The sequence below is a fragment of the Cibotium barometz genome, chromosome 39, assembly GCF_041138505.1.
Source record: "Cibotium barometz isolate CiBa-2024 chromosome 39, ASM4113850v1, whole genome shotgun sequence".
Lineage (NCBI taxonomy): Eukaryota > Viridiplantae > Streptophyta > Polypodiopsida > Cyatheales > Cibotiaceae > Cibotium > Cibotium barometz.
Genome location: NC_141084.1, coordinates 12,293,531 through 12,365,619, shown reverse-complemented (window position 1 = coordinate 12,365,619; position 72,089 = coordinate 12,293,531). Strand labels below are relative to the sequence as shown.

Genomic DNA, 72,089 nt, shown 5'->3' with positions numbered 1-72,089 from the left:
GTTCTGAGTCTCTTGGAGCTGTTGATTGAGTAGCGTCACTGTTTCTTGGTGTGCTAGCTCTTTTGTGTGTGCTTTCGCCTGGCTTGCGCTTATGGTTTCATTGAGGGCTCGGATTTTCTTTGCATGAGCCTTATTGGTTAGTACCCATTTTCTTTCTGTAGTCGATATGCTTTTTCCTCTTCTGCTTTGAGCTGTGTTGTTAGCTGCATGATTTGGTTTTGCAGCACTTCTTCCTTGGCCCTGGCGTTTTCTTGGAAGACTTGTGTTTGTTGAGCATGTAGTGCTGTGATTTCGTTTGTGTGGTTCACTTCTTTCTGGAGTTGTTTCGCTACATGGTTGAGAACTTGAGTGCGGAGGTATGGGTTACTTAGCTTTGACTGGTGGGCTTTTCAATAGTTCTCCATCTCTTTTTGTGTAGGTAATATGCCCAATCATCCTCTTTCTCCTCATGTACCTTGGTAATTCTGTTGAGGCTTACCTTGTTGTATTTGTCTACTGGCTTTATTTGCAGCATCAAAGATATTTCTCTACAAGCTTTTGCTGTTGCCTCATCTCTAATATTCTCATAAACAGCACCATTCAAATTATATGATGGCTTCTTGAGCATGGCTTCTAATGGCATATTGTTAATGCTGTGTGGATGATGTCTAGTTGCAGCTGGAAGGTGCAGGGCTTCTCTTATCAAGTCCTCAATGATGAGGAGCTCTTCACTAGTGCCATCTGCCTTTGTGATTCTCCCTCTCTTGGTCCCCTTGTTGTAGGTCTTCAGGTACTCTGCACATAATTCTGTGTCGATTGTTCGGGGGAGTACTTGTGCCATTGCACTTAGGCTGACTTTTTCGAATTTTGTTGAACTTCAGCTTCCTCCAGTATCTTCAGACACTCGGGGCTATGGTAGTGGAGAGCTACCTTTCCATGGGGCGTATGTGTTTCGCTTGGTGATGATAGTCCCCCGGTAGGCTTGGGAATAGGGACCCAAGAAATTCAGCTTTGGTTTATATATTGTCCTTTTTCTTCGGCTGATCGGGGATCCCATAGCACCTGTAGCTTGTGATGTGGCGGCCAAGGTTTCGGGTGCTTCGGACTCCGAGGCTGACATCTGTACAGTCACATAAGGGATCAGTCTCATGAGACTGGTGGGGCTTGATACCATCTTTTTTTTTTTGTATATACATATGTTTATATATATATATATATATATATATATATATATAGATGGGGAATAGGGTAGAGAGTTCGTTAGTGTAAAAGTAATTGTATGTTAGTATCAGCATAACAACAAGGTGCGAAGAGGGTTGACCCGTGAAAGTGCAGACCCGTGAAGTGCAAACCCGTGAAATGGTTGGGCCGTGAAATGTAGAATCGTGAAATGGGTAGGGTCGTCGTCGTGAAAATGCAGACCTGTGAAATGGGACGACTCGTGAAAATGCATACTCATTATGTTGACATGTATCAGTCTTTTGTGCGTTGATTGTTTGGCCTTGGCCTCCCTAGCCTTAGTATCTTCTTGCACTTGCTGGATTTTTTCTTTTGTAAGCTGTTTCTGTTGTTTTAAGAGATGTTCTTGTTGCAAGAGCATCTCTTGGGTCAGTGGTCCAAAATATATATTTTTTAGTTTACTTCCATTAACATAACCCTCCATTTGGATGCCGTCAATTGTTTCAATTTAGACAGATCCCTGAGGTGTGATTTTCGACACTCAGAACGGTCTTAGACCTCGGTATTTAAGTTTCTTTTTCCTGGTGCTACCGACACCATACAACATGAGGACAAGATCCCCCGTTTCCAGTTCTTTTTGCTTGAGGTTTCTGTCAAACCAACGTTTCCTATGTAGTTTTTCAACCATGAGTCCATGTGATGCCATCAACTTGGTCTCATCCAGGCTTTCCAAGTCAATTAGTCTTTCGGCTAATACATTCTTTGTTAGACGCTCTTGTACGAAAATCCTTAAGCTTGGGACTAGGTATTCCATGGGCATAACTGCTTCAACCCCATAAGCAAGACGAAAGGGAGTATATCCCGTCGCTACCTTATATGATGTGCGATAGGCCTAGAGGGTTGCTATCAGTTTATGCTCCCAGTCTGTTTAGTTTGCTTCCAATGTTTTTGTCAAGATAGTACACAAAATCTTGTTTGTACTGCCTATTGGGTAATAAGGTGATGATTTTTGATGGATTACTAGGAACCCCGCAAGTAAATGATCAATCACCTCATTGATAAAATGTGAGCCACGATCATCACTGACTAATTCTAATGGACGTCCGAACCTCGAGATGATTTGCTCGTATATAAATCTTACTGTTGTCGCTCGTACATTAGCTCTCTTTGAGGCTCTGGCTTCTGCCCATTTTGTGATATAGTCAGTGGCTACGATCACATATCGGGGCGTGCCGCTTGACTACTAGGTCCCACAAAATCTATCCCCCATTTCTCAAATGGTTGTCTTACAATGATGGGGGTTAGCAGCATCTTGTCCCTTTGTTGTGGGATAGCGAAACGTTGACATTCTTCGCATCTTTTGACAAATTCTATGGCATCTTCGAATAACGTAGGCCACCATAGTCCTGCTTGAAGAACTTTTCGAGCTGTAATTTCTCCAGCAAAATGCCCCGCCAGCTATCCCTGAATGAGCTTCCTCCAATATGGTGACGAACTCATCCTCTCTAATGCATCTTCTGAGTACGTTATCTTTTCCTAGCTTATATAGTTCACCTGCAATCAGTTGATAAGGTGTAGCAAGCTTGATAAGCAGCCGCATTTTGTCTTTGTTCAAATGTATTTCTTGTGGAAACCCATAAGCTATATACTTCGAGATTTCTTCACTCCATTTGGGTACCATGTCTAACTTAAATAAACAGGCATCAGGAAGATCATCATCAACACCAGTTGCTGGTTCCCCATTTGGAATTCTTAACATGTGATCGGCTAACACATGTTGTGTTCCCTTTCTCACTGCTGTGACTGTAAAGTCAAATCCTAACAACAATAGCAACCATCGTGTGATTCTCTCTATGGTGCGTGCAAGGTTTATTTACTAGGTATAGTAAGGCTTGATGGTCCACAAAAAATATAAACTTGTTGGCCAAGAGGGAATGTCGGTATTTCTTGACGGCGTAAACCATGGCCAATCCTTCTCTCTCTGTGGTGGTGTAATTCATCTCTGCATCATTTAACTGACGACTAGCGAAGCAAACTGGATAGTCCAATTTAAACTCACCAAGCTGGGTTAACACGCAACCAATTGCAAAATTTGATGCATGAATATGCACGTGAAATACGAGATCCCAATTGGGGGGTCGTAGAATTGGTGCGCTAGCCAATGCTTGCTTTAGATTATCATAAGCTTCTTGACACTCCTAAGTCCACTCAAAGACAATGAGAAGCTTGTATAAAGGTCTAGCTATTTCAACATAAAAAATTATGAAGCGTCGATAATACCCCACATAACCCATAAACCTTTGCACTCCTTTGTAATTGGTAGGTGGTGGTAGCTCCAATATTAGTTTGACCTTACTATCGTCAGTGGATATACCATTCTTTGAGACAATGTGTCCCAATATCACACCATGCTTGACCCAAAACTGACATTTCAAGGGGTTCAACGATATACAATATAATCGACATCGCTCGAACACTTTCCTTAAGCAAGTCAGATGGTCTACCCATCGAGAGTGTGCACATAGATCGTCAATGAATGCTTCCAACCACTTTTGTAAGTAGTCCTTGAAAGCTATGCACATCAACCGTTGAAAGGTTGCTGAGGCATTTGTGAGGCCGAACGGCATAACCTTGTATGCATACGTCCCCCACATTGTGTTGAAAGCTGTCTTGTGTTGATCCTCTAGTGTTATGGACACCTGATTGTAGCTGGAGAAACCATCCAAGAAGCTATACGCTTCTCTCCCATCCACTCTTTCCAAAACGTGTTCTGTATAAGGAGGTAATGGGTAATGGTCCTTCCTAGTGTGGCTGCATTAACCTTTTTAAGATCAACACACACCCTAAGTTTTCCATTCTTTTTAGGCACTATCACGATGGGTGACAACCAATCCGTATGTTCGATTTCATAGATGAAATCTGTAGCAATAAGCTTATCAAGTTCCTCCTTTACAATTGCCACATACTTAGGATTCATTTGGGATGGTTTCTGCCTAGTTGGTCTCGAACCTTCCATAATTGGAAGGTTTCTGCCTAGTTGGTCTCGAACCTTCCATAATTGGAATCGTATGTTGTACCACCTCAGGTGGTACCCCTTTCATCTCCTTGTAATTCCAAGCGAAAAAATCTTTAAAATCCTTAAGGAGAGCAATGAGCTCTTCCTCTTTAGCCGAAGTAAAATCTTTAGCAATGTATACGGGCCGAGCTTCTTCCCCCACCAGTCTCGCAATATCCACCTCCTTGACTTTTGTTGCGGGCCATTGTATGATGCAGACATCCCATCCTCTTTCACCCTAGTAGCTATTAGTCGGACCACCCTCCGTTCATCAACACTGTAGTTCTTGAAATGGTCGGGCACTTTTGGCTTTAGCCATGATCTTTTTTGCCTCACGTTCTGCCTCTGCTAGGGCTTTATTGCATTTTCGGCGTCCTGCTTTTATAAACTTGCATGCGCCTGGCACTTGAAAGTCGACTTTCTCTTTATGCCTCCCCTCCAACAATATCTTACTCAACTCCTCGCCCCAATCCTTTAAGAATTCATCGTGTACCTTCGTAGCCTCAAGGTATCTCAGCACTGGGCGTCCGTGGGTCTGCTTAACAGGGCATTTCGTCGGACTATATATTGTTTCTGTCTCGGCCATTGTGCACTCTTGTCGCACGTGTTAGAGCTAGGGACTTGCCAAGCACCGTGTGCGACCCACGAATGGCTGCAAGCACACAACCAGAAAACCAGCAAGCTCAAAACAGGGAGCGATGGTGTGTCACTCATCGCTCAGACCGCTGTCGTGAAGGATTCTCGCACCACGATGAAGAAGGAGCCACCGCCGCCGCTCCACCGCCTCGCCACCATGCTGCCATGCAATGCTCGATTGCTACACTCTCTCTCTCTCTCTCTCTCTCACACACACACACACACACACACACACACACACACACACACACACGCTGGAGAAGGAGATGGAGAAGATGAAGCAAGAGCACTCCTTGTATTCAACACTCAGAGAATGAGAGGTTTTAGGTTACATTTGACTTTTATATGTGACCTGGCCGTTCACACATGGGCGCCCATACATGGCCGGCCGATCCTAACCCTTATCCTGATGAAATTGGAGGCGGTGATCACCCAATCCCCTTACCCTTTACATGTGGTGCCGACAAGCCCGGCCCATGACTCAAAATACGTAAAATAATTATATGACGTAAAAAGTAATACGTCTCAATGTCCGCCTAGGTTAACATGCCCTCCTTCTTGATGTAGATTCTGTCCTCGGAAGCTATGGTATGGTAAGCTCGACAGGGTTTGTTGTGGTAGACTGTATTTGCAAAACAGGAAAAAGTAGAGTGAAAGCATGCTTGGTTTTCAAAAGATATAGAGCGTATCAAAAATAAAATCAAGCATGTTAGACCACAATGGAAGTATGCCATGAGAACCTAGTTTAAGAGGTCACATTGAGGAGCTAGCGTAGCAAATTAACAGGAGTTTAAAACTATTGAAAGTAATTCAAGAGTTAGCAAGGTGTCGAAGGTTAATCAAGGTCTACAACTGGCCTAAGTCAATGAAAATTACCAAGCTTAATAAATAAACAGATGGCCACAATGTTTATATTCTAAAAATAAGCTAATCCCAAGAGCCTAAGGACACAAGAAATATCAGAGTCATAGGAGTCTTTTGCCTTTATTTCTTTTATGCATGTGACAATTTTTACAAACAATGGCGACCTCCCTAAAGCAAAACTAGCATTGACCCTGGTGCCATGTTTACCACAAGGCCTTCTCCAGGAATCTACTAGTTCACCTTAGGCAAGGCTACCCCCTACCAACCCCCAGGGCATCGGTCTGGAGTGGAATACTCCTCGCCTACCAACAAGTGTCAATAGGGCGATAGGCCGACATGAAAGCACATAACAGACATACATTGCCATTTTTTGTAGGCCTTTCTTTTTATTTTTTATTTATCTCTTTGGATTTTTGCTCCCAAATTATCATGCGTTCGTATATCCTTTCAACAAAGGGGTAGAAGCTTTGTCTTAGAGGTCAACACACAGGGCCAGGTTGTTCAAGCTTTAAGATGGTTTTAACCCTAGACCTAAGACAACCATATTCCAAGGTTAACTAAAGACATCATACATTCCCAAGAATATCTAAAATAAGGTTAATCTCAATTAATGATTTACACTAACACCTTATGTAACTTCAAAAACTAAGTAGTGCTTGACAAATTCCATGTGGTCATGTATTATAGTTCATGCAATTAATTGAATAGTAAAAATGAAAGAGAGTGGTCATGGAAGAATTACACCTGTATTTTGGAGATCACATCAGTGGGAAAAAATAAGGACTCGTTTAAGGACACAAAACTAGAAACAACTTGAAAACACTAACCTACCTACCAGTCACACCACACTAATACTTACCTGAGGATCAAGGTAAGAGGATGTTGTAGAGTTCTAGCTGTAGCCCTAAGGCTGTAGCCCTAAGGCTAAGCCTCTATCCGAATAAATAAAATCAGCCTCGGTAGTGCCATGAGTCTCATCCGTCCATTCATCCTTAGATATATCTTCTTCGTCCTCCCATCCACATAGACTTGTCACAAGAATGTAACAATGCGAGGATAGTCATCCTGTGGAAAAGTAAAGACTTGGGCTATCGGGGATACGTCCTCTCTACGGAGTAGGGGTCAGTCGTGGTCAATAGGCTAGTACATCTATATGACCCAATTCGGTTTTAATTACAAGATAGCACATGTGAAATATCTAAGAAAGGTACAGATGATACCTCTCACCAAAGGTGGGAATGGATGAAGTGTGTGATGCTCGTGCATCTGCCATATCTGCAAACACAGATATAGCATCAGTAGGTTGAAGACAGGTCAATCTTGTTTTTAATTGTGTGTGCGGATAACTCTCCTCTTAATGTGCTCTTGCTCTTTTTACATTTTCTTTTCTTTTCTTTTTTGTGTATGAAGCTATATATATACATTCCCTCGAATTTGGGAGTTACATGGTCAGGGGAGAAGGTTAGGGAGGAAGCAATAGAATGTCGAATGTGAGTACAGGCTCCCCCCTTCCTTGGGTAGATCATTTTTTTTGCAATGATATTGTAGCCCCTTGGAACCAATTTGTCTAGTGGATTATAGGAGATGATGTGGGCAGATAGCTTTTTATGTCCCTTATGTGGCCACATCAAGTTGCAGAGATGGTAGATTTACTGTACTACTTGAGCTTTATTGAATGGGCACTATGAATAGTGATCAATGCTCTATAAATGCTCCGTCAAGGCCACCGAGATAATAGATGCAGTTCTTATGGAATCCCCACCCCACAAGATATGTGCATCCTTGTGCCATCCATGTGCCAATAAATGCTCACACTCCATGTGCCACCTTGTGCTTTCCATGTGCGTTGACCAATTGACTTCACCTCTTACAAGTGATCATACAAATCAACCTTTGATCTAGGACCCTTAGTCTTTCTATTTCCTTTCTAATGTGCATGCTCTCCCCCTTGCTCTACTTATGTTTCACCCTTAGACATTGCTATTTCAATCCCCCAGGGACATGCAGTATGAAGACCAACATGCCAGCACAATTGCAAGAAACCCACTCGTGCAGTGACCTTGACATTGGCAACAAGGCAACACGATCACTGGCAAAAAGCAACTAGCACAAAGTAATCAACAAAAAACACCCTCATCTAGCCACTTACTAGCAATCCAACAAGCGAAAAACAAGACAATCCCAACGTTGGCAACAAAAGGCAACATCGTCGCTGGCAAAGAAGCCACCAGGACGCAGTAACCAGTAAAAAGATGCCCTCCTCTAGGCACTACTGGCAATCCAACAAGCAAAAAACAAGGCAATGCCGATATCCAAGTTCTTCCCACAAACTCGTAAGTGTACGTAAAAAACTTCACCCTCCTTTTCTTGCAAATTTTATCTCCCTGCCACTGAGTAGGTAGAGCACTCCCACAGAGGGTAGAGCTGGTACATCTAGGATTGTTTGTAGAAATCCTTGGCCTCTTTTATTTATTTATTTTCACTCTTCTCTTTCTTTTCAATGGTGCTCGATCCCCCTTTCTCTCTGTTCGCTGTTATACTTACTAGTTGTTTTCTTTTGTTTACTTTACTTGGCTCTAATAGCCTTAGCTAAGCTTAGATAGCATAGTATACTTTGTTATTAAAGTTTCAAAAGCTTTATATTTTAAACTTTTATACTCAAAAGCTTTAAAACCTTTAAAGCTTTTTTCTTTAAAAGCCTTCCATTTTCTAGCTTTTCAAATCTAAAGCTTTATTTATTAAAGCTCTAAATCCGTACAAGATTTAGGGCTAAAAGCTCTAAAATTTTTATAAGGCTTAAAAAAAATCTTCTCTCTAGCCAAAGCGCATAAACTTCATAAGTTTTAACTCAAAGCTTACACAAGATCTATGATATTTGCAAAAAGGGGGTTTTAGAAAGGGTCAAAGGTTCCACTAAAAGGCTTTTAAAACTCTTTTACACCTTAACTAGAATGTGCCTCCATGGTATGGGACACTAAGACTTTTTTCACATATGTTCATTTGATTGGATTGTTACATATCTGCATTATGTGTTGATTGAGTTTTCTACACTAATCATCATCTCATGGATTTACATAACTGAGTACAGTTACAACCCAAGCAAAAGGGAATGTTATGAGAATCACTCTTGAGTTATGGGAATTATATTTCTTATTTTATATTGGGGATGCCCGTGTGGGTGCCATGCCAGTGGGTACATGTGATTTGATATTTTGGTTGCCTATTTCTCATGACAGCCTTGGGTTTGATTGATGTATTCAATTAATTGTTTAATTGATATGGAGTATGTCTATGAGTATAGGTAGTGAGATGTGCAAGGGTATCGATTAAGGTTTCGCACTGTACGAGGGTATTGATCAAGGTGGCATATGGATGTAGACTAGTCGGTGGTGTGAAGACGAAGATCATATGTTAATCGTGTATTACAATTTTATTGATAATTTATAGCCTACCATGTAGCTAGATTTTATATGCATATGTACACAAGGTTATTTTATGTGTATATATGCATAATATTATTTTATGTACGTATGTGGCTAGATTTTATGTACGTATGTGCACAAGATTATTTTATGTACATATGTGCACAATATTATTTTAATGTGTGTGTGTGTGCACAAGTAGTTATGTGTATAGGCCCATTGTATTGATTATTGGGAAAAGGTTTTGTCATGTGTGAAACCTTGGAAACTTTGGACAAGGTTATTTATATGTAAAGGAAAAGCCCAAAAGTGGAAAAGGTGCTATTTTTGGCTCCAAGGTCTCAAAATATGAATATGAATATGAATATGACATACAATAGGGGTGAGATTGCACCCAATGCTTTTGTTTTGTGTGGTGAAGTATTTCTGTTCATGTCTTTTCCATTCCAGTGTTTACGTTCACCTCTTCTATGCCATCTTATTTTTCCATTCAATTTAATCAAGTAATTGAGAGTATATGGTTTAAGTTTGTACGTAGAGAAAGGTCTTATAACAATCGCTAGGACCTTCCTACAATTAGCAGGAACCTTTCATGCCTCGTTTTCAACCCCACCACACTCATCAATCCACCTTGGCTCTAGCCCCAATTCTCATCGATGCTACGTCCATTGCACCACATAGATCACTCAGTTCCCTTGGTAGTTATGGGCACAACCATGTACAAATCCACTACGCATGCCTCTAACAAGCTATTGATGTTGGCTCCCAAAGAAAAGGGATGTCAAGTAAATGTTGAAGAAAGTAGTAGAGAGAGTCAAATAAAGCAATTGTGTTAGAGAAGTTTTTGTTGGGAGAAGTGTATCCACACAGGCACACCTTTTGTGGCCCATGCACGTCACCTACATATCTCACTATAAGCATCATAATTTTCACTTCTCGGATCTTAGAGCACACACAAACACTTGCACCTGCAACTCACCTCATCAGTTCTAATCCTCCAAGTATTTCTCTGGATGGGGAACCATAGCAAGGTGCAAGCCTTACCCATGGTACGACCCATCAGCTAGAGAACCCTTGACCTTGCAAGCACCTCCCTTGAAGTTCCATGCCTATTTCCTCCACTTCGACTCCAACTCCACACCAACAATAGCTCACCCTAACCAATTTATTAATCAAAGAAAAGCCATATGTGGGCATAGTACCTTGTCATGCGAAGATGCCTCCGACCTCCATCTATTCATGCCAATCATTCCATGGGGTCCTAGCACTCATTCTATAAAACACAAGGTGCACACTGCTTCTACCAACTATCTCATTTTAAATGGTCAACATCACTTGCATGAAGAACCTCTACATTGCCTATCACTTTCCATGCCATCTCGATAAGCTGCTTGCCACCATAACCTTTCCCCCTATCATTTGTCTACAGTTGCTCCCGAACTAACCACTTAATCTCGGAGGCCAACTCCATGGCATATTCTCGACCATCCACTTCTCGTTCGGTAGTAGCTTCACCCATCGACTTGGTGATGCGAGGAGGCGGTCAATATTAGGAAGGGGGTATGTCATAATCGGTTTCACCCACCCAACCTATTGTAAGGTGCTTTGCCACCTCACCCACACGAGCTGGCACTTACCTGTTGTAAGATGTCGCTAAAACATTAAAGCGGCTTTACCATGCACTTAATGTCAAATAGAGAAAGTCTACCAACTTAGTGTACATAGGTGCTTAGTAATAGAGGCCATACCATTTTTAAGTTTAACCGGCCTAGTGTGAAAACTAGTCACTTGTGTATAAGTCATTTTTGACAATAAGCAAAACAAATTTTTCCCTTGCAATAGTTTACTTGTGAGACCTCCTTCTTCACTCTTCTTGCTTGCTTGTATGCTTTTGTGTTCTTACTTACTTGATGAATGCTTGTTTTTGGATAGGTGTGATTATAGGTCTCCCTCTAGCATTAGCTTCTTGTTTTCCAGTCTTTTGTGAGAGAGAAACATCGTGAAGAACCATCTCTTCTTGCCTCCATCTAGGCATTAAAATCTCTCCCTTCACTCCTTTGGCAAAGGAGCATTCCAATGTGACAACAAAGTGAGGATGCAATGGACAAGCTAGTACACCCACATGGAAGTTGCATTTACGACTTGAAGGCAAGACCCAATGACACATGCTTCGTTGGTAAGGCTAAGGTAAGCACTTGAACACATGCTCACTCTATAAAGGTGTGCATCATGCCTCAGGATGGAAGAAACAAAATAGTATGCGCGCTTATTTCATAGATACATGCAACTATTAACTGCACCCTTAGGGACCAATCCACAATACTACCACTCTTGTCCACAAAATCCTACTTATCAAGAAAAAAATACATCTATACCATAATATATGCCACTTAGCATCAATTTTATGTTGCATCTAGCAAATCTTTTATTCCTTCTTCACTAGGGGAATGAAGTGTACTTTAATAAAATGTACGTACTTGGTAATCTTATTGTAGAAACTCTAGTACATCTAACCAAGATAATTTGATGTTGCCAATTTTCATCTTAAATGAATATTAGTCACCCCTTCTCCACAAGAGGAATGAAGTGTGAGTTTGATCCCTATCAAGGAAAGTCCTATTGGAGGTATCCTTCCATGTATACACATGTTGCTATTCACACCCTATGATGGCATACTCTTAGACAATCCACTACTCTAATAAAGGAATAAAGTAATATCCTTCTTTGCCTAGCAATATTGTTTTTACCAAGTACAAGCTTGCAAACTCTCCAAGTCCTTCTTTCAATACATCGTCTCTAGGCTTTAGAGCTTCAAAGATTACACAGGGATGCTTGACCCTTTCAAAGTTTTTTAAAAAGTCTTTTTGACCAATCAAAGCCTTCTAGATTTACAAGTATACACTCTTACCCTTTTTAATCCTCAATGGTCCCAACACAAGGATTGTCCAAATAAAACTCAAAAACCTAGCTCACTTGAGCTCTAGAAACATGCCATGTGTGGTCTAAGATGATAAATCAAAACAAAGCTATTACTCACCCTTTTAATCTATACAAAATTGTGCTAGCACTTACATGATAATCAAAACAAAGCTATTACTCACCCTTTTAATCTATACAAAACTGTGCTAGCGTTTACCCACTCACAAGAGTTTCCTTAGTTCCTCTGGTTCTCTTGCCCTTTGAGCTATTACATGGGTTCCTTGGACATCTTGCAAGTGCCTTGGTTGTGAATACATGAATCCATATACTTATCTCTCAACCACCCAACAACCCAACCTTCCTTTGGATGCTTGCCTCAACCAACAAACCCAACCTTCCTTTGGATGCTTTCCTCAGACAACTTTTCCTACTATACTAGCCAATCCTTGCCAATTTGGCATTCCATAAAGTGTGCCATGTGTTCAATCAAGTTAGCTGACTATCACACTAATGTGTTATGTACTTGGATAGCCAACAATATCGCCTAGTCTTGTAAAATCAGTTTATTAATGGATCATGTGAGCAATGGATTTGACATTAGATTATAAAATTTATCATGTGAGATTGATACGATTAGAAATTGGATTAAAGATCATTGGTTATGCTTGGTCCTTGGCAATTCCAATATAGTGAGAGGATTGATATGGCAGGGATCGTTTTAGGAGCTTGAAAGCTGTGAGTCAGTGTGGTTGCAGACGTTGTAGCTATGGTCATGTGAAAATGGATTGTCATAGATGTAAAAGCCTATAAAAGGACATGCTACTTATGTATTGGCTATTGAAACCTAGTGGATCATGGTGCGAGTGTTTTCATCTTGTAGTCCAAGCATGTTCATCAAAGTTTAAACTTTACAATGCCTACTTTTGTTAGTCGATATAGTGTTTTAAGCTTGATTAAGTAATCATCACTACTACTAATAATCTTGATTAGCAAATTAATCATCACTACTATTAATAATCACCACTACTATTAATAATCTTGATTAGCAAAGTATGATCTCTATAAGTAATCATCAATACTATTAATAATTTTCATTAGCAAAGTATGATCTCCTACAAGTATATTCAAATAAATAAATAAGCATTACTATTATTAATCTTGATTGGAAAAGTTATAAGCTCTACAAGTTTATACACATAATCAAATTTATACACTTATACATATACATGCATAAATGTGTGTGTGTGTGTGTGTGTGTGTGTGTGGCCCTTTACAATCTAGGTTTACATCATAGACAGATATGGCGAATCATAGCTTCTTTATTGCATGTACCTCCACTACAATTGAGTCATACCTTGGATGACTGGATTTTGGTGAGTCAAAATGCAAGATGTCGTGCGGTGCCCCTTCGCAATCTAACTTCAGCCAATGTATACAAATTGTTTCTTCCTCCTCCTTGAATATAGGCTCACGGAAACTCATTATGGAACATTGACAAGTCTTCTAGGTAGTGGAGGGTGGCTCTCTTGAATATCTGGAAGTGTAGATTATCCCTCAAATAGAAAGTCTTCTTTTGGAGATGCCTCGGTGGTGCCTTACCAGTTGGCAGTTTTTTGGCTCAAAGATGTACGGTGTTCACATCCACGTGAGACAGTCTATCATCTTCTATGGTCTTGCCCCCATTCTCGTGCACTATTGGATAGATTGTCAATACAAGAACTTTTGGAAAATTCTTTTTGATATTTGGCACCATTTCCCCTAGTCTACCAGAATTTGATGCTTTCATTGCATGGACTAGATTTTGGGCCCTTTGGTCCATCTATCATGCAAGAAATTAGGAGATTTTTGCTACACAAGATATTCCCTATTTTGTTTTCTTCAGGAGATCTCTTCTTTTGTCGCTCAGAGACTCTTTTGACCTTAGAGATCTTCCTTTGCATCAGCTAGAAGTGTTCTTTGACTGCTTTTGAACCTTAGCTGTCCTGCTCTTGGATAGCTGGGTTTGTAACTTCCCTTGTGTTTCTTGTATTCTGATTGTAGGTTTTCCCCTCCACTTGGAGGTTTCCCACTTGTATATACTATGTGTGTGTGTGTTGTCATGTTCTTTTGCAGTAGGCTAATCAAATTGTTACACCTCAAAAAGAATTGAAAATGAAAGTGTCTTTTACAGAGAGGAAGAGTAACATAATGACCTACATGGTTTAGGGAAATGGAAATCTCCTGGATAGGATGACTTGACAATAGAGTTTTTTTTCAGTACTGGGATTCACTTAAAAGTGAAGTTCTTTATATTATTAATATTTGTTGTTGGCACTTTGGTGTGCTACCATCTTCTTGGAAGCAAGGGCTTGTGCGTCTGCTCCCCAAAACACAACTATGCTTGTTATTTACAAGCTAGTTGCCAAAATGTTGGTCAACAGATTGAAAGATGTCCTTCATGATGGATTGCACCCTTCTCAATATGGTTTTGTGCCTAGGCGACAAATCATGGATAACATTACAAATGCCTACATAGGCATTGAAAATACTAAATAAACAAATCAGGATGTTCTCATCATGCAAATAGATATTGAAAAGACTTTTGACAGTGTCCAATGGCAATTCATAGCTCAGTGATGGACAAAATGGGTTTTGGTCCTAAAATGAGGAATATCATATATTGGCCAAATAGGAAGGGACATCCCAATGTATTATTAGAAATGAACTCTCTACTCCATGGAAGCTTGGACGATCCATGAGACAGGGATGCCCACTGAGTGCCGTACTTTATGTGATAGCTACTCACCCATTACTCTTGTACATGGATAATTTGATTGTGGAAGGGAGGCTACATGGTATTGACATTATAGGAGCCAATCAATTTGTTAGTCAAGCATATGGAGATGATTCCTTCTTTTTTCCTAGAAACGCATAACATGATATCAATGTAATCATGGATGGGTTGAAGCTATACGGATTAGTTGCTAGATTGACATTTTTACTAAGTCCAAGATGTTGCATCTTAAAGAAAGTGACTCGCATTCTATTATTGCCTCTAGATCATATTGTACGACAGCTTGGATATCCTATCGGATGGAAAGGGTCTCTCAAGCAAGAAAGGCAATGGGTTATAAATAAGTTGAATCATAAGATTGAGTATTGGAAATTGTCGACCATTACATGTACGGCTGCATATCATCCAATCCATCATCATGGCCTATGTTCAGTTCCACTAGCCTCTATGCCTTGGTCAAATAAGGATATTGACAATTTCATGTCCAAAGCTTTAGAATGTTTATGGGCGAACAAAATTAGATAGAAAGACTACCAGATTGCTCAAAAAAGAATATATGCACTCCCAAAATACATGGAGGACTGAATATATTCAATATTTACTACCATGTCATTGCAAGAAGAGCAACTTTGCTTCTTGAATTCCTTCACCAAAAGCAACCTTGGACTTTGATGCTGGCACATTTGATTGTGACAATGAAAACAAAAGCTTTTGGGAATTGGATAGTTTCGCACCAAGACGTCATATTTGAAAGATTTGAAGGTTGGATTGCCCGTATTCCACTTAACTTATACATGACTCGCAAAAGCTTCTTTGTCATCTTTCTCGGTCAAGAAGACCCCCAAATTGCGAAAAGAAAATATTCATTGGAGTAGGGCTTTTCGGCATTCATTGGCTGCACTACAACCAAGAAAAGCATACTTCCTCTCCAACTTTGGTGTACACTTGGTCGTGATGTTGATGATCAAGGCAATATATTCTCCTTTCCACATGTTATCCCAAGATATGATGTGGGTATGCATCACAAGGATGTATGGAATGAACTGAGTTCTATATTTGCAAGATTTTCAATCGGTGCCTCCAGTTGAGGATGAGGAAAGATTAAGAGACTGGACATTTTATAAGTAACTTCCAAGCTACTCTCCTTTCTCTTTCCATCACCTCATGACAATTGGAGCTTATAAAATTTTTCTTCCTCCACCTTGGATACAAACACATGCAGATCAGGCATGTAAACAAACCTCTTCGCTTGTGGAAGACCTCTCTGATTACAGTTCGGAAAAGAAATTACCTCTTGAACAATGACTTTTCTTGTGGAGATGCATTGTGGGTGCATTCCCGGTTGCACCTTCTTAGCTAAGAGAAACATTGCACTTGCCTCTTGCAAGAGGTGTTCTCATTGCCGAGAGACAATTGTACATTTTTTATGGAGATGCCCCTCTTCTCTCGTGCTCTCTTGGACAGACTGTCAGGTCACTTGAGATTACGATCTCCCAACTTCGAGAAATTCTTCTAGATGTTCAGCCGCCTTTCTTCACCCTTGCCAAATTACACACTTTTCCTTTCCTGGCTCTTTCTTCTCAAGAGCTAGAAGTGTTTTTCAACTATTTCTAATATCTGAATAGGAGTTGTCCCTCCTTGGGAGAGCTATGAATGTACCATATAATCCTTAATGAAGCAATGGTTTCACCCCCCCCCCCCCCCAAAAAAAAGAAAAGAAAAGAAAGTGTGTGTGTGTGTGTGTGTGTGTGTGTGTGTGTGTGTGTGTATATGCATACATATACATATAAGTCCAAGTATACGTACGTAAATGTAAATGTACACACACGCGCACACACACACACACACACACACACATCTCTCTCCCCACACAAATACAAATAAGTCCAAGTATACGTATGTAACTATAAATGTACACACAAGCGCACGCACGTGTGCACGCACATCCCCACACATATATAGCATGAAGGCAAGCTAGAGTCAACATAGACACACAAAACACCAATTGAAGTTCGTGCCTACCATGACAACACCACAGCTCCTTACAGGAGTTAGTAATGGTGTGTAAATGAAAGACCTGGGTATGTGATAATAATGGGTTTGAGTTAAAAATCCATACTCTTTAGGAATGAATATTGCACTTTATTTAGGGATCCCTCCATCTCAATAAAATTTGTTATCCAACAATCTCCAGTGTGGAGGCAAAGACTATGCTTGAAATTGTGATGTGAGCCCTTGGTGGGAACAGTGTATTAGCACATACAATCATAAAAGGTGCATATACCATGCAAAAATAAAAAGAAAAGGGGCACCTGCCAGCCTCTTCTCCTCTCTTCTAGTGCCTCAAGTAGTAGCTGCAATGCCTGCTATTTGGCTTTAAAATCTTGAGAAGATTGCCTTGACTGATCAGAGCCTTGAAGATCTAACTGTTTAATGCATAATCTTGCATTTGATACAGACTATATGGAAAGCAAGATGGTCTTTATATTAAGCGTGGTCATTTCGTTGACACTAACACATGCATGCTTGCAAGTATATCATTATATAAGAAAACAATTCTTCAAGGGGAAAAGCATAAAGACTGGTCCATCCACAAGAAAAAAGTGAGTGACATATTCCATGCACATGTACAGGATTAAAGCAGCTAACCCTTCATTCGTACTGCTTAAAGACGACCTTTACACTATTTTGGTTGGGTTAAAATAAGGTCCCACCTCTACTCATATAGATCATATCTGGCAAGGATTGTGGATAGTTAAGACTGTCTAATGGAATGGCTTTTTTGTGTAGGATGGTGGCAAGTGCCAAGCTTACAGACCTTACAAATCACCCTATGCCCAAAAAGATTGCATTTAATGATTTTTTCTAGTTAGATTTTACATCTTGTTGAGCCAAACCTCTGATTTCCTCTCTCATGTCTCAGCATACATTTTTGCAACTGCAAAAGGTGGGGTGCAACTCCCAACTATCCCCACCATTGCAATTTTCAAAGATCTCGCGACAAATTCTTCTCTACGTGTGGCCGGAGATACCCCTTGAAATGCAGCAATGCCAGTCTCTGCAAGACCATGTCTATGTTTCTAAAATGAGCCTTCCTCAGCCAAGTGTGCAATGGTCACATACTCCTTCCCAAGATGCTCTTCAGACTACTACTACAAAGGACTAGGTGATTCTTCAAAAGTGTACACGGGGATCACCCACGTCCGTAGCTTTTTCTTTGTATCATCAGTCAAGCTTAGATCCGACGGAACCTCTTTAAAGGTTTTCACAAAGGTCTTGGCCCCAAAAAGAATCAGGCGTTCCACAATAAACAACTGGTAGTTGTTTTGCACAACGGGGTCTAAAATGCTTTTGAAATGAGAGCTGAACACCAGTTTGTACCTGAAAATTAATATTCACAAAAAAGAAGGTACGAAATTAAAGCTGCTGGACATGCACCCAGACCTTGCCACACCTTTCAAAGCAGCAGCATAGTATACTGGAATACTTACTTGGAACCAAGAGCATCAAAAAAACCCTGTCTTCTCTCATTGGATGCAATGAATAGGGTGCGTCCCTCTGGTATCCAATTTGCCACCCGTTGCATTATGGCATGCGCCTGTGTATCCCTGTCCAGATGTGGGAACACTGTTCGGTTGACACCAAATCGATCCTTTCTGATCTTTAACTTGTCTCCTCTCCTTACATGAATAGCATCATAGTCCCCTAGCTGCCTTATGATCTGTCACCAGTAATAAAACCCGCTGTGATGATCATATAATGCACCATACTTCACCTAACTGCACATTCATATCATACATTCTCAAGCTCGTATCTATTAAACTCCCAGACATATGAGCATAATATTTCCTCACATTAGAAGGTCATATGATACATTCTTAAGCTCATATGTGTTAGCATCATATCATACAAAGCTCCTTACGCGCACACTTCCATATGACAGCAATGAGGAGATAGAAATTGACAGTCCAAGAACTTAACATCAAATACAGGCGTTACCTTAAAAGGTTTACTATGTGCAGGAAAAAGTATCAAAATAAACCAAAAACAATGAAGAAAGCAACAAGATTTCCCCAGCAGGTTTAATAACAGTCAATGTAGCTTCCATATGTAAAAGCAGCCCTTGCATACGATTCCATGCTGCTACAAGTCAACACTTGTGATTCAAGTCTCTTACACTTGTCTGATTTTGATGTATGCACTCACATAGATAGACGTTGTAAGAGACCCAACCAAAGGTGTAAGGCTCCCGATCACCCCAGAAAAGTATAGTGTGATGCTACATTTAGGTATCAGATGTGTGCACTACAATTTGCCTAGTAGCATGTAGCAGACATTCATTAACTGGATCCCATATCAGCCACCAACTGGTTCTACAGCCTTGAATAAGCCTTGATCGAACGCATAATCAAGATTGATACCCAAAATGAACAACCCATCACATCATTGTGCATGTATCCTTGAGTTATATGGATCCACTCATTTACAAATGGCTAACTGAAGCTCCTTTAGCCCTAACTCGCTGTAGCAGCAAGTTCCCTGAACTCTCCTTTAGTCAACTACTTCATCCTAGTCTGCCAATAATAAGTCTAGACTCTATCATACAGTGAGTCTAAGCTAGGGATTCAACATACTTCCACATCTCAAAAGTTGAAGTCAAGGAATCACTCTCCTATATAACAAGGTTGACCCATTAAATCTTGATATTTCACTTAATTAAAAACAACAACGTACAATGCAAAAAGAGCATGGATGCAGACAACCCCTCCCCCGGCGCCCCTCTTCCCCCTTCCTCCTCCCTCTTAAAAGGGAAAATTAATTACAAAGCACTGAGGGTACTCAGTGAAACTTAACACTGAAAATCCTAGATTTCTAATAGTCGGGATAAAGTTAACTCTTGCAAATCAGCTTCATGTCCATGTCGAACTCCATGCAGCTCTTGTATACAATCTTGTAGCCTCAACTCAGGAGATGCTACACGAGATGCCCTAGTGTGACTCCCCGCTAACACAGCTAAGGCCCCAAAGCACACCATCTTCATGGCACTGCCTTTCCCCAACTACTACATGCAGTGCAACTCTTGCAAATCAACTCTGTCAATGCCAAACTCCACGCATCTCTCGTGGACTCAACTCAAGAGCAACTACACAAGATGCCCTAGCGTCAATCCCTACTAACCCAACTTAGGACCCAAAAGCACACTGTCTTCGTAACTCTACTTCTCCCCAACTACTGCATGCAGTGCCTCCTGCATGCATCCCAAGTGCTATACAAAGATCTTCAAGTTGATGACAAACTTTGCCCCAGTCGCACTAGGTTATGATTAGCAAGCCTGTTGTTGTAAGCCCAGCGGGACGTGCAGTGACAGACTCAACCACGTATCCAAGAGATAAAGATATAAAGAGAGAGAGGGGAAAGAGAAAATGGAATGGGGATCTTGCACAATACACCACACTGAGCCGGGAACAGGCCTCGCCCCATTTCAGGAATTTATTCAGGAACAATCCACAGGCACACTGGCCAGGATCAATACAATCAATGAATACAAAACAAATGGATATGTCGATGTAGGATATCCAAGTCGATGCCGATGTCTAGGCATGAGATCTCTGATGCCGAGCACACCACGGGGATGACCCACAAGTATCTCTTAGGGCTAGTACCAAAAATCACATCATAGTCCGGTGAAAGCTTAGTGAGGATAAGTGCCGCCAGCTGAGCAAAGAACAAAGCAACACCCATAGCCAGTAATTGGTCATGGATAACCTTGGTCTTCATGAGAAACGACTACATGGAACTGCCTTCAGGGAATAACAAACCGTAGAGCTACCCTTGCAAGGTAACTACCCTCATCGACGAATCTCGAGCAAAGAGATCCTCCAATTTAGACCATACTTGATGAGCATTGGTGAGAGTTTGCACGGCCGGTGAGACCTCCTCTGTGATTGCCCGCACAAGCACAGAATGCGCCTTCAAGTCCCGATTCTCCCACTCTTGTAATTCCACAACAAATTCATCCTCCTCATCCGAAGTCCACCTAGAGTTTTGAGGATGCTCGGGCTTCCTTTCAGTGCCCTGAACAATATCCCACAAACCCTTGTGGATGAGCCAGATCCGCATTTGAAGCTTCCAATGGGCAGAGTTGGGTCCTTTCAACTTGTCATCCTTGTTCGTACAGGGGGGAGCCATATCCACAGCAACAAGAAACACAGATCTCAGCTCTCAAGTGCTTTCCAACGAAGCGATGCTCCGGAACCAATCAGCCCCCTCTCAAACCTGAGAGAGGAGGGTGGACAGCAGCAAAACAGTCCAAGAAACCACCGGGAACCTCCTAAGCGGAAGGGTAGGGACTCGTGGAGGAAGAAGGAGATGTACAGCCCCTTGTCCGGCAACTCCACATGCAAGAAACTGACCAACAACGGATGCCAGAGCAGAATTTGCAGCCCAAACTCCAATGCTTGCCTCTGTAGAAGAAAATGCAGCCAAGTACCTGGCCGGCTTGCCTCTGTAGGAGAAAACACAGCCACCAAACTAGAAGGCAGCAAGGGAAGGGCTGGCTGGACCAGAAAACGCAGCAGTGTATGAAAACGCAGCCACTATTCAGGACTGATCTGCAGCCAGGAGGAGCTAGGGCAGAAAATGCAAGGTACATATGAGAAGGCGGTAGATTTGCAGAAGATGGAGCAGCCTGAACCTAAGCGAGTGATACCATGTTGGAGAATGCACATGCGGAAGCATAAACAAGACAAGAGAGAGAGTAGAGAGAGCTTGTGGACAAGATCACCTTTTATATTAGATTGAAGCTTTACAATGGCATTAGGCCAGCAAGAGATGTTGAACTTGTGCAAGGGAAGTGGATGATTTAGTGAATAATGGGGGAACTCCTTATATAGTCCAGGTGTGAGCGGGTTGACTGCCTCTAGGGCTGGCCGCCGACTGGCACAAGACAAATAAATAGGAGAAAATTACATAAAATACCAAATAAATGGTACAACCACAAAACACAGAGATGCATAAATTCTAACAGAAAGTAGCTACAAACTTTCTATGTGCTCGAAGTATTCTCTCCATCATTCGGTTGAAAGTAGCCGAGCATTGGTAACACCAAAAGGCATAACCAAATACTCAAGAGTCCAAAGGTAGTCCTGAATGTGGTCTTGTGAATGTCCTCTGGAGCAATCCTGACTTGATGGTAACCACTCTTCAAGTCGATCCTGCTAAAGATAGTGGCTCCATCCAATCTATCTAGGATATCATCAATCCTAGGAATAGGAAACCTGTTCTTCACAGTGATCTTGTTAAGAGTCTTGTAACCAATACACATATGCCAAGAACCATCCTTTTTCTGAACCAATAAGACTGGGAAGCAAAAAGATAATGAGCTAGGTCTAATCAAACCAGCTCGGTCATTTGCTTCATAATCTCTTCTTGTTGAGCTTCTTGGCATGATGTCAATCTAATGATCTTCCAATCTCTCTAGTTTCTTACTTTGGCTTGTCGGGACAATTTGCAACCAAGTGTCCCTTCTTTCCCTTACCTATTCGGAAGAAGCCGCATCTGAGATAGCAAGTCTTGAGTAGCCTCCTTTGTCTCCTCCACGAGAAATAGACCAAGTAGCTCTAGATCCTTCTGAGATAAGCTTTAGCAGTTTCAACTCCTTCGGTTATGGTGGCTCAATAGTTGATAAAATCTTCAAACATTTGAGCCCTTCTTTGGTCCCGTTCCCTCTTGGTTCTCCAAGCAAGAAATTATGTCTCTGAGTGGTCATTTGAATTGCTGAAAGTCATGGTACTCTTCTGATGTCATGGCCATGGTCAGATGAGAAATAGATTGTCAGCCTTGGTTTCCATCTTGAAATCCTGGATTGGCCTCATAGTTGTTCCTTTCATTAGGCCCTTGGTTTCCCTCTGCTCTCGACATGGCTAAGTGGCTTTGTCACCCCAAGAAAGTTTCTTCAAGAGAAATCCAGCTCTGATACCACTCTAAGCCCAGCGAGGCGTGCAATGACAGACTCAACCACATATCCAAGAGATAAAGATATAAAGAGAGAGAGGGGAGAGACGAAAGGGAATGGGGATCTTGCACAGTACACCACACTGAGCGGGGAGCGGGGAACAGGCCTCGTCCCCTTTCGAAAATTTGTTTAGGAACAATCCACGTGCACACTGGCCAGGATCAATACAATCAATGAATACAAAACAAATAGATATGTCGATGTAGGATATCCAAGTCGATGTCGATGTCTAAGCACGAGATCTCTGATGCCAAGCACACCACGGGGATGACCCACAAGTATCTCTCACCGGGCTAGTACTAGATCCAATATCCAAATCCAATGGATCCAAGTCCAAATCCAAGTTCAAGTCCATATCCAAGTCCAAAAACAAATCCAAGTCCAGACCCAAATAAAACCCAAGTCCAGATCCAAGTCCAAATCCACATCCAAAACCAGGTCCATCAAGTCCAACTCCAGATCCATGTCCAAACTATATGTCCAAGTTCCATGTTCACGTCAAGTTCCATGTTCAGGTCCAAGTTCCATGCCCAAGCTTCAAGTCCAAGTTCCATGTCTAAGTTCCATGTCCAAATATTCCAAGCTCATACACAAGGTACACACGAGTAGATGATGAAGTATATGACGACCAATAGTAAACTCGATGCCCAACCCAGAGGTTGAAAGTGTTCCCCAACAAGATCAAAAGAAAGCCGGCCGACGTTATCAAATAACAGATGGCGCTGGCAGTTCTGTCTAGTGGCAGATGATGACGCTGGGTGGCACACAAGCAAGAGGCAGCGCTTCTTATGGCGCAGCCAGGTTTAGGCGGTTCTATACAGCAATATGGTGATGTTGAAAGCACACAGCAGCTGGCAGCAACAGTTGGTGGCACAGCTTCTGTAGATGGCAACCAAACAGGAAGCAGCAGGTAGACGATGTCAGTAGCAGCAAGATATAGACAACACTGGCAGCTGCTGTAGGGAGTTCCGAACAACAGTACAATGGTGCTGGCTGCAGATGACAGAGAGGCGGCGCACAGTACAGCAGCAGGTGGCGTCCAGGTGGCTGGCGACAGCAGCAGGTGCAGCAGGCTGGCTGGGTTGTGATTCAGATGGTGCTAGTAGGCACAGCCAGGCAAGGAAGGGGCGTCGACAGCAACTGTAGAAGCGACGTTGGCTGCTCTACAAGCAGCGCTGGCAGATGTAGCAACAGCGCTGGCAACGGTACTGGCAGCATAGCCAGCACAAGGCGGCTATGGGCGGCACTAGGCAGCAGGTGGAAAACAGATGGGGCAAGCAATCGTTCTTCAAGTGACGAACAGTAGCTGTACGATGGCTGCATAGATGGGCAGCAGAGCAAGTGTTGGTGGGTCCTGACGGGTTGAAGGTGGGTGGCGCACACAACCAAGAGCTGGTGGTGTTTGATAAAGATGAGGATGTCGAGTTCCAACCTTCAATGACGATGACCACCCTTAAAGATGATGGAGACCTTCACACTCCCCCTTCATCCATGGTGATGTTAATGAAGGTGAGGATAAACTCCAAGCTTCCATGGATGATGAGAAGGGCGGGGTTCATGCGTATTTTATACCTTGGGGAAGCCTTGCTTTTTGCCAAAAGCTTGTCCATGCTTTTGCTTTGCCTTTTTATGCTTTGCTTTTCCCTTTTTTGCCTTTGCTTTTGCTCTTTTTACTTTTATTAATAAAATATTACTCAACTTTTGGTGCTTTGCTTTTCTGGATTTAAGGTTTTGCTTTTTGGCCTTAGAGCTGCTTTTTGAGAAAGCGCCTTTTAGCTTTTTGGCCCGGCTCAGTCTCCTCTTTCCAATGGTGCCCTTGGCTCACGGTCAACCTTGTTTGACTTTTTGCTTTTTCCTGCTTTTTGACCAAGAATGGTGCTTTTTCTTAATCAAACCTTATGGACCCTGTCCCCATGTCTTCTTCCACCTGTCTAGTGTCCGAGCATGGGTTTCATCATGTGAAATAGAGCTAGATAGTTACACCTGCCACCGTCCATACCAGTGAGATGAAGCTCACAAATGCCCAAAAAAATCACATATGTGGGCTGTTGCTGGCCATAAAGGAAATTTTCAGCCTTTCCTCTCTACCTTGCGATCAACGCACAGCATCAAAGCCTATCTGGGAGCTGTGCGCATCAGCATCAACTGCCTTGGGAAGCATGTACAAGCTGTTTGCTAGTAAAAAGAACCCCTTCTTGTCAGCACTCAGCCCACATATAGCCACCAAGTTCAAAGACCGAGGCACCACGAAGCCATTTGGCTCGATGAGGGGAGGGTTCTATCTATGAACCTCGGAAAAATAAGTTTACTTGCATTGATTTTTGTTATTTACATTCTTGCATTAATTGCAAGAATTTCCCACTTGTGTTAACTTGGTGGGGGCAACCTACTATTGCCCATCCTGGGTGCCCTGCCTCATACTTGGATCCTCTTTCGTCCCTTTGTGCACTTAAGCTCACAACATGTGCTGATTCCTCTACTAAACCCTGACCCTAACTCGCTGCCGTAACATGACATATGCATCTGAGTGTTGGAGCTGATTCGTATGACAGTATGGATAGAATAGGTATTGTCAAGCATGTAACAAACCTATTTTCTAGTCAATAAGCAAATAATTAGTGGTGCTAAATAAACTAGATACAAACACCACAAATTAACATCAAAACGAAGTCAAGTACAATGTGGAAGACTTGGTATCTTCGTGTCATGAGGCAGTGACATGACTCATATTTTTGTAGGCTTGCAGCTCTGAATAAGTTCAACATACAGGACTTGTACCTAGATGAGCACAAGAGAGATACATAAAAAAGATAAAAAAGGCTTGTAGCAAGAGATCATAATGCATTGTAATACAGGTAAATGAGAACAGCTCTTTGTGTGTTCAGCCTACCAGCGTGAATGCCTGATTGATTGGTTCTGAAAGTATGAACTTCTTCTGGCATGCACATTGCTTGGGTTTTTAATGCCAGTGAAATTAATTACGGGATAGGACTGGACAGCTTGCATTCATAGGCAGTAGATTGGCACATGCACAGGCTATAAGGACAACCCTGGTGCAAACTGAACAGTCTGGCAGCAGGTTGGTCAGTCAGGTGCATACAGAAGCACAGGCTACACGGGTGTGGATCGTGGCAACAGCATGCACGTGTGTGGGCAAGGCAGTGTGGGTGACTGGTTCAGCAACAAAAATGCAAAAGCATAAGAAATGTGCTCATGTGTGAGCAAGGCAAATGCAAGCATGGGAGTAACACGACATCAAATTGAAATAAGGAGTCGCATCAAACTGCATGCACACAGAAGAAAGCAAAATAAGGGACATCAAGGATACCTTCTCAGCAGCCAGCCTGAGAGGTTCAGCTGCCATGTTAGGAAGAAAGGAATATGGCAGAAGCACTGCTGTATGGTTCTTCCTGTCCTCACATTCCACAAACCTGTTACGAGTTGAGACAATACCAAGATATCATAACAATGCCCGCCATAACACAAAGTTTACGCTATAAATCAGGCAGAAGTGCAGGATGAGTTCTTTATGAGCAGGGATTATCATCAAGATATATACCTTCATAAGTGCAAAATGAGGTATTTGTGATCAAACATTTTCATCAAGGCTTTCTCATCAAGAGGCCATACAACTGTAGAACTTGCCATAGCCCAAGATATGGGCACATGCTTTTAGATGGGTGGTAATGCATGTGCGCCTATGATATCACTAAAAATAATTGCAATGCATCATTACACAAGCTCTTGTCTTAAAATACTGGTGCTCTTTGAATCAGTGAGTAAATCTCATCTTCAGCACTCACCAAGCAAGTGGGCTGGCCGTCCTGTTGATAACAACAGCCTCTTTATAGTGGGAATTCTGGATCAAATCTGATCGGCTGGTGCTCTTCACATCTATGGCTGTCCTTGAGAGGTGAGCATTGGATAGTGCTTCTTTCCATTCACTTGAAGTATCCAAAATCACCCTTACTGTTTGTGATATCAAACCCATATCATACAATGAGTCCATTGAGCAACTCTTTATGCCCCATCTGTACAAGAGAAAAAATCTCAATTTAGCAGACTGATTCCCTGCTTTAGAGGTTTAATTGACCAATTAAATCTCCAAGTTTGTTGTAATCATACCCCTCAAACTTTCCAGATTTGACCAGAGTATGAAGTAAGCCTTTGTCATTGTGTTGTTGGTTGATGCACATCCGAGATGGCATTACAAATGTCCTGTTTACATTGTAAAGAGGGGAACGCAAATAAGTACAATGTGAAATTCCCAAGTTCTGAGCATCTCTAAGCACATGCAGATAAGAATTTCAGACAAAATAAAAGGGAAAGATTTTGAGCATGGTAGTAAATACCAATATCAATTCTGTGCTTGAGTAAAATTAAAAAGTAAAAAAACAATGTAATGTTCCCACAAGTCTATTTAATAATAAAAACCTTGCAGATAAAAAATGTTCAAATTTGCAGGTTAAAAATGGAAGTTTCACAAGAAAAAAAATACAAAGTGTCCACAAACCACCAAAGTGTCTAAAACTTACCAAGTAAAATATCTAGGATGCCGTCTGGGCATCGAAGTTTCAGCAAAGCAGCAGGTGGCATACCTTTCTGACAGCCTTCATAAGAAGCTCTTGTCCGGGAATTTGGCATGCCTTTCCTTGGTTGGACAGGGTTTGTGTTTAACCACATTCACCTTGCCACAATCGGTACATCACCTCTTTTTGGTCTTTCCCCCAACCTTGCATGGGCTGGCAGCCAGATACGACAGTTGATCTTGAACTTCTTTGTGGTAGGGAGATGTTGGCATAACAATGCCCACTCCAAGGTCTTTTGAAATAATATCATCTTCCTCTGTCACGTGCATCCTGCACTTGGATGCCACATGGACGTATTTGTACAGAAGGTGCAGGACCTGAGTGGTAACTATGAGCCCTAGTCCGGGACAAGTCAGCCAGGGTTCCACGATCATTGCCAATTCATCATTCATGTTTTCATCATCCTACTCCCGTTCTCATTAGTAAATTACTTTCTTGAATAGGTTGGAATACTTCAAGGTCATGGTTAAGAAGATTGGGGAGTATGGCTCAACCTATACGCCCCCCTCATCCAAGAGCTTGCGCACTACATTGCTCGAGAAGGAGAAGCGCATTGTAGAGCAAGCGGCCGACAACACAAAGCGGCAGTGGGAGAGGAATGGAGTCTCCCTCATTGTGGATGGATGGAGTGACACCCGCAAGAGGAGTATTCACGGCGTGGTTGCATATTCCCACGGAGAGATGTACTTCATCTCATGATGCATCCGCCACTGGGAAGAGCGCGGATGTGCTTGCGGCGGAGTGGGCTATCACCATGGAGATCATTGGCCCCGAGCATGTAGTGGGCTTTGTTGCGGATGGGGAACCTTCCAATAGGGCCGCAGGAGCTATTCTCCAAGGTATGTATGGACATGTCACGGTGTCCTTTTGTATGGCTCATTGCCTAAACAACCTCCTCAAGGACATCAGGGCATTGCCATGGATCAGCCCGCTCATTGAGGAGGCCAACACCATGGTCTCCTTTGTCCTCAACCACCAAAGACTTCGGCATGAGTTCAACAAGAGGTCCTCTCTCTCTCTCCTCAAATATTCCGACACCCAGTTTGCCTACAACTTTCTCATGTTGGGCCGGTTGAAGGATTGTAGTGGTGCTTTGAGGGGGCTTTTTGCTGATTTTGGAGCATCTATACCTGTGTTTTGTTCCTGGCCTACACGGTTTCCCGGTTTCTACATGTTCCTTGCCTTCTGTTGGCGGTGGAGTGCTATTTTTTGCTGGATAGCAATGTTTTGGCTGCGTTTTTCTTCCCATAGGAGTTTTCTACACTCAGAGGGGGCCTTTCTCCAGCTCCTTCACTTGAGGATCAGTTTCAGGAGCTGTGTTGTATCTGTGGAGACTTTCTTCTTTGACAGGAGTTTACAGTTATTTGGAGGAGAGCAGTGATCTTTTCAGAGATCCTTTTGTCCGAGCTTGTGTTCTTTGCAATGTTTGCAAAACAAGGAGGGTGTTTTGCCCCTTGCGGTGTGATCCTTTCACATGGATCATTTATTTGTTGCTGATTCTTGGGATCTGATTCTACTTATGGAACAGTCTTCTGCTCTCAGTGATGCTTTTGAGGACTTTGTTACCACTGCAGTTTATATTCCTGCTTCCCTTCCTCATTGTGAGGAGTCTATCTCTGCATCTCTTTGTGATGCTTCTGAGGATGCCCCTCACCCTGACAGTTCTGCAGGCTTGTTGTTTTGGAGGATGCTTTTTTGGACCCGATGGAATGCTTTGGATCTGTGGTTGCTAACCGTGCTTGGGGCACAGTGGTACTTCCAGAGTTTTTTCATTTGGATCAGAATCAGGTTGGGCTTGTACCAGTCCGATGACATCTTTTTTCGGAGGGGGATGTGGAGTCCTTTCATCTTGCGATGCCCACCTCAGTGGTGTGTACTTATGTACAACATTAGGCAACTCATGTTATGGAGTTTGAGCAGATGGACCCCATCTTTTCTACAGAGTCTTTACATCTTGCGATGCCGATCTTTTCAGAGGATGCTTTTGTACAGCATTTGGCTACTCTTGGTACAAAGTTGGAGCAAATTGACTCTATTTCTTCTGAGGGTTCCAGTGAGGAGCAACTTGCTTCTCCTAGGATTGATTATCTACAGGATCTGATCTTGGTTGGTTTTGAGGTTTTTCATACCTTCTCCAGGCTAGATACACGACATTCGACTTCGGGGAGTGTTCTTACACTTGGGTTTGGACCCATTATTTGGAGCAACATGTCGCAACCTATATGGTTGTTTTCTTCCAGAGGAGCGGTGTACCTGGCAACTTGTTCTATTGCTTTTGTAGCTAAGTTGCTGAGGAGATTGCTTGTGGAGCTTTCTTGGTACCTGTTTCTGCAGTCTTTCATCTTTGATTGAGGACGGCGTCTCTAGCTTCTTGGAGTTTGCTCAGTATCCGATGCTGAGAAGGGGTGTTAAATATCATCCCCTACTTGTTGGCTTCCTATTTGGTGTCCTATTTTAGCCTCTAGGGCTGACCATGTTATGTTGAGATATCGAGCTCGTCTAGTGAGGCGGTGGCCACTGATGACCCGCCTGGGGGATAGGCCCCACACTTACACCACTGGCATGGTTGGTGAGATCATGGGAGATATGCGGCCAGTGGGATGACAGGCTGTGTGACAGCCATTCTAGAGACTGGCATAGTTATAGCGCCAGCTCATTTAGTCGGGTTCACACTATAGAGAACCCGTGTATGTATTGGTTGAGTACCTTTCATATTGTGTGTACTCTTATCTTGTATATGGTGTGTCGAGTGTTGAAAAGAGAAGAAGAAGATTTTCAACCTCTCACTTTGTGTGTTCTCTATTAGGGTTTTGTGAGTGTGTGTGTGTGCTTGCAAGAGCTCAAGCTCTCTTCCCCCCTGCATCTTTTCATGGTATCAGAGCCTGGTTCGTGTTAAGGGCTGAGCTGCAAGCAAGAGAACCACAGGAAGCGGTACGAGGGTAAGAGCTTCAACTACTCTTCCCTATTTGTGTTGGTGACTACACCTTTGTCGGGAGCTCTACGGGAGGCACCGGCAACGATCTCTGATTGAGGAGCTTTCTTCGCGGGAGTAAAGCTATAGGGCAACTATAGGGTCCTATCGGACAAAATTTTCTGGGCCGAAAACGCGTTTCGGGCGCGTCTGGACCTCCGTTTTTCAGAAAGCAGGCGATTTCGAGCACTGCAGGTAAGTCATCGATTCTCTGCAGAACTCTGTTTTAAGAACTGCAGGAAGACAGATTGACTGTGCAAACACCGTGGGTGCTGCACAGAGGTCTACAGTTGCCATTGGGTGTATGTATGCACATTGAAGTCACTGGTTGTGACATTTGAGAGTACTACAGTACCGCTGTGCAGAAAATACAGCAGTTTGTGCAGAAAAACCAGAGTGCAGTTTCTGGTAAAATTATGTGTTTGGCAAGATGTCAAATGATGGGATAACTCAGATTGTGGCTGAGAAGCTTGATAAGAATAACTTCCATGCTTGGAGTTTCAGGTTGACAAATTTCCTGATGGGAAAAGGCTATTGGGACTACATAGAAGGTGAGCATGAAGAGGCACCGGAGATACCGGATATAAATCCCGACTGCTGCTGCAGATGTGAAAGAGTTTAAAGACTGGAACCAAGGAGCCAGGAAGGTTATGTATTGGCTATCCATTAGTATACAGGACACCATGATTGGGCACATTCAAGATGCCAAGTCCCCCAAGGAGGCGTGGGACACTTTGGTAAAGCTCTATGAAACAAATACCAAGGCACGTAAGATACAGTTGAAGAATGAACTTCATACTGTGGAGAAAAAGAGCATGTCTGTGAATGACTATGCGCTGAAGATAAAGGGTATTGTGGAATCCCTTGCATCTATTGGTGTGTCAGTAGATGATGATGACAAGGTGGAAGTCTGTCTACGTGGTCTCGGGCCACAATACAAGGCGTTCAAGACGTCCATTCAGACTCGGGAAAACATTCCCAACTTTACAGATTTGGTGTCTATGCTGATTATCGAAGAGAAGAGCTTGGGTGAAGACCAACAGTCTTCACAAAGCAAAAACAGTTCAGAGCAACAGGCCTTCTACACGAGTTCAGGAAGAGGACGAGGTAGAGGAGGCCGTGGACGCGGTCAAGGAGGTGGCCGAACAGGTAATCAGAATTATGGTCAGCAGCAGCAGCAACAACAACAGTCCCAGAATCAACAACAACAACAACAACACGCAGGTGAAAGAGGCAAATTCAGAGGCAGGGGAAGTCAAAGAGGCCGTGGAAATTGGCAAAGGCAATATAATGATGCACGTGAATGCTATTATTATGGTAAGCCTGGACATGTGCAGGCAGAATGTTATAAGAAGCAGGCTGACATGCAAAATGGGAAAGTGCAGCAAAACAACTATGCATCCTCAAGCAGAAATAATGAGGATAATGAAAGGTTGTTTGTTATGCAGCATGTCGTGAATGCCGTGTCTGAAAATGTTGATGCAGCACAAAAAGATAATGTATGGTATGTGGATTCAGGCGCTTCGAACCACATGACGAGTCATGGGGAGTGGTTCAAGGAGATGAAAAACCTGGAAAGACCAGGTTTTGTGGAAACAGGGGATGACACTGCTCATCCAATTGCCCACGTTGGAGATGTGCCATTGTCTATGCAGGATGGCAAAGTGAAGTACCTTGCAGATGTACTTCATGTACCGAACATAACAAAGAATCTGGTTTCAGTTGGCCAGATGATTGAGCAGGGTTTGCAGGTTCGGTTTAACCCTGATGGGTGTTATGTTGAAGATTTCAAAGACAAGTGCAGGTTGGTTGCAAAAGGCAACAGAGTGGGCAGAATGTTTACGTTGAATGTAGACATGTCTGAAATGAGTGCTGCGATGTTTGCAAATGGTTCAGGAATTGTTGCAGACACAAACATTTGGCATAAAAGGATTGGACATGTAAATGTTCAGAGATTGAAGTCTATGCAGACAAAAGGAATTGTGACAGGGCTGCCAAAATTTAAAGTGGAAGGTATGCAGAAAATATGTGAAGCATGCCAATTTGGGAAGCAAACAAAGCATGTGTTTCCACGTAACAGATATGTGAGCAGAAATGCATTGCTATTGGGCTGAGGCTGTTTCTACAGCAGTATACATCATGAACAGGACTCCAACTGCAGCCATACATGATGTAACTCCAGAGGAGAGGTTTACTGGCAGAAAACCAGATTTGTCTCATTTGAAAGTTTTTGGATGCATTGCATATGTGCATGTGCCAGATGAGCTGAGAACTAAGCTGGATCCGAAAGCTGAAAAATGTGTGTTTATTGGATATTCCCTTGAGCAAAAGGGATACAGGTGTTATAACCCTGCTACACGTGAGTTGAGGGTAAGCAGGGATGTTGTCTTTGATGAGATGAGCAGCTGGTATGCTGCTGAAAAAGAAGCTGTTGGGACTGATGTGAGTGGAAGTGTGGTTACACAGAATGCAGGTCAGCAATCACAGTCTTTGAGTGGACCAGGAGAGTCCTCATCTAGTGGGTCTATTGATAGACCATGGAGTGGCAGGCTGCGTCATAATACCAGTCCTGCAAATGTGATTAGTACATCATGTAAAGGAAAAGAGAAAGTGGTTGAGCCCCTTGGTATGCCTGACATTTCTGCAGGGCATTCTCATGTTGATGGAGAGTCTAGTGGCTCAGATATGAGCCTTGATGAGGAGCTTGGGATCCCAGCTATGAGAACACCTGGTGTAAAGAAGGCTATGGAAGCCATGAATGAAAAGCTGCGAAGATCTGGTAGAGTGAAGAACCCTGTGCAGAGGTTTACTTATGATGGTTATGTGGCACATCACTATGCATATATGGCAAAGGTTGTGCAGGTTGTTGAGCCCACATGCATTGATGAGGCTGTTGGAAATGTGTGTTGGGAGAAAGCTATGGACGAGGAGATGGATGCACTATATGGAAATGAGACTTGGGATTTAGTGCAATTGCCTGAAGGCAAGAAAGCCATTGGATGCAAGTGGGTGTACAAAGTTAAACATAACAGTGATGGAAGCATAAACAGGTACAAGGCTAGATTGGTAGCCAAAGGATATGCGCAGACATATGGGATTGATTATGAGGAAACTTTCAGCCCAGTTGCCAAAATGGCAACGGTGAGAGTTGTGATAGCAGTGGCTGCATCAAAGCAATGGTCTTTACATCAGATGGATGTAAAGAATGCATTCTTGCATGGGGATTTGCAAGAAGAGGTGTATATGTTGCAACCACCTGGTTATGAGGATGTGGGTCACCCCGAGCATGTTTGCAGGTTGAAGAAAGCCTTGTATGGCTTAAAGCAAGCACCAAGAGCATGGTCTGACAAGATTTCTGATATTTCTTGGGCATTGAGGTGATTAGATCACCACATGGTATTGGATTACTGCAGAGACAGTATGGCTTGGACATGTTGTCCAAGTATGGTATGACATGCTGTAAGCCTATTTCTGTGCCATTGGATCAGAATGGCAAGTTGAGTGCAGATTCAGGAGAGATCTTGGAGGATCCTACTATGTATAGGCGCATAGTAGGAAGTTTGATCTACATGACGATCACCAGACTAGATTTGAGCTATGCTGTTGGGTTGGTGAGTCAGTTTATGCAGGTTCCACGGAAACCGCATTTGGATGCAGTGAGACGCATACTGAGGTATGTGAAGTCTACTTTGCATTGTGGACTATTCTATGAGACTGGGACAGAGAGATGTGTACATGGGTACACAGATGCTGATTGGGCTGGTAGTATCTCAGATAGAAGATCTACCAGTGGATTCATGTTTTCTTTGGGGAGTGCTGCTGTGACTTGGAGCAGCAAGAAGCAGCCTACGGTTGCTCTATCGAGTACAAAGGCCGAGTACAGAGGAGCTGCTATGGCAGCATGTGAGGTAGCTTGGTTGAGAAAGCTACTTGCAGATTTGGGTCTATCAGTGGATAGACAAGTTGTCATTTTCTGTGACAACATTAGCAGTATACAGTTGGCCAGGAACCCAGTCTTTCATGCTCGTACGAAGCACATAGAGGTCCACTACCACTTCGTCAGAGAGAAGGTCTTAGCAGGAGACCTTGACCTTGTTTATGTCAGCACCGAGGATCAGGTAGTTGACATCTTCACCAAAGCATTCGGTACAGAGAAGCTCCGCAGATTCACGGCTTCGCTTGGTGTACATGAGATGGAGTTGAGCTCGAGGGGGAGTGTTGAGATATCGAGCTCATCTAGTGAGGCGGTGGCCACTGATGACCCGCCTGGGGGATAGGCCCCACACTTACACCACTGGCATGGTTGGTGAGATCATGGGAGATATGCGGCCAGTGGGATGACAGGCTTTGTGACAGCCATTCTAGAGACTGGCATAGTTATAGCGCCAGCTCATTTAGTCGGGTTCACACTATAGAGAACCCGCGTATGTATTGGTTGAGTACCTTTCATATTGTGTGTACTCTTATCTTGTATATGGTGTGTTGAGTGTTGAAAAGAGAAGAAGAAGATTTTCAGCCTCTCACCTTGTGTGTTCTCTATTAGCGTTTTGTGAGTGTGTGTGTGTGCTTGCAAGAGCTCAAGCTCTCTTCCCCCCTACATCTTTTCATGTTAGTCAGAGAGGCTGGTCACCCCTCACTCATATTTATTCCCCATTTATTGTCCTGGGTATTTTTCCCAATCGTGATGGTCTTTTGCTCCAGTTGGCTGCCTACATGTAGTAGTATATATAGCCGGCATGCCTCCCTCACATATTCATTGCTTGCCTAGCTTGTCTAGCTGCAGTCCCTCACATACGAGGTTCTCCCCTCTTGCTCGGAACATGTATTCCTTTTGGTGATGATCTTGAGAGCAAGTTTTCACTTGTGTTTCCTCTCTCTCTCTTTTTTTTTTTCGTGAAATGGTGTTTTATATTATATGTAAAAATGTACATCAGCCACATGGCTCACACAGAACCTATGGCCCCATAAAAACCCCCACAAAAGATCCTCTAAAGGATCATGACCATGCAAACCTGTACACTAATAAGAAAGCCTCCTAGCCAAATAAGAATCCCAGATAAAAGCATCAAAGATGAGCCAGCCGAGCCGCAACGAAATAACATCTGCATCCAGTAGCTGAGCTGAGAGAAGAGAAGAAAACTGCCAAAGCAGCAAACCGCGGATACGTAGAATGTGCCCATGTATTCCAGACAAGGAATCAAAGATGAACCCATTCCGTGTAGTCCAAATATGCCAAAGTCTTGTCCATCTAAGGAAATGGAATATCACAAGGTGACTGTCCGAAGTAATGACTTGAGGACAAATCCCAAATATCCACTGATGAGCCGAAACAGTAGACCTCTCTACGGCCTCCTAAACGCGAGAGACAAAAGACCAAATCTGACGGGCCACTGGACAACTCATGAACAGATGCATAACTGTTTCAGTGCATGTCGTGCAGAAGAAGCAAGAGGCCAATGTAATTTTACAACGGTTGAGCTGATCCCGTGTAGGTAACCCTTCCACCAACATCCTCCAAATGAAAACCTTACCTTGGTAAGGGAGTTTAGACTGCCAACCACGCATAAGAGTTTTCTGCCACCATGATTTACACTTGTGCAATCCCCACACCTTATTGGCCTTGGCTGAAACCCAATCTTTCTCTGATACGAGCTTATGATAGACCTGGTTAGCTGAAAGTGATATCAAGTCACCAGATTTACATAGTGCCCAATCAAGCCAAGGCCGATCTGCAGATGGCCGAGGCAATGGAGTAAAAGGCTCAACTGCATGCATGATGTCAACCCATAGTGGCTGAAATGTCCGAGGAACCCTTAAGTGCTGCCGAATACGACGAAACGAATATGGCCTGTCACGACCAGGTATCACAGCATCTCGGATTCTAACCAAGCCTAGCCTGACCATGCGGTTGAGTCGTATGCGTGAAGCATCTCTGTCTGGCCAAATAATGACACGCGACTCCACAAATGTTTCGAACTGCAAAGAGTTCAAAAGTAGTCTTTCATGACCAGGATCCCACCGAGCCAATAGTAGAACTTCATGCCAAGAAAGGAGAATATGCGATAAAATGTGAGATGAGCAAATACGGACAGGATGAGCCGCATTCACAATGTCCCACCATGAAGCCTGCACACGTGTCCGCCCATGTGACAATCCCTCCAACTCAATCAAGTCACGAGCCATGAATACCCAAGGCTGCTCCTGCAAACACATATCCTGAAAAAGCGCCCACCTACGCGCCACCATATGCAAGCGGACATCCAGTAAAGCAACCCCACCCATTCTTTTGGGCGTCGTAATGTGATTCCAAGCTATCCATGTTTGACCCATAATATTTCCTTGCCTCTTCCACAGCATAAACCGAATGGGAGCAACCAAATGGAGGAGACATTTGTGCGTCCAAGGTAGCAAAGGCAAAAAATAGGAAATCATGCTAAGCATAATAACCTGAGCTACCTTAACCCTCACGTGCATAGGCCACCCTTGAGCTTTCCAATACACAAATTTATCGGAGATCCGAGCAGAAATCCAAGCAAGAAGCGCTTGGGGGTCCACATCCACACCCACCGGATATCCAAGATGACGAACAATGTCTCCTGTATGCACACCACGGCCTTGCCACCCTAATGCCTCAAGATCAAATTCCGTGCATACAATGAGGGCTGATTTTGTTGAATTTATTTTCAGCCCAGAAGCCAATGCAAAATTACTCCAAGCTTCCATTGCTCGATCTATATTGGCTTTTTCGGCCCTGAGAAACATAAAAGTGTCATCCGCAAGGGCTTGAGCAACCAATTGCTTGCCATGAGGGAGATGCAAACCAACCACTTCACCATGCGATGCCATAGCATCTAGGCGAGATAACATAGGATGAGTGGCAATGGCAAAGAAAAGAGGGCTAAGAGGACAGCCCTGCCGAAGAGAACGGATGAGAGAAATACCATCCGAAAGTCCTCCATTGAGCATAATCCGCATGATAGAGCCAGAGCCAAGTAAATGCACCAAATTAGCCATTTTGGGACCAAAGCCCATGGCTGTCATTAACTAAGAAAGGAAAGACCAGCTGACATGATCAAAAGCTTTTTCAAGATCCAGCTACACCATCACAATCTCTTGCTTCTTTGCCTTGGCATAATCCACTCCAATTTGAACATTAAGAATATTATGCAAAATATTCCTGCCATGCACAAATCCATATTGATATGGATGAACAAGAGTAGGAAGCACCTTTTGCAAGCGAAAATCTTTGTAAAGATTTTATACATAATACCCATAAGTGAGATCGGGCGCCATTGAGCCAAAGAAGTAGGCGAAGGGACTTTGGGCAACAAACGAAGTATGCCCAACTTCCAATCGGCAGGCATATATCCCTCATCCCAAACCCTTTGACAAATAAGCGTCAAAGGCTCTACAAGCTGATCAGCATATCTTCGGAAAAACTCATTTGTCAAACCATCCCAACCAGGGCTCTTTCCCATGGGAAGTTTGGAGAGAACAGCTTCCACTTCCCCTTGAGTAACAGGAGCATCAAGCTGAACCGCCACATCAGGGTCAACTTGATATCGTACTTCAGCAAACAATGACTCCCTTGCAGCCAGGACAGCCGATGAGACATCCTCTCGAGGGGCAAGCAAATCTTCATAAAACCTGATGCAATGCTGAATAACCTCAGAAGGTTGAGTAACAAGGTTGCCTTGGGCATCCATCAGCCTAACAATATTCTCACGCATATGTTTTTGATGCAACTTATCATAGAAGCGATGAGATTGACAGTTAGCATCCCGCAAAGCATCAAGACGTGCAAGTAGTTTAAAGCGAACATATTGTGCTTCCTGCACCCTAGATAGCTCTTTTTTCAGCCATTCTATGGCATCCACAACTTCAGCATCCATAGAGTCAGTAAACATGAACGCCTGCAAGCCCTTTAAAAGCGACTCAAGAAGAGCCACATGCTGTTTTTGTATAGAGGCATTAGCAAGACCATAATGCCGCGCTAATTTCTTAGTGTTGGTAAGGAACACTAGCCAAGCATGATAATCAGCCATGGACACTCTTGTGGAGAAATGTCGTATCAACTGACGCATATAAACATCAAAAACTTCATGCTCCAAAAAAGTGTGATTTAAGCGCAAAGGCAAGCGTCCCAACAAGCCTTTATATGCATCCACAGGATGATAGACCATTTCAAACACAAGCGGCCAATGATCTGACAAAACCTGTTGCTGATCAACCATCATAGTAAGAACCTCTGGCAAAAAGAGATCTTGATGTAAAATATACATCCTATCCAATCTAGCATAAGTGCCCCGAAACTGTTGTGAGGCATAAGTGTAACCCCTTTCATCTGGATGCAACCAAGACCACATGTCTTGTTTTAGCGACCTTGCTGCAAAAGCTTCCCACGCCTTTCTCTCCGGGCCATCCATTACAGAATGAGGCGACGTGGCTTGCTCCCTGGAGACACACATATTAAAGTCTCCCATCACAAAGCCAGGATGAGAGATTGAAAGAGCACACAAGTCATTCCACAGCAAACGGCGTGCATGAGCATTATTTGGAGCATACACCCCTAACAACCATAAAGGCGTATCATCCCAAACAATCTGTATCACTAGAAATCTTCCATGAACATCTTGAATCACAAGAGAAGGCTGAAATTGCGAATGAACAGCAAACATAACACCTAACTGCGAAGCAGGATGTCCGCTATAGAAAACATGAAACCCCTTATATACATAGGCTTTGCCAGCCAACTTATGCTGCTTATGTTCAACTGCACACAAAACATCCCAACCATGACAAAAAGTTGTACGCCAAAGCCTGAACTGCTTTTGGCGCGAAGAAATACCCTTTACATTCCATTGTACAATTTTCATAAGCCTTCCCAGAAAAGGAATCAACAAGGCCGTGTACTAGGCCCAGGACAATTTGCCAAATCACGAACCTTTTGAAGCATTGCATTTTTAGACATGGTATTTGTGATCTCAGACTGCCCTTGGAGTTCCCGAGCACGTGTCAAAGGGTAATGACCATCCCATGGCGAGATGACCTCACCCTTCGAACCAAACACAAGAGGCAATTGTTGTTGTGCTTCTTTTGTTAGGCGACTTCTAATAGGATAGCGTTCTACTCTATCCACCCCAAGAGGCCCTGTACCCTGAGAAAGTTGGCCTCCCGGCCTCTCAATCCTAGTCTGTTGCTGGGCACGTGAACCCAAAGGGCGACGAGCATATGTATGTAAGGGCCCCTGATGAGTACGCAAAGGCCCCCGCCAAACAGCATCTGAGAAATCCCCCCGCAGGGGCAACAAATCGTGTCTTTTTACCACGTACTTCCACCCATGGCTGCTCAACCTCATTCTGAACATCCACATGTACATCCATGTGCTGGGCATCATGTAAAGGAGCATCATGCTCATCTTCCACGGGCAACTGCCCATCAACGATATCCTTGGTAGCAACAACTTGTTCTTTCTTAGGACATTCGGAGACAAAGTGGCCCATCTAACCACATTTGAAACAGTGGCCAGCAAATGTATCCCACCTCAATTCATACATTAAAGGTTGCAGCCCAGCCATATTGACACGCAAATGTGTCGGCCTAGGTCTCCCGGTATCCCACAACATGCATAGACGATTTCGGTTTCTAGATGTCATTCGAGGCACCACCAAGACATCACCGATACCTCACATGAGACCTGATAAAACACGCCAAAACATTGGTGGGAATTGTTTCACTTAACCCAAACTGGGCAAGCCTGGCGCAACATATCTTGGTACTCTGCCATAGGCTTCCACGGAACCACATGAACCAAACTGCCCATCCAAAAAGAGTGGCACCTGCTCCAAGACTGCCCTACGGGTGCGAAAAAGTATTTCATAAAAGCCTCTCGGACCATCGTAAATCTCCTCAAGTGCCTCAGGCGACACCAAGTGGCCCAGCCATGCTCTAAGACGAGGCAACAACGGAATACGCCCAGTAAAGAAGAAGATAGCAGCACGATTATGAAAACCTGCTTGCTCTTGTAGCAACAAAGGAGTCTCCATACATACATCAGCCAACCATTATCTACTGCAGCCATTTGCACGCTATTTGCCTTCACATATTCTTGCAGAAGCTCACCAGTGATCTGCAGCAAACGTGCAAACTCCGTAGAAGGTACCTGAGAACTTTCCTCTGCATTCTCTCCAACATTCACCAGAGTATAGCTTGCATCAACATCAAGCCTTTGACGTTTTTGTTGCTCCGAGGCATCTGAAGCATAACCCACATCCTTCTTGATCATCTCCTCAATAAGATCCATGTTAAGGCTATTGGCAGCCATGCCACCAACAGCAGCAGCCGGGTCATCCAAATCCATGTACAAAAGCAAAGAAAACTCGTTCTCTCAAACCCAAATTCAGCACCTGCAGTGCTGGCTGGAAACTCTTCTGTACCTGCAGTACCTGCTGAAACGCTACTGTACCTGCAGTACTGGCTGGAAACTCTTCTGTACCTGCACCACCTGCTGAAACCCTACTGTACCTGCAAGTCACCTGCTAGAAACCCTACTGTACCTACAGTACCGGCAGCTGGAAACTCTTCTGTACCTGCAGTACTTGCGGAAACTATTGTACCTGCAAGAACCCCTACTATACTGCAGCACCTGCTGGAAACCCTATTGGACCTGCAGTACTTGCTAGAAACCCTAGTGTACCTGCTGTATTTACAGTAATACCTCTTGTTGCAAGCAGCTCCACTGATAACGAAAGGCGGTGTGTTGTTTGATGAAAACTGTAGATTTCAGACACGTTTCAGAGACGACACCAGAGCCTCTAGGGGCTTGAGGCACTGCTTTTGGACAGGCCCGTCTAGGATGTAGATCAATGTGTTTCCTCTCTCTCTCTCTCTCTCTCTCTCTCTCTCTCTCTCTCTCTCCTGTGTTTCCACTTTCCCTTCTGCCGTTGCACATTCTATCAGGTGGGAGCGTGTGAAGACCACGGATGCTATGGTGAGGCCCATAGTCCACCTATTGAGGATTGTAGATGCTATGCAACCATGCATAGGCAAGGTCTACGAGGCCATGGATCGCATGATAGAGAAGTTGAAAGACTTCGTGCCTGACGAAGACAGATACGAGGAGATCCATGCCTTGTGTCTAGGAAGGTGGAATTCCTACTACTCTCCATTGCATGCAGCAGCTTATGTGGTGGACCCAGAATTCCAAGGCAATAAGCAGGAGAGCGACCGGGAGGTGAGCGTTGGATGGAGGATCATCTTGGATCGTCTTGTGTCTGATGCATCGGTTAGGCGCAAGATCAGGGACCAGCTTTCCATGTACAGGTCATTTCATGGCTCCTATTGCTGTCATGATGCACAAGTTGACCGCTCCAAAGTTGGTGCTACTCTATGGTGGGAGGACTTTGGTTCGGATGGACCGGAGCTACAGCAGCTTGCCATCCGTATACTTAGCTAGGCCGTCAGCTCCTCTTGCTTGGAGCAACTTTGAAGTACCTACAACCACATTGCCTCTAGGGAGAGGAACCGACTCGGGATAGAGCGTGCCAATGACCTTGTCTTCGTCAGCGCGAACTTGCGAATGCTTTGCAAGAGCGTGACCAAGAAGGCAGATCCCTTCACCGAGTGGGAGATGAGTCAACAAGAAGAGCAACAAGAGGATGAGGTGTAGGAGCAGCATGCCACTGAGGATTGGATTGAGGATGAGCTTGATGCTTCTTTGGCACAAGCTACCCATGACCATGAGGCGAGCACTTCACGTGGATGATCATTCATGGATCATGATTCATGGGCCTTACTACTTAGCTCTAGCTCTAGCCTCTAGACTTTAGCACTTTTTGTCATTGACTCATTTGAGTCCGTCCATGTATTCTGCCTCCTTAAGGCTTAGTCTTGACTCTTGAGTCATGACTCATTTTGTATCTACTTAATTATTAATACAATCAACCGTGAATGCCTTCACTCTTTGATTGGTGTATTTTGTTAATATGACTCAAAAGCTTACCATTTTAGTGTAAATTTGTGCTCATTTTGATGTACTTCCAAAGTAGAATAATTGTAGAGTAGAAAAACTTTTAAAAAAAGTATTTTTTGAGTGCCGTTCCCTCCCCCGTCCCGTCCCCCGTCCCTTGTGACTATGGCACAGAGCCACCTTCCTATGCCCGGCAGATCTGCAAAGCCTTCTACACGCTAACCCCATGCTCAAGCCCCCTCCCCCTACCAGGGGTTAGCTCCATAAGTTGTATGATGATGTTCCCACTTTGTATCATATGGCTCGGATTTGACATTCCACGCTCATAGCTCTAGTCTTTGTTTTCTTTTGTACCATGATGAGATTACATGGACACTACTGTATCACTTTTGGTCTCGTGTCTTTTGACGACGTTTAATATAACTTTATTTCTTTCTTTCTCTCTCTCTCTCTTGCACTCTTATCTCCGCTACATTGTGCAATCGTTCGGAACCAAGGTGCTGAATATTCACTATCAAAGTATAATCCTGTCTATAAGCTTCCGCATGTTACATCCTCTCATCAAGAAAGCCTTTGCATCATCAATAGGAGATACAAAGAATAATCTGCAAACTCATTGTTTGCAGACTCTAGCTGGGGGGGGGGGGGGGGGGGGAAGCCATGGAAGGATTTCTTGGGAGCACCCATTGCAGGTTGCACCCCAACACTTAATGGCCCAGGCTTCAGATTGATGTTCAGGACCCTCAAGTGTCACTGAACTTGCACCTCTTTCACATGCATCACCCATGTGCATGCCAGGTGGAGATGCTTCCGCCTCAAAGGCAAGATTTGAGGGCGAGTATGGGCATATTGGAGCAGTTTTGACGGCCTTATAGGCACGCTGAGGTGCCCAAATGGTTGGGACATTTATTGGGCACATTATGAAAATGTTTTACAGCCTTTTTGATGATGTTTTATGAATATGTTTTGTGCCCTGGAAATGGATGGCCGACCTGAATACGACTTGCCATCAGATCCCTATATAAAGGAGGTAAAAGGTCATTCTTGGGCATTCAGAGACATGGTTGCAGAGCCAAGACCAAGGGCAGCAGCAGCAAAGGCATCCGGATCACCAGATAAGCATTCAGCAAGACAACTTTTGGTATGCATCGATAGATAGGCATGCATGCGAAGGATCTAAGTTTAGATCCAAGAACCATTGTATATAATCACATCATCTTTTGCAATATGCAGTAGATTAGGGTTACATCTCATCTCTCTCTTCTCTTGTGTGTTTGCATGATTAGTAGGGGTTAGCATTAATCTAGTTTGCTTAGTGTTAATCCAAGTTTAAGTATTCCGCATTGGCACACCTATGATAATCTTCTTCAAAGAGATCTGCAGTGGAATAAGTTCAAACCTGCTGTTTTTCAGAGCCATCCAGCACCAAGGATTGCCTCCACCAGCCTCTATCAGCCTTATAGATCCTGGCTTTCTTCTCCAAGCCCCCAATTGAGCCGAAAAGCCAATGCCGTCCAACACGACTGCACTGTCAGAATATGCAGCGGAGATGATGACAAAATCTGAGAACACAAGAGCAAGTGCACTGCAGAAAAACACAGCAATGGAGAGGGAGAGAGAGAGGCGTGTAACTCTGCTATATACACAAGATAAAATCCTGAAACAAGATACGAAGAAGTGGGGGGCCATGGGACCATTTTATATGGCCCCATATTTGGGGTCGACCTGTAGAAGAGGCAGCCGACAGCCTGCTGAAGTCACCCAACCAGCATCTGCTCCAGTCGGCTAGCCCCAAATGGACAGCATGCACACGTGTGGAGTCGGCCTGCTCTAGTCGGCCAGCAGCCAGTAGTCGGCCAGCATCTGGACCATCCTGCCAGCACAGGGTAGCCTCCCACACCATGGAAAAATAGGAAAAAAATGGGAAAAAATATGATGAGTGGGGAAAAATGAGAAAACACCTAATCCGGCCGGGCACACCCACAACAGAGGCCCTGGTGTATATGCATAGACAGGAGATGACTTCTAACACCCCCTCTTAGCTCCTAGATGTGGACCCAACCCCAGGGAGCTGGAGTGCCGCCGGAGCATAGCCTGAGGTAGAGACTTCATGAAGAGGTCCGCCGCATTGTCCTCCGTCGAACAATAAAGTAGCAAGATGTCACCGGCCAAGATCTTCTCACGAACAAAGTGATATTGTATCTCTATGTGCTTGGTCCGGGCATGGAAAACTAGGTTCCAAGCAATAGCTATACAACTCTAGTTATCGCACAAGATGACTGTGGGCTCCTTCTGTGGAAACCCAATCTCGCCAAGTAACCTCTGTAGCCACATAACCTCGCAAGCAGCACCACAAGCAGCCCGGTACTTTGCCTCTGTCGATGATAAGGCAATAGTTGGCTGCCTCTTACTGCTCCAAGAAACTGCCCCTGAGCCGAGGGTAAAACTGTAACCTGAAGTAGATCTCCTCGTGTCTGGATCTCCTCCCCAATCCGAGTCACTCCAACCTTGGAGTCAGACTCCATCCATCAATTCCCCTCCTGTGTAGAAGAGTCCAAGATCCTTAGTACTCTGCAGATACCGCAAGATCCGCAATCCTGCGTCTCAATGAGGCTTCAGCGGCGTCTGTATAAATGAGCTCAACAGTCCCACAGAAAAGCTAAAGTCCAATCTGGTGTTCAGCAACCAGATCAATGAACCAAATAGCTTCCGATACTGAGAGGCATCAACTGGGTCACAAGGATCATTCACTGTCAACTTTGTCTTCGGGTCCATTGGCGATGTAATAGGCTTGTTGTTCTCCATCCCAAAGGCCTCAAGCAACTCATGAACATACCGCTGCTGAGAGACGAAAAACCCCCTCTGGGTCTGCCAGATCTCCAATCCCAAGAAGAAGTGGAGTAAGCCTAAGTCGGTCATCTCAAACTCCTTTGACAAGGCAACCTTCGTCACTCCAATGTGCTCCACATGACTACCGGTGAGAATGAGATCATCCACATAAAGGATGATTATCGTAACCATGCCGCGTTCCTGAAAGAGATACAGGTTAGAATTTGCAACCGATCTCTGAAAACCAATCCGGAGAAAGAAGAAATCAATCTTCTGATTCCAAGCCCTGGGAGCTTGTTTAAGACCATACAAGGCCTTCCGTAACCTGTAAACCATCTCTTCTGATCCTGGAACAACAAAGCCTAGAGGCTGCTCAACATACACCTCCTCCTACAGGTCACCATTAAGGAACGCAGATTTTACATCCATCTGATACACAAGCCACCACTGAGAAGAAGCAAGGGCAAGAACGGTCCGAATCGTGGTCATCCTCGCTGTTGGTGCAAAGGTATCCTCATAGTCGATGCCTGCCGCCGCTGAGCATAACCCTTAGCCACGAGCCTGGCTTTGTGTTTGTCCACCGACCCATCTGATGCATATTTGGTCTTAAAGACCCATTTGACACCAATGACTGACCGTTTTGACAGCCTCGGAACCAACTCCCAAGTGTTGTTCTTCTCGATGGCATCGAGTTCCACCTGCATGGCTTTCCTCCAAGTATCCTGTGCAAGGACTTCCTTGACGGAAGTGGGCTCTTTGTCCCACATAATACGAGACATCAAAGCATAGTTTACTTGTAGAAGCTCCGTTGAATGACTTTTGTCTCGAACTCTGTGCGATCTTCGAGGTCCGTCCTTTGTGGTCCATTCGGAGGAAAGCTCCGAGACACTCAACTCCCAAAGGGTGTCTACTAACCACCTGGGTACTCAAATAGAATGCGGAGCCTCTTGCTGCTGTGGAGGCTCAACTCCAGCTGCGGACTCAACCTCCTGAACTGACTGTGGTTGTCCAGCTGGAACAATGGACTGGGAATTATCATCAAAATCCTCTGGGTCTCCAAGAAGTGGCGGCTCATCAACAGTGGAAACCGAAACATGCTCATCAAAGACCACATCCCTGCTAACAACAATCTCATTCCTCTCTGGATCAAACAATCTGTATCCCTTGGAAAGAGAGTTATATCCCACAAATATAAGCTTATGGGACTTGGAGTCGAGCTTCCCCCTTTGCTTCTTCGGAATATGTACATACGCATCGCTCCCAAACACACGAAATTGGGAGACATCAGGCTTCCTGCCAAAGTATGCCTCAAAGAGAGTCATATTAGGTACTGAAGTCGTCGAAGAACGGTTGAGGATATGGACAGCCATAGCCATAGCCTCTCCCCAAAGCAGACGAGGAAGATCACGATGCTCCAGCATCGTCCTCGCCAGCTCCACCACAGTCGTGTTCTTGCGTTCTACCACTCCATTCTCTGAGGGCGAACCTGTATTGGCTAGTTCCCTCTTGATGCCATGATCTGCACAAAATCTGACGAAAGCATTTGAAGAGAATTCACCTCCTTTGTCAGCCATGAGAGTCTTTACCTGTAATCCAGACTCTTTCTCCACCATCACATGTCAATCCTTGAACTGAGCAAAAGCTTGGTCCTTCTAAGAAAGAAAATAGATCCATGTGAATCTTGAACAATCATCAACAAGAAGCATAAAATATACAGATCCTCCCAAGGATGGTGTCTGTATAGGTCCACACAAGTCATGTGAACCAACTCCAATGGTTTCGAAGCCCGCCTGGAAGCCTGCTTCGGAAAGGATTCTTTGTGTTGCTTACCACGTATGCAAGAACTGCAACGTCCTTGCTTGCTGCCAATATCTAGCAAGCCAACCACCATCTAGTCTCGGAGAGCTCGCCGCAGCGCATCCACATTTAAGTGGCCAAACCGAAAGTGCCACAAGTCACCAACCTGAGAACCTGTCAATGAGAAGAGTGCGGAGAGTTTGTAGATACCATTCTCCACGCCGCCTTCCCAAACAACCTGGCCAGTCTCGCGGTCCCTTAGAGCAAAGGAATGCTCCTCAAATTCCACCCGGAAGTCAGTCTTGCATACCTCATGCACTGTCCAAAGCAGCTCCAGCACCATGCAAGGTTGATAAGCAGCTTTTCTACGCATCTGGAGACCCAGACCTTTCTTGTCTGGAGGCAAGGATGGAATTGCTTGGAAGTTGGCATTACATGCCCCAGTGTAACCATTTCCAAACCCCCCGTCACCCGCTCGCTTCCTCAAAGACCAGCCAGCCATGGAGAGAGCCCACCCTTTTCATTTCTCTACACTTCTACCTCATTCGAGGGTTGCCATCTATTTTCCCAGTACATTTTTCTTTTTACTGATTGAAGGATCTCTTTTGGGGGAAATAAAAATAAAAAGTTTGCAGGTAAGAATTGGGCATTTTGCCAGTAATAACTTATTCCCTCCACATTTCGCAGATTGAAACCTGTGAATTTTGCAGGTTAAATTGTAAATTTTGCAGATAAATAATTGAAAATGTCACACAAAGGGAATAAAGCTACCTGTGGAGGACCATGGCCTCTTCAAGTGCGCAGCGAAGGCTGGATTCTTGGTGTCCTAATCCAGCACAGGTATCACAGTGCTTGCCGGGGCAATCAATACGATAGCCCCAATAGAGATATTTCGTGTGCTGCTGCCCACTGTCTGCCGCTAGATCATAATAAGAGTAGGAGAGGGCCGTGAAGAGGAGCCCCAGGAAGAGGAGGGAAATAAGGCAGAGGAAATGCACATGGACCCTCGTCAAAAAGGAAGGCATGGACAGCCTCATGTGGGCAATCACGGAATGTGGGCGATCCCCTTCTTCTTCTCTTTCTGCGTCTTTGTCTTCTTCGTGGGTTTTGTGTAACTTGTTGAGCTTGGCTAGAGGGTGCTTGTGAACGCCCATCTCAGATCGGTTATTTCTTAGAGTGAGGTAGCCATGGCTATAACAGCTCACTTTGCTTGTTGCCACCCACACTTGACAGTGAGCTAAAATGCAGGGCTCTTAGCGGAGGGTCCTTTTTACATTCCTTTCCTTTTCTTTTCTTTTCTTTTTGAGAGGTTTGTTTTTTAATCCCCATTTTGGGAGTGGGAAACAAGTTTCGAACTCGCACCCCAACTTTCGGAGCCGGATGCTCTTCCGTTGGGATATTTTCAAGTTCCCTAAGTTTAATGAAACCATCCCGCCTTGGAATGAATTGACCCCACCCATTTTTGAGTGGGAGAGGAGATCGAGTTTCAAACTCCCATCCCAGCTTTCGAAGCCGCATGCTCATGTCTCCCACGCCCCCATGCGTCAAGGTCCCTAAATTTAATATAACCATCCCGCATTAAAATCATTCCAACATCTCTCTCTCTCTCTCTCTCTCTCTCTCTCTCTCTCTCCAAATGCCTTGAAGTTTGAGGACTTTGTTTATGTGCTCTTACAAGAAGAGCAATCTAAGCAAAACAGATTTGTTATGCAAATAGGAGATCATGCTTTTGCTGCGAGTCAACAAAGAGGCAAAGGTAAATCCTTTCATCAAAGGAAATCAGAGTCATCGGGCAAGCCTGCAAACAAGGAAGGCGACAAGACAAAGAAAAAGGACAAATGTAACTATTGTAAGAAACCTGGTCACACTACATCAATGAGGTGCAGGAAGCGGCTGGAGAAGGAGAAAAAGAAAGACTCATGTATGGTTGTATAGCTTATGCATCAACATCTAATGTAGAAAACAACGAATCTATAAGCTATGCAAATGATGATTAGGCTTTCATTGTGCAATGTAGTTTTGTCCCTTTGCATAAGGATGTATGCATGGTTGTTACATATGTACATGTCTGGTATTTCGACAGTGGTCCTAGTAAGCACATTACTTCGCATCGTAGTTTGTTCTCATCACTTAAATACGCTCCACAAGGAAACATTGTTATATGTGCAAACAACTCCTTATATCATGTAAAAGGAGTTGGTAAAATTATTCTCATTGCTGCAAATGGTGGAACAATCATGCTCTTATATATATTATATGTACCAGGGATCAAGAAGAACGTGTTATCTGTCTCTGCCATTACTAAGGTTGGCTTAGTGGTTCAGTTTGTTGGATGATGACAGATGTATTGTTCATGATCGCAATGATGGCAATATAATTGTTACTTTTGATACTTTATCTCATGGCCTTTATAGGCTAAATGCATATGAAAGATAAAAGCATGTTGTATGCACATTTTCTGCCACAAAGATAATGGGTGATGCTAAGCTATGGCATGCATGCTTTGGTTACTTGAACTTTGGTAGTTTGTTGCGTTTGCATAAGCATGACATGGTGTCTAAGTATGGGTTGAGGTTTGAGGACAAGGACAACAGCACAAATCAAAAGCCCAATAAGTTCAAAAAGACTAATAAACAAGTACGATGGCACACAGGATGCACTGGACAACGTGAGAACTCAGCCAAAGGAATTGTGAGCTTGAAAACTCCTTAAGAGAGGTACTAGATACTTTGGTTGAGCTTCATGCATCCGCTTGTAGAGCACCCTTGAAAACCCCTGGGGCCAAGAGGAATTAGAGCAATTTGATATGGAGCAGCAAAAATATCAAATTTTCCTCAAAAAGAATGCGCCTGCAGAATCACGATTTTCCTGAGCTGTAAAAGGCGGTTTGCTGCGCCGATTTGCTTGGCTGGAGCACAGATGAGATAGCTATGCATGCCTTGAAGGGCTTGAGCTAATGTTGCTCCTGGAGGGAGATCAAGCCCCTCCACTGGTTGGGGGGTACAGTGGGCTACTTGAAAATAACTTTAAAAAAAATGATTATTTCCTAATCATCTACTAATCCTAATTAGTTAGATAATGGACTCATAAACTTGATGGATTCTAGGCTAGGCTTTGATACCATGTTAAAATTACAGCAATGTGATAAGCTATGGTGGATCAAATGCTAGAATCAACATCATTAACAAAGAGATTAGATGATAATTAACACGTGATTAGTGATAGCTTAATGTAGGCATGGATAATCAAAAACCAGCAAATTCTCATTAGGCCAATGCCTCAATTTATAGAGTTTACATCCAAGCATCCAATCCCACTGATTTCTCCTTGATTCACTCCACCTCTTTTGCTTGATTCACTCCACCTCTTTTGCTTGATTCTCTCCACCTCTCCCATAATATCTCCACACCTCCTAAATCTCCTCATGCTACCCTTTATTCTCTCCCAGTAGATTCTTCTCACCTTTTCACAGGTTCTCTCACATTTACAGATTCTCTTTTACAGCCTCTAGCCAAGGGCTTGTTCCCGCACACACCCTATTCACTTGTATATTTCAACACCAAAAGCTACCAAACCTCATAAGAAATGCACCAAAACAACCCAAAGAAACCAAAGGCTAGAAGAAAATGTGTTTCTAGAATAGAGACTCCAGTTATAACTCACCGACACCGAAGAAAGTGGACTCCTGACAAGTGTGGGTCCCAAAAGTGTTTCTTTTAGAGATGAGAGAACATCATCTGTTTGGATTCTAAAAAGAAAACTTGGCCAAACGTGCACCACCCTCTATTCGAGAAGCCCATAATTCCCCTTGGGAATGAACCAAAGCTCATCCAAAAGAGTTGACAAAATTATCACGTGGGGTCCATTTTTTGATGTTATCCCACAAGCCAATCCCAGTGAGAATTCCTCCCACATAAATGTTATACAGTTAGCAATTGGTTATAAAGACCTGCCATGGTGAGACTGGCCTTACAATTGATCAGACTGCTCCTTTCTAGGATTGGCCTTACAATTGATGAGATTTCTCCTTTCTAGGATTGGCCTTACAACAATTGATCAGACTGCTCCTTTCCAATAAACTTTAACCCAAAAAGGTAATAAATAGTTTGCAATTGTGCTAAATATTTTGTTCCCAACACTTGCTAATGGGTGTCATGAACATGTCGAGACTACGGATTCATAGAGTAGGACTTTTGTATAAAGCAAAGATCTTGTTGAAAGTTGCTTCACAACACTAACCTCTTTTGCTTTTAACACTCTGACAACCCATAGACCCTCATTGAGTTTATTGCACAGCATGACATATTTGGATTATGTATAAGAAGGGAACTAAATTACAAGGTGCACGTAGTAGACGCAGTGAGTTGTTGTGACCCATGCACACAATCCTTGCATATACAAAAAATAATAATAATAATTTGGTTATTGAGTAACCTATCTCTGAATTTTCAATCCGCTAAAATAATAGTAAAGGCATAGTTTTATCATGACCTTCCAACTCCTCAATTGCATATGATCACTCTTAACAACTACCAATCACTAATCATTGTCAATAACAATATGTTGTATGATTCATTTTTTACAATGATTATGCAACCTAGCTTCTTCAACCCAAATACTAAAGATTATGTGATCCATGTTAACATATTGCAAGCTCAGGGAAAGGTATAAAATACATTACAAGAAGTTGACCCTCAAAGAAAGAAGAATCAAAGGATAAAGCAGTTGGAGGTGGAAAAGATAGACTAATCCGGATCAAGAACCATTAGCTTGGAATGGAAATAAATAAATAAATGTAATAATAATAAAGCAAGGCCAAACATCCTTCTTAAAAGTTGAGTACACAAAAAATCCATCAAGCAGCATATCTCAAAGAAGAAGCTCAACTACTATACTACATCCAAAGGAATCAATAATTGGTGCTCAAGCCAAAAGAATACAAAGAACCTTGATACCTTGAAGCCCAAAATTTGGCAAAAAGGTTAACAAATTGTCGTGTTGTGTCGCTAAAAAACCAAAATGTGGTGGAAAACTATCATTAGTCTCCCAATATTTATTTCTTTCTGGTATACATCATTGTTCGAGTCACATGTAATGGAGAGACATGCATAAGTGTTGCATGTAGTCCTTCTATGATTCATTGTGGAGATGGTTGATATGCCATTATACTTAGCAAGGATATGGGTGACACCAATTTAATACTTATTGTTGAGTATATGCCTGCACGCCTACTAACATAGTATCATGGGTGAATCCATTTTAATATGTCATTATAATTAGCAAGGGTATCTTGGGTGACACCAATTTAATACTTATTGTTGATTATATGCTTGCATGCCTATTGACATAGTATTATGGATAAATCCATTTTAATCTCATTTTAATACTTTCTGTCTCATGGGTGCTCTTATGTTCATGTATTTGTGCTTATACTATGCTATATGTGAGAAATGATTGTTGAGTGAGTCCAATTGATTCTAGAATTAATTGTTGAGTGAGTCCAATCAATTCTTGACACATATAATTGTGAGTGAGTCCAATTGTTAGCATATATTAGAATTAATTGTTGAGTGAGTCCAATTAATTGATATTTAAAATTGTGGATTATATGAGTACAGGCTATGGTTGAGTGAGAACACCAACTTAGGTGTTTACCATATTATTATTTAACTACGTGCATGCAAGCCACATTTTGGTTTTACATGGCTAGGCCCATTTGTACATATGTTTGGGCAAAACATTTATTTACATTTTTGAACATTGGACTATGGTTAATTTTTGTACAAGCCTAACTTTGGAAGCAAAAGCTATTTATGGCTCCAAGGGCTAATTTTAATGAATACAATTTTAAATAACCTCATGAGAAAGTGGAGCTGCTCATGTTGGGGGGGGGAGGGAGATTGGACCCAATGCGTGTGTGCTTTTGTGTCTTCTATTTTACTTATGTTATGTTTATGTCTTTCCTTATCTTGAGTAATTTGATTATCTTGTTCATAGTATATTGTTTCGATCCTTACCTTGGAAAAGAGTGGTGTTTTCAAAATCTCCATGTACAAAGATCCTTGACAGTGGTATTAGATTACAACCAAATTCAAAGAAACAATTTGAGCATGGAGAATTGTGGAGAAAAATCAAAATTTTGAATTTTGGAAGGTGGTTAATGGAGCAAGAAGCCTCTCTATGAATTTTGGAGAAAATTAGTAAAAGGCAAAGAAATCGTGTGAACTTGGAAAAGCTTGCAACAAAAGGTACTTCATCAAAAACAAGGCAAAGGGAAAAGTCCAAGGACATTTGAGCAAAAGAAGAAGGCAATTCAATGACATTTGGTTCAAAGGTATTAAAGAGTAGCTTTGAAGGTTAAAGGCTTAATAATAAACTCAATATAACACTTCTACATAACGGTCGCGAGGAAAAATGGTGCCTCCCCTTCATCATAATAGAAATTGATTTACTCCACCTCTTCAAGATCTGCTACCTACAAAAGAATAGCCATGCAAAGGAGCTGTGGAATATGCATGAACATCATGTGGTTGTGTATAAGAGGTAGCCCACCATCATCCTTTCCATCAAAACAGCACATTTCATGGTTTAGGGTGAACTTTATAAAAGGTTAATTTTGCATTAATAAAGATTAATCAATGTCCTAAGTGTTGGACCCCAAAGTCCCTTCGAATCTTATAAAAATTTACCTCATTTCACATCTTTTTTGGCCTTTTAGCACAATCTCTTGGCCAAGAGTAAGAGAATGTTCTTGCGTAGAGCCCAACAACTCAAAAAAATCTCAAAATTAAGCTTGGTTTACCTCATTTTACATCTTTTTGGCCTTTTAACACAATCAGTAAGAGAATGTTCTTGCATAGACTCGGCAACTCAAAAAAATCTAAAAATTAAGTTTGGTTTACATCATATTTGCTTCACCTTCAAATTTCAACCAAAGGGTGAGCTATTTTTTTTGAACGACAATTATTTTAAGCTTGACTAACTCTTCACTCGAATCTTGGAGCATGAAGATTTTTAAATCTCATCTCTTCCATTGCATAAGGACCAAATTAACTACCTTGAACAAAAGCGTTAACTTGAGACGAGTTATATATCATCCGCAACATACGACGAGTGACATATAAGAAACTTTTATTGCTTACTTCATTTACTACATTTTATATTTATAAAATTTATTTATTTCTTTTATCTTTCTCATTACCATGGGTGATAATCCACAACCTCCCACTATTCAAGAGCAATTAGATGCACTACAGGCACAACTTCTTAGTGAGAGGAGACAACATGAAGTATTAGAAAGAAAGATGGGATGTAAAAAGCAAAAAAGGGAATCCTTAGTTTCTCATAGAGCAGATTGTGAGGATGATTGTATTCGCAAAATGGTCCAGGCTATTCTTCATGCCCAGGAATCAAAGAAAGAGAGCAAGATTAGCCCGTAAAGCTTTTACTTTTTAAAATTTTGATTGGCAAGAAAGATGCACTATACTTGCATAGCTTAGCCAGCCTGATGATTGGTTTTCGTGGGAGAAACTCTAAGAAGGACAAAATCAAGTGCAATAATAATCATTTAGTGGAAGGTGCAGCATTATCATGGAACGTGGCTCGCAATAGCAAACATAGACCCCACTAATGAAAAGAGTTTCAAAGATTGATCAAGAAAGATTTTCTAGCACTAGAGTATAATTCTAGAGCTAGACATTAGTGGGCTATCTTGAGGTAAATGGAGAGTGATAATATATCTACATATATTTATAGATTTAGGCAAACCTTACTACAACTTCACGCCATTGAGAAAGTGCATACCAGGGAGAAAAAAAGGAAGTTTGTTAGTTGGTTTGAGACCCACTATTAGAGCAGAGGTTAACATGTTTCATCCTCATTCTCTTAGTTCTACCATATCTTTAGCCACCAAACTATGAGAAGAAGAATTTACTTTCGAAGGAATCTAAACCACATGAGTCTCGCATTTCAAAGGGTCCTAGATTTAGACCATAAACTAAACCCTTCGAGAGACCCAAGAATCATAGTGGGAAAAACAAAAATAATAAATCACAAATGAATGCAAAGAAGACAGATGTTACCATGAATACTAACAACATGGTGCACAAACCTTGTGTGATCAAATGATCAAATGTTACAGGTGCAAAAAGGAAGGCCATTATGTGTTTGACTGTCTAAAGAAGCCAAAGTCTCAAGTGGCAGCATGGTTGAAAACATGATCGACGAGATGAAGACGACAATGACCAAGTCAAGCAAGAGGGTAACTCAAACTCTAAGTTTTATGATTATGAAGGTAAGCTTAAAACCTTTGTTCATGCTCTTTTAAAAATGAAAGGAACTATTCATAATGATATGATTTGGACTACAGTGGACCATCTTAGTATATATGCCTACTTCATTCCGTGTAAGAAGACTCTAATATCCCAACAAGTTGCAAAACTATTTACCAAACAAGTTTTTGTACATCACAACTTGCCCTCAATGATATTTTTTTATCAAGACTCCAAATTTTGTAGTCACTTTTGAACCACTATGTTTAATAATTTGGGCATTTCGCTATGACAACTTTTTCCATCTAGAAGTTAATGGTCAAACCGAAGTCATAAATAGTACAATTCTTGACCTATTTAGAGCCTATACATCTTCTCAACCAAAGCTTTGGGATTAATACATTCATGTTCTACAATTTGCTTACAACAATACACCTTAGACTGGCCGTGCTCCATTTGAGATCATATATGCAAAAGCCACACTCTTACAGGAATAAGAAATATTTTACACCAAGTATCTAATGACTTTTAAGAATCATGCTATCGAATATGCCCAGTGGATGCCTGAATGATTTTTTTTACCAATATCCTAACCTTCTTTGTTTATACAAAGCAATAAATAATTGAGGTTATTTGCAATTCAAGCAAGAGGTATGTTACATGTAGTCCTTCTATGATTTATAGGGGATGCTTGATGTGTCATTATACTCAGCAAGGTCTTGGGTGACACCAATTTAATACTTATTGTTGAGTATATGTGTGCAGTGACAATGGGAGGTGGGTCAACGTGGTTTTGCCTCTTCTCCAAGATGGTGAGCATCCAAGTTTACCACCATGACATGAGAAAGGTAAGTGCACTCTTCTCCAAGATGTGATGGATGAGAGCATTCAAGTTTTCCACGACATGAGAAAGGTAAGTGCACTCTTCTCCAAGATGGTGGGTAAGCATCCAAGTTTCCCACAACATGAGAAAGGTAAGTGCACTCTTCTCCAATATGGCGGGGGTGAGTATCTAAGTTTCCCATGACATGAGAAAGGTAAGTGCAATCCACTTGGTTAGTCTTGTGCTAGTGAGTGTGGTGTGTTTGAGCATTCCACTTATGTTATTTTCTTCTTTATACTTTTATATGCTTTCATATTCCTTACCATGGTTTACATGGTTTTATTTTCACATAATCATTCAATTCTAGTTTGAAAGATAAGCATATGAGGACAGACTTCTCCTTGTACTAAGATCCTATTTTAGTGATATCAAAACTAAGGTATTATTTAAAGAGAGATTTTAAAAGCTTGCAAACAAGAATCTAAAGGTCAAAGGAAGGATTATGGAGAATACTTGGACAAAGAAGGAAGAAAAAGCAAGGACCTTTTGATAAACTAGGTGCTTGTAACCTTAATACAAAGGCTTATGTAGTTGAAAGGCTTCAAGAAAATGGAAAATTGTCACACAGAATGATGCCTATCATTTATAATAATGAACTTTGCTACATGCCATGTCATCAAGACCTGACTACATAGGGCTCTTAGCGATGTCTTGGAGGTCCCCCATATATATAGACATGACTAGATATGTGCAAAGATCAAGCAACAAGCTCCAAGCCATCAAGTGCTAATTATACGAGCTTACGTTTGCTTAATTCAAAAACTCAAATTTAGTCTTGTAAATTAAGGCTTATACTTGTAAGGCTTTTAAAAATAACTTTTTACATTGCTTTGTTAAGGCCCAATACGTGTGTCCTTTTCACAATTGGGGGCCAACTATAAGGGGATGTTCCTACATAGTTTTAATGCCCTGGAAATAAGGGAAAATATCTCTACCAAAACATCTTAACTTTCAATGGTGGCTTAAAGGCTGATTTCTTATATTACTGCAAGTTCCTTGAAAATATTTTTTGGGATTTTCCACCACTTGGATCACATTACTTTGAGTTATTGAAACTCGTCTTACCTTATAAATGAAGAGCATAACTTGACTTTTTGTAGGCAAATCAAAAGGCAGGGTGACAATTCTTTCTTCTGTCATTGGAGTGAAAGGTGAAAGATAACACTTTTTTTTTGGTTTTATATCTTTTTTAATAAAAATTTATCATTTTTCTATTTTTTAAAATTTTTTCTCTATCACGGAGGATAATCCACAACTTTCATAACACTTTACACAATCAAATAGCCATGGAGAGATTTGAGGAGGGAGCTGGAAGATAGATTATTCTAAAGAAAGAGGAGTAGAGGCACATCTTATTTAGACTAATTAGATTTTGAAGACTCTAGAATTTGTATGTCTGTTAAAGCCACTCTTCATGCATGAAGGGTAGTAATATCATCTGTAAAGCCTTTACTTTTCATAATTATGTTAGCAAAAAAGATGCATACATTGTACTTTCTTAGCTTAGCAAGCTTGATGATTACTATTCAAGGAGGGGGGGTTTTCTCTAAATGGGATAAAATCAAGTGCACAACTACTATTAGAGAGTGCTGCTTTATGGTGGATTGTCACCAAAAATAGCCATCATTAATCCCAAACTTGAAAATATTTCAAGAAGTTGATCAAAATTATTTTTTTACAACTACAATACAAGACTAGGGCTAGGCAACACTGGGACATCTTACACCAATTGGAGAAAGATTCTATGTCCACCTATGTTGATAGATTTTGGTAGAATCTTTTCTTTGATTGCAAGCCATAGACAAGGTCCATGAGAAGGAGCAAAAGTGAAAATTCATAGCAAGGCCCACCATTAGAGTTGAAGTAAATATGTTTCATCCATATTCCCTTAGCTCTGTTATTTTCTTACTTATGAGAGGAAAAATGGATTTTCAAAAAGAGGCAAAGAATTCCAAACATCAAGTAACAAAACTATAGAAATCAAGATTCTTTCTAAAAAAATTTAACAATCCCAAGGGCAATAACAATAATGCCAAGAGAGTTGACCCTTCTAGCAAGTCTAATAAAAGGGGACTCCAAGCCTTGTGTTATTTGATGTTATGGGTGAAACAAATAAGGCATATGAAATTATTTCAAAATAATTTTGAGATTGCTTAACGTAGAATATGTTCCCTCACATTATAAAGTTAAAGTTACTTTCACCTAGCACAAAGTAATAAGGTAGTGAAAGATGTAAGTCTATGCATCAAACCTTATGAGATGAAAAATAATTCCTAGTATCACCTTTGCAGGGGGTAGACATCATTTTAGGTATGTATGCCTTTGGAGACATCAATATAACCCTTGGATTGACTATGATACACATGCTATGTGGATACACTTTTTGCTCTTGGAATCTCACTTGGTTCTGGATGAGTCTGACATGCACACAATAGTCACAACCAAACGTCTTAAAATATGCAATTGAGGGTTTCTTACTTGAATAAGCTTCTTGAGTTATCATGCCCTTCACAGCCTTTGTGTAATGCCTGTTAAGAATATGAACTGCAGTGTTAGGTGCCTCGGCCCAAAAAGAATTCAATAATCCTTTGCCTTTGAGCATACTCCATGCTATCTCCACCACTATACGAATCTTGTGCTCTGCAACACCATTCTATTTGCAGAGTATGAGTAACTATACGATTCTTGTGCTCTGCAACACCATTCTGTTTGCAGAGTATGAGTAACTATCAAATCTCTCTTGATCTTGTGGTCCTTATAATAGGTATTGGACTCACTTGATATGGATTCTCCTCCTTGATCTCTTGAATCGTGCTCAACCTCTTTCCTATTTCATTCTCTACCAAGTGCCTTTTCCTACTAAAGTCATTGATCAATAACACAAGAAGTAGGAAGAACCACCCAATGTAGTGATGTCTAAAATATCAAGAGGAAACATAAAGGACATCAAACAACTTCTTAGTATCACCATTGATAGAAACAAAAGAAATGGTACCTAAACCCATGGTATTTGGTGTCATTCCTCACTGCTACCAAGATGGATTCTCCCATAGGCTTAAGGGAGGTATACCAGTCCTTTTGATTGGTCATATGTCAGGATGCTCGATTGTCAATGATCCATGAACCATTGAATGCTAAGGAATATTTTTATTTTACACAAATTTCTTCTTTTACCACAAACAGCTCTACATGCTTTGACCACTTGACTAGGCTTGTTCTATCCTTAGATTTCTTCTTCTTTTTAGAAGCATTGGTTTTACCAAAGCCCTTCCCTTACCTTTCTTTACATTTGTGGAGAATTTCGCATCGCTACCATCTCTGGCTTTAAAATGCATCTCCTCCTCCACTAGCATTGTGCCGAGGTCCTCCCAAAAGTAAGAGGTGAGTTGCACACCTATGTGTTTAGTGAGGTCACCAAACTATCATACTTCAAGGACAACACTCTGCTTCTCCATCATAATGCATTTCTGTTGCAAGTTGATTCGCACGGTTCTGAATCCTTGCATGATTCTTCGTCTTATATTGGTTCTTTGGTAGTAAGGTGAATTAGGGCTATCACCAAATCAAAGACATGCTTCTACATTCCTTCACCTCCATGCCAAAGTGAGAACATGATCTAGTGGTATGGTATGTAGTAGATCTACTAGATCTGGAGTAGGACTCGGCTTTGCATATCAACCCCTGTTGCAATTTCCCATAACTCATATGAATCAAGAATGGTCCTAATCTTGAACTTCCAAAGAGTGTAATTTATCCCATCTAACTTCCCACCATCACTAAAAGGTGGAGGGTAGGCATCACAAGTGGATGTGTTATTTATAGGTTGGGCCATCTCTCCAAATCTGCCTCTAAATAGCAAACGGCAAAGCAAGCTTTGCCTAGAGCCTACGCTTTGATACCATGTAAGAATACACAATAACGGAAGCTAGATCAACACCATAAAAAACATTGAATTATAGAAAGAAGTGGAGAGTAAATAATATTACTACTTGCAAAAACTTGATTATAAACTAATGGCATCCGCCCACCCGTGTGCTCTGGGTAAGGAGTTTTGATGGTGATCTAGATAGACTTTGGACAGAGGATATTTTGCATACAAGAGGGCTTGACCACAATTAACTCAATGATGAACTAAGGCTACCAAACTAGTCTATATATAGTACCTAGGGTGAGCATGGACGTAGGTTGGCCACATTGGCCAACCCACAACTCGGTCCAAAAATGACCAACCCATGACTTCGTCCAAAAATGACCAACTGACCATATTGTTTGACTAGGACCATTTAGACTACAACAAAGTCTCATACGGATTAGGCACATCTCCCACGGCCATCCGAGACCCTTTAAACCCTCACCAATAGCTACTTCTTCAAGGTAACCACATTTGAAAAGGTGAGAAGTGTATACTTTCCAAAACATATAAAAATTATGTTTATAGAACTAGAAAAACCTGGGATGAATAGCGTAGCTGGTAAATCATGAATAAGGATAAACACATTGCCTTCATAATCGAGGAGTCAAGACATTTTGTTGAGCTGGGAGGAGGAACCGCTCGATGTGACCTACTTGTTGTGAGAATTATAAAGAGAATACACTTGGTGGAAGCATTCACTTTTCCTATGTAAGGATTGTTCTAGTTAGACTAAGAGGAGCTAATAGAATAGCCAAACATTGGGACATTATGATATGAGGCCCCAAGTGAGTGGCTCGAACCTTAGCGTTGCCACATAGATAGAGGGGTAGGGGTCTCATAGCTGGTATCAAAGCTAAGCCAAGTTTTGATGTGAGATTACGATGTTTAGATGTATTCTTATATGATGCACTACCTAGAATTGAAACTTAGAATATTTTACTAGGTTTCTCTTTCAGATAGAGCAACAGCTGCTGGTAAGACTTTATCTAACTGGAGTCCTCAAGCTATCTTAGAAGGATGAAATGATAGATTTCACATTTTAGCATCTCCTCTCATCAGTGCATTGCATATATCGTGTATATCAAGTTGCCTTGGCTCGACATTTTGAGAGCCTTTACTTTTTGATCACTACTAATCAAAGGTACAAGTGATTCTCAAGATAATGGATCATGGCTACCTATAACTAGGATGAGAGTGGCTATCAAAGAACATTACCCTTACAATGATCCTTATTTGACTGGATGTTATGAGAGGCATAGTTCTTTATGGACCACTTTGGTAAAATCTTAGGGTTCATAAATTGATATATAGGATTCTTAGGTGCTATATTCCTCAACATAGGATCTTGACTGCTATAACAGAGCCTCTAAATGAGTGTACTATGGCATGTATGTTAGTATATATCTTTGCTCCATGAAGAGATCTAGGCTTGATCATTGATGATCTTACTTTGATGTTTCAAATAAAACTTTGTAAAATATATATTATATTATCTTCAGTTTGAATATTTTCTTTTATTTTGAGTAATCTTGTGAAAAATAAAATAAAACTTTGTAAATATTATCTTATCTTCTATTTGAATCTTTTCTTCTATTTTGAGTAATCTTTTGTTTGTAATAATATATATATTTTTTCTTCTATTTTTTTTAGTAATCTTGTGAAAAATTAAAATGTAGTATGGCCTAGAACGTGTCTACTTCTTTGGAAGGACAAGCGATCCGAGTTGCTTTTGAGCATCTATCTAGTGAGGATGTAAATTTTATGTGGTGATCAACGGGATGAAGACAAAGAAAAGTTCATCGTGGGGCAATAGAGCATAGATTATCTTCCATTCTATGCCTTGAATCTAAACTTGGCCATGATTATGGAGAGTTAAGATTTTGTAAAGGAATATGTCAAAATTTATGGTAGAAACCTTTTTACCCTAGATAAGTATTTAGCTAGGTTAAATAATCTTAGTCTATATCTTCCTTACATGACATTTGTAATTGTAGGCCAATATCATTGCTGCTAGGACCCAGGACCCTTATAAGGGAAAAAACCTTGGAGAGATAGTGTAGGGCAATATCATTGCCAAGACACTTAGGCAAGGGAAAAAAACTTGGAGAGATAGTGTAGGTGAGTATCGTTGCCACGACCCTTTTGAGGCAAGGGTAAAAACCTTGGCAGTGTTGATCTGGATGGATCGTATGGATGCCTACTTTGATATTATGGGGTACAATGATAGGAGCCATATGGCTCTTGTTGGCTCTTGCTAGACTAAAGATTACTAGTGTGGTCTGAAGTAGTTGGAGAAATTACCTTGAATCTAACCATCCTCAGGACCGCCTGAGATGGGAGGACATGAAGAATTACCATCACAAGAGGTTTCATCCCCCTGGGTTTCAAGAAGAGAAGATGATGAATCCTTGGAGCTATCTTAGGTTGGCAAGCCTATTTTCAAGTCTCACCAATCTTATGGAGCCTTATCTCATCAGATACGTTCCAACAATGATGGATGATGAGACCCTTCTCCATTGGTTTGTCAGAAGATTGGATCGTCCCTTGGATAGATTAGTAAAGAATGCAAAGCCCTCATCTATAGCTAAAGCAATTAAAATGGTTGAGGATTTTGTGCAAGCCTTTCCCAAAGAGTCGGCCTAGTAAAATCCCTTTTTGTGCAAGCCTTTTTCAAAGAGTCAGCCCCATAGCTCCTTTAAATTCTGGTATGCTTAAGTCAAAGAGAAATAGGGGATCCAAGTATATCAAGCTGGTGGGCCTAGAGGCCATGATTCTTTCCTCCAAATGCTGGCAGATTTGCAATTCCAACTCAAGAAGGAGCAAAAGTGTTTTAAATAAACTAAGACATTTAATGAATGATTACCCAAATACATGACTTGCAGTCATGTATTTGGGTACTTGCAGTCACCTATCTGACTCCTTCTACTTTAAGATCTCATTTTAGAGGCTTGTAATCTTAGCCCAAAGTAATCAAGGACATTAGCCTCAAAACTAGAGAAATCAGAGGAGGCCAGTTTCAGCCCAATGGAGTGGCTTCCAATCTAGTTACAATAGCTAACCAAGAGGAAGAAGAGAGAGGCATAATTCAAGCACTAGGGTTAAAACTTACGGTTCTTAGTAGTGATTTAAGACCCGACCAATTTTCAAGGTAAAGATTTGAAGATTTTGGTTGATTCAGGTAGCACTCATTCTTTCATTTCATTAGGATGCTTACATAAGTTACTAATCAACTAGAAGTAGGGTGAACTAATGCAAGTGGAAAAGTTTTTTTTAAGCACCATGAGACATATGTAATTCAATTCTCCTTGTATGGGAACTAGATCGAATTTAAATTTAGAGTCTTACCCTTAGGTGTGTACGATGGGATCCTTGGTATGGATTGGCTCATGTAGAACTAGGATGATATTCATTTCCTTCATGGATCTTCACGAGAATAAGGTGAAAGGGATTAACTTAAGCTCCACCTAACTTGTTAAGGCATTTATTATAAGGGACTTAGGAAGAAGTAAGCAATTTATGTTGTGAAGCTCAATCATGTAGGCAAAGGGTTAGATATAAAGGAACTGGAATGGTTAAGTGAGTATGTTGATATATTTCCTAAAGATTTAACTGAAATGCCCCCGACCCCTGAGGTTTATCATGAGGTATAGTTGATTACTAGAGCCTAACTCACTGCAAAAAAAGCTAACAAGAAGATGGCTATTCCAACTTAAATAGTTGAGGTAACATTTGGAGCAAGGATTTGTGCAGCTTAGTGTATTCCCTTGATGTGAGCCAGTTTTATTCCAAAAGAATAAGGATGAGACTCTTAGATTATGGGTTGAATCATCTTACTATTAAGAATAAATATCATATCCCTAGAATAGATGAGCTGTTAACGTTTGTGTTATGGGCTATCACACCTCCCAAGAGGGAACTCCACACATCCTCAGTTAGAAGAAGAAATAGACAACAACTATCATTGGGTACTTACCAATTCTTCGAGCTCACGTCCCTTGAGGCTCTCCAAGCTCACTTTTGGAAGCTCCAATCCTCCAATCTCCACCTCCACGCTGACACCACGGAGTCGCTCACACCACAATGAAAGGCAATCTTCCTCTCCCTCTCCAATACACATGCATAGAAGAGGAACATGCACTAGAGTAATCTCTCTCTCTCTCTCTCTCTCTCTCTCTCGACAAAGCAAGAGCTCTCATATCACAAAGGGGGATTGTGTCTTTCCATTATGAGAAATCGCCTTTTATACATTTGGCCCTTATTCACACTTGGGCACCCAAAACTTACTAACTAAAGCCTTGTCTGGCCAGTATCACAAAGGGGGATTGTGTCTTTCCATTATGAGAAATCGCCTTTTATACATTTGGCCCTTATTCACACTTGGGCACCCAAAACTTACTAAATAACTAAAGCCTTGTCTGGCCAGTATCACAAAGGGGGATTGTGTCTTTCCATTATGAGAAATCGCCTTTTACACATTTGGCCCTTATTCACACTTGGGCACCCAAAACTTACTAAATAACTAAAGCCTTGTCTGGCCAGTATCTCATAATGTATAACCTTCATAGTGCCTCTACATAACACTTATTAAATTGTCCTCAATTGGAGGAGAATCTTTGTTTGTTAATCCAAAATAGGATTAACATCCCCCCACCTAATGTAGGTTCTGTTCGTAAAACATCTTACTTAGGTCGAAAGACCTAGTCGCCGAACTCATGTCTGTAGAACTTCCGATGAGGTTGAAGGATTTTCAGGGTTCTTCTGAATGCAGAGTGTGATGTCCAGAACCTGGTGTCTACCATATCCTCAAATGTGACATGCATGTAACTTGGTAGATCCTTGAGGTGATGATAATAAAGCATCATGCCTCATTCATTTGGGCCTCTGTTCATGTTGAAGCAAAGCTGCTCGGTATCAAATCCATCATACATTTCCTTTGGTTGATCGATAAGCACTATAATCAACTTCATGAATCTGATGGCAACAACTATGTCTAGATCTGGAATTCTTTGCCACGCTTGTATCCATGTGAGCATTTGCTTCCTTTGACTTGTGATATCTTGGAATGTTGATGACGAATACTGAGGGAAGTTGTAACAGATGTGAGGATCCCTTTGCTTTGCTTCCTGGAACTGGAGTGGAGTGAGCAATCTTTTGATTGGCATGTAAAGTGGATCCACTCTTTGTGTTGGAGGGGAGCATTAGTATTGAAAACTATACTCTGGCACTATGAGGTACTCCTTGCACCAATCAGGTTGTATGTTAAAATCCTCTGGTCGGGGCTTAGTATCATCTGTGTTGATTGCTATATATTGTCCCCTTGTATATATTGGATGCTATTTGTGCCATCTGATGGAAACAATAATTGATCATGAAAATTATAATGCGGATTTCTAGTAGATCGGCCAAGGTGTGGGTTGGCTAGTTTGGTGTGTCGTGCCACATTTTCCCACAAGGTTCCCTCTCCTCCCATTGGTAGGAGATCTTCCAATTTAGGCATTGGGGCTCGGAGAGGGTATGGTACATATGGTTGCTTCCGTGACTCCATGGTAGAGTAGGCATCCGGTATGATTCTAACGGTGTAATTTGCATCAGCACTTTGAACATCAATTTAGTCTTTAAGAGGGGATTGCCTGCTTGAATGAAGCCCTCATACTCTATAGCTGACAAAGACTCAATGACATTTGTATTAAGAAAATCTTGTATGTCATCTTGAGGGGGAAGATCACATACCTCATTGAGCTACTGTGGTGGAGATAAGAGTTGTTGCCATCAACTCCTCGGGGGCAAGAGGATTAGTGGGAATATGAACTGGGGTAGAATAGTAGTGAGAGAAGATATAATCAGCCTCAGTTTTGTTAGTAGGAGATACACTAGGAAAGGGATTTAGTAGCTTACTGGAGATGGAAGTAAACACTAGGTAAGTAATAGATGTTGAGGATCCTAATGTGTCTTCTTGTCCTTCTCTTGAATTGGGTGGTGGCGGTTGGGTGGGCTTGTTAGTTTTCATATATTCTTGGAGGTTGAGGATTTCTTTTGTGGTTGTATTGGGATATTCAATATGTTCTTTATCAAAATTATAAACCACACTAGTGAGCATTGCCTCCAGGTGTTTATAATACCAGGTGTTTATGGATGTTTCTATATAGTTTTATAATACCATATGAATGATATAATGTTGATTCAGAGAGATTTAGATGTTGATGAGTATTATAAACTTCAATCCACCCTTGGCTAATTACCCATTGGCAACTACGTGCAACAGTTGGCCGGTGTTAATGGTATGTCATCTAGTATAAATAGGTCAAGTTTATCGACACTGTCATCCAAGATGGCCGATTGTTGCAGCACCCAACACCAACTACGAAGGTTGAGCACTATTGGGTGTAATGGGAAGAAGAAAATGTCGACTGGGTTAGTAAGTACTATCCCCTCTAAGGATTCCCATTACTAAGGTGGGATCTGCATCTCTTTCCGTATTCTAACGTATAAGTGTTAGGTCTCCTAAACTAAGGTCGTCGGTTAGGTTAATTTTGTATTGAAGAAGAGAGAGGGTTAGTGTAGATAAAAACAAAGTGAGAGTCTGAGGACGGGGCTGAGGATTCATTGGCAATGAACCTATCTCCGAAGCTCGCTCGATGAGTTGTTGTAGTTCATCGGGTTGATCATTCCTTTGAGGTCGTTTTGGAGTGTGAGAGCCGTCACTCTCCAGTTCGTAGATCCTAGAGTATTTTTTGTTAAGGAGTGCTGAGTGTTGAAAATGTGGTGCCTAGATGCACAAGGAGTACGTATCAAGGGGGGGTGTTTGAACAACCTCTAGTAGAGAGGAGATATTTGAGATACTGCTTAGATGAGGTGACATCAATGGAGTCCACATGATATGTAACCATTTAGCTATATTAAGAGCCTCAAGTAATGAGAAGAGTGTGCATTCTACCCTATCCAAGTCGTGATCATCTTGCTTTACACTAATCATCCATCATCCTTGTCATTAGCAACATTTCCACACTCTAATCTATGGCTTTCTTCACATTTCACACACCATAGCTCTTCTTTCCATGCCCAAACCCTAGTTTTTCAAGTTAGTATCAGAGCACTTATAGTCCTTGAATCCCCTTCATCATTTCCCCAAAATCAGTCACTTGAGGTCTCACACTAATCTCCTCATTAATCTAGCCTTAATCTCCATCTTATCCCTTTTAAGCTCTCATGGGCAACCTGATCACCCACTGGTTTTTCTATCAGTTCTCCCTCCACAAGGCATCTCTCTTCAAACCCTCTTAGAGGGAGCTAGCAGACCTCAGGGCAACTCCACAACTTGGAGCAATTAGATGATGGACGCTTGTAGCCGACGACATTAGCAGAGAAGTCAAAACCGCTTACGATTTGGGGGAAATCTTCAGCATGGCCAGCACGGTGACTTTCATGACCATTCCCCTGAGGGGAGGCTGTGCCTAGGGGTCCTCTAGAAGCTCACTAGAGGGATTCTCAAACAAGGCAAGGAGCTGTCACATTGGCTGAAGGAGCAGAGGGTACCCTAGGTGCCATAGCCAAAAGCTTGAGGTATTGTGAAGAAACTTAATTAAAATCTTAATCACAGTACTTTAGGTTTAATCTAGGCACAAGTACAAGTGATCTTTTGAGCTATTCTGAGTTGTTTGGTGGAGGGCTTGCTTAAATACCCTCTTGCACCCATGAACTCATGAGAAATCATGTCCAAGTTGCCTTGAAATGCCTAGATCTCACTAGTGAATCCCTTCATTGATGTGTGTATGCATTCCATCATTGATGTACATGAGTTGAGGCATTCTGAAAATTAGTAATGAATGTGGCATGTATGTAAGCATCCTCCATGCTAAGGAAAAGTGGTCATAAGTCTTCTTGAGTCAATCATTGTAAAGGGTGGTAAGACTCCCTACTCATCATGGCACATGATGAAATCATCAAGTTTAGTGGTATTGGATTCCACACATGGCAGTCAAAGATCATGTATGCACTCATGAAGAAAAATCTATGGGGAATAATTCAAGGGAGGGACACTCAAGCAAGCCTAGGAACTGCATGGAATGAGAAGAATGAGAGGGCCTTGGGACTCATAGCACTTGCATTGGATGATGAGGTCATTCATCATATCACTGGGATTGAGAAGGCCAAGGATGCATGGGAAGAGTTAAACAAGTTGTTTGGTACACAGGCAAAACACTCCAAAGTTCATTTACTCATGCAATTGTATCAACTCAACCTAGGTACTAGCCATGATCTAACAGGTCACATCAACAAGTATAACAGCATTAAGCAACAACTTACCACCATTGGTAAGACGCTTGATGATGATGAAGCTAAAGCTATTTTGCTTGCTAACTATGAAAGGAAAGAAGAGTATGGCAACATAGTTGAAATCTTGTCTAACAAATCTACTCTAACCTTGAATGATGTACAAGCCTCATTACTTAACATGAGCAAAAGATGAAAAGCAAATATGAAACTGGAGCGTCCTCATCAAAGGACTTGGCACTTTATGCTAGTAAAAGGGAATTCAAGCCTAGATGCAATCATTGTGGCAAGTTAGGCCACAATGATTGCAAAAGATGAAAAGAAAATATGAAACTGGAGCGTCCTCATCAAAGGACTTGGCACTTTATGCTGGTAAAAGGGAATTCAAGCCTAGATGCAATCATTGTGGCAAGTTAGGCCACACATTCAACACATGCAAATTTAAAGATAAACCAAAGCTTGAATGTACAGTGTGTGGGAAACTTGGACACACGGAAAGCAACTGTTGGTCAAAGAATCAACCTCAATAAGCGAATGTGATGAAGGCCTCCTTTCCAAAGGAGGATATGGAAGCATTTTTTTGAAGCTATGGAGTTTTCACCCACCCCTTGTATCTTGTTGTATTGTTTCTACCCGCTGGCATCGATGATGTAGCCATGGTAGAATGATGTAAAAGCCAAGATGCCTAGTTCATGTGTAAGGCCAAGATGCCTAGTTGTATGTTAGGTCAAGATGCCTATGATGTGTACCTCACACCTAGATGTATCCTAGATGGCACCAAGGGGGGGTGTTGAAAATGTGGTGCCTAGATGCACAAGGAGTATGTATCAAGGGGGGGTGTGTGAAGGTGTGTGAACAGCCTCTAGTAGAGAGGAGATATTTGAGATATTGCTTGGATGAGGTGGCATCAACGGAGTCCACATGATATGTAACCATTTGGTTATATTAAGAGCCTCAAGTAATGAGAAGATTGTGCATTCTACCCTATCCAAGTCGTGATCATCTTGCTTTACACTAATCATCCATCATCGTTGTCACATTAGCAACATTTCCACACTCTAATCTATGGCTTTCTTCACATTTCACCCACCATAGCTCTTCTTTCCATGCCCAAACCCTAGTTTTAAGTCTGAGATGGCTATCTCACATACCTCTTGAGTAGCGCTAGCTCAATGTATCATCTTTTGGCTTCATCTTTGGCTATGCTATGGTCTGTGGTTTGAGCTTGAGCCTCATTGACCTGATGCAGGCACTCTTATGCCAAGGCTTGGGTGCTATGGAGTTGTTGGTTCACATGCTCAAGAACTTGTTGGTGGCTTAACAACATTGGATCCATCTCTTGTGTCTTGGTGCTGATAACCTCATTGAGGTCTCTAAGATTCTCTGCGTGTGCCTTGTTCAGTTGTTCTCTTTTTGTCTGTAGGGCAGTCACCTTTTGTTTCAAGGCAACAAGTGCTTCCTTGAGCTCTTGGATTTGCTAAGTGTACCCTTCTTCTTTATCCTTGAATGTGGCATGTGCTTCCCTTAACTGATATGTGTGTTGTACCTCTTTCTCCGTGGTGTGTGCCAATTCCTTTTGGAGTCATTCCTTTGCTTGATGAACTTGTGCTTTGAGCTCATTATTTTCTTTGGGGGTTGTTCTGACTATGGTCTGGCTCAGTAGTAAATGATTGTACCTTTCCATGGTTTGAGGCCTTGCTTCCTCTTCTTTGGCTACCTTTAAACCCTTAATTATTACCTCCTAAAGTGTGGAGTTAGCGATAACTAATTAATCTTGAAGAGATTACACCTGTTCTGCTTTGTCTTTGAGTTGCTACCACAATTCTTTGTGTCTATCATGCAGTAGATGAGTTGTGAGAAGGTGACAATGCCACACCCTTTGTTCCTGTGACCAAATAGAGGATCTGGAAGAGGCCGTGCCATCTGCTTCATGAAATTGAAGTTGGAGCAAATTGTTAAGTCCTTCCATGGTTTCTTCGAGAAAGGTATCTACATCCTTAGGTATATGTAAATGATCTAGGAAGGCGCCTGTGCTGCCTGGAGTGCCTTTAAAATCTAGTCTCCTTCTCTTGCTGGGGCTGGGGCTTTCCTCTGTCCTCTTGTGTTTGTCCGCTTCTTGTTCCTCGCGTGACTAGCCTCTGGATGTTTGGATGTGGTATCTTCATTCTTGTTGCCCACATCTATTTGTGGCAATAGTTGTTCCTCCTGAGCTTGTGTGGCACCTATCTCATCTGAAGTGGGAATATCCTATAAGGTGAGAGGTTTTTGAATACAAGGGTGATAGGGTTGGTAGGTGGTGTTTGTAGAGTTGACTCTAGAGTTGTGGTTTTGGAGGGTAACTTCTCTGTTAAGCTCATGCTCTCCATTCCCAATGTTGGGTCAAGTGTGGTTGTTACCTTTGGTGGTGCTTGATGTTCCTGTCGAGAGCCTACTGATATACGATGCAATGTCTTTTGCAACATCTTCATGCAGGTGCTTGGTCTCCTCTTCCACCTGTTGTAGGTTGCCCCTCATCTTTTTAGGATTTCTTGGCTTCTTACCTTCTTTGACCCCCTTGGAAATGCCATGTATAAGCTCCTTTGTGTCTTTAAGGACAACTTGTCCTTGCTACAGCTCTTCTAGTATGTTTACTAGTGGATCCATGTGTCCTTGGGCATGTGATATTTCCGCTTCCTGAGTTCCTTCGGGTATGGGGATGTTACTTGCATGTCTTAGAACCTTTGTGAGGAGGTAAGGGTTGCACACTTTGGATTGGTGAGACTGGAGATAGTTCTCCATTTCCTTATGAATGTACCATGCCCAATCTTTGGGTTTCTCCTCATGTTCTTTGGCGATTCTGCCTGTTGTACCTATCCACCACCGGTTTCACTTGCATGAGCATCAACATCGCTTGACAGGCTCTTTCATCGTCCTCCTCCCATATGTTCTCATACTCAGCCCCATTGGAATTAAAGGAGACCTTCTTGAGCATGTCCTTCATGGGCATCTGATCTAGTGGGTGCACATGTGACTGAATGGGAGGGGGAAACTATAGTGCATCTCTGATTATGGCTTCAATGATGAGTTCCTGTTCTGTAGATCCATTTGGATTTGTGATGGTCCCCCTTTTTTATATTCTTGTTATAGGATTTGATAAGTTTTGCACATAGTGATGGGTTGATTGTCCGGGGGAGTACCTCTGCCATCTTTCCTAGCCCCACCTTCTCCAGCTTATAATGCACATTAGTGTCTTCTAGAATCTTGGCACTCTAGGCTGTGGTATTGGAATATAATTTTTCCTTTATTGGTATGGATATCCGTTTAGAGCATGGTCCCCTGTAAATCTTGCGCATATGGCCCCAGATACGTTAACTTTGTGCCCCTTTGCACCCGCTTTCTTTTGACGGTCGGTGATCCTGTTGCGCTAGCTTTGACGACCGGGCTCCCTTCACACTCTGGGTTGGAGGCTTCTGAGGATGCCATCTATAACATTTTCAAAATAGCATCACCCATTGTTGAGTAGTAGGAGCTCGTGGCCTTAGTGGTGCAAATTTTGTGTGTGTGTGTGTGTGTGTGTGTGTGTGTGTGTGTGTGTGTGTGTGTGTGTGATTTCCTAAGCATTGGAGTATGATGGGAAGAGTGTTAGTGTGGTGAGAAATCGACAATAAAGGATGGATGTTTTGAATTAGCAGAAATCCTTGGACTTCATGAATTGGTGTTTTCTGTGAAGCAGCAAGGGAAATTCGTGAGCTGGCAATGCGTGACCTGTTAACTTGTG

General features: G+C 42.2%; 1 protein-coding gene across 1 annotated transcript; it reads right to left on the bottom strand.

Moving 5' to 3' along the window:
* Positions 1-17,421: 17,421 nt before the first annotated feature.
* On the bottom strand, positions 17,422-48,250 carry LOC147615735 (uncharacterized). The gene is made up of 6 exons (XM_086778316.1): positions 47,767-48,250; positions 26,967-27,059; positions 26,645-26,872; positions 26,170-26,272; positions 18,319-18,548; positions 17,422-18,208 (listed from the first exon to the last, which is right to left on the bottom strand). Exons 1-6 carry the CDS (start codon positions 48,147-48,149, stop codon positions 17,980-17,982), a joined length of 1,266 nt encoding a protein of 421 aa, XP_086634442.1. The 5' UTR covers positions 48,150-48,250; the 3' UTR covers positions 17,422-17,979.
* Between the last annotated feature and the right edge of the window lie 23,839 nt (positions 48,251-72,089).

Coding starts and splice junctions, on each gene's coding strand:
- LOC147615735 (XM_086778316.1), bottom strand. CDS start 48,149: ATGGGCGTTCACAAGCACCCTCTAGCCAAGCTCAACAAGTTACACAAA. Junction 26,873..26,966: donor AAATCTGGAAAGTTTGAGGG/GTATGATTACAA, acceptor TCTCTTGTACAG/ATGGGGCATAAAGAGTTGCT. Junction 18,209..18,318: donor TTTGATGCTCTTGGTTCCAA/GTAAGTATTCCA, acceptor ATTAATTTTCAG/GTACAAACTGGTGTTCAGCT.